The 72,089-nt window shown below is 36.2% G+C and overlaps 1 long non-coding RNA gene across 1 annotated transcript; it reads left to right on the top strand.

Moving 5' to 3' along the window:
* The first annotated feature begins 32,245 nt into the window (after positions 1-32,245).
* On the top strand, positions 32,246-37,611 carry LOC309629473. The gene is made up of 2 exons (XR_014245088.1): positions 32,246-32,757; positions 32,796-37,611. It is a non-coding gene; the product is annotated as an uncharacterized lncRNA (long non-coding RNA).
* Positions 37,612-72,089: the final 34,478 nt, after the last annotated feature.

Here is a 72,089-nt window from a genome sequence, read left to right as displayed (position 1 = left end):
TCATATCCTAGAAATCTGCAGAAGATTACCAAAGAAGAGCATTCTGAAAATTACTGGCCATAGCTTTATGTTCAGCAGTGTGATTAAAACACAAATCAAAGGTAAATTGTTTATGGATGCCCTTTAATAAAATTACAAATCGCAGTCAACAATCTTTTGAGATATAATAGAACATAAATGATAATAATAAAATATAGTAAGTTGAGGAATAAATACTTCATTTGTCTTACATATTAAAATCCATATAGGGCTTCCCTAGTGGCGCAGTGGTTGAGAGTCTGCCTGCCAATACAGGGGACACGGGTTCGAGCCCTGGTCTGGGAAGATCCCACATGCCGCGGAGCAACTGGGCCCGTGAGCCACAATTACTGAGCCTGCGCATCTGGAGATTGTGCTCCACAACAAGAGAGGCCGCGATATTGAGAGGCCCGTGCACCGCGATGAAGAGTGGCCCCCGCTTGCCGCAACTGGAGAAAGCCCTCGCACAGAAACGAAGACCCAACACAGCCATAAATAAATAAATAAAATTAAAAAAAAAACCATATAATTTTATTTCTATTCAAATGAAAATATCTTTGTTTAATTTTCTCCTTATAATTTCAAATCAATTTTATTAAGGTATAATTTACCTATAATAAAATGTACCCATTTTAAGCGTATAGTTCTCTGAGTGTTGACAAACGTGTACAGCTGAGTAATCACCAACACAAACTAGAATATTTCTATCTTTCTAAAAATTTCCCTCATACTCCATTTTAGTTGGTTCCTGACCTATTTTCAGCCCCAGCCATTAACTGATCTACTTAGGTCACTATAGATTAGATTTCTTTTTTCTAGAGGAATTATACATACTCTTTTGTGTCTGGCTTCTTTTGCTCAGAATAGTGTTTTTGAGATTCACTCACGTTGTGTGTTATCATGAGTTCATTCCTCTTCATTGCTGAATGATATTCCTAGTATGAATAAAATACAATGCGTTTATCCATCTGTTGATAGGAATTTATGCTGTTTACACTGTTTGCTATTAGGAATAGAACTACTATGGATATTTAGTACAAGTTTCTGTATAATCATAGATTTTTATTTTTCTTGAGTAATTATTATAGCAGTGAAATTATTGGGTCTTATTATATGTTTAACTTTATAAGAAAATGTAAAAGTATTTTCCAGAATGGTGGAAACAATTAAAATTTCTGAGAGCAAAGTTTAATAGTTCAATTTGCTCCATATCATTACCAACACTTCTACTTTTTTTTATGGCTGTGTTGGGTCTTCGTTTCTGTGTGAGGGCTTTCTCTAGTTGTGGCAAGCGGGGGCCACTCTTCATCGCAGTTTGCGGGCCTCTCACTATCGCGACCTCTCTTGTTGCAGAGCACAGGCTCCAGACGCGCAGGCTCAGTAATTGTGGCTCACGGGCCCATTTGCTCCGCGGCATGTGGGATCTTCCCAGACCAGGGCTCGAACCCGTGTCCCCTGCATTGGCAGGCAGATTCTCAACCACTGCGCCACCAGGGAGGCCCCTCTACTTTTTTTTAGACATTCAAGTTAATTTTTAATGGTATATAACTTTTCTTTAAATTTTCACTCCCCTTTTGACCAATGTTAAGCAGACAGTATTTCCATGAATTAATCAATCATCTGTACGTCTTCCTTTGTGGAATGTTTATTCAAATTTTTTGCCCAGTTTTAAATTAAGATTTTGTCTTTTTACCATTGATTTGTAGAAGTGTTTTATATTTTATGAATACACATCCTTTGTCAGATATTGTACTGAAAATATTTTCTCCTAGTCTGTTATTTACTTTTTATTTCTTAATAATGCCTTTAGAGAGCAGAAGTTATTAATTTTAATATAATGTCCAATTTGTTATTTATTTTACTTTTGTAGTTAGTGCTTTTTACATCCTCTCCACAAAAATCTTTACCTAACTCAATGTTACAAATATTTTCTCCCATATTTTCTTTCAGGTGTTCTTAGTTTTAACATTTAATTTTAAGTGTGTGACTAATGTCTAGCTATTTCGAATTTGAAGTGAGGTAAGGGTCAAGTATCATATTTTGACAATGGGTATCTGATTGTTGCAACATGATTTGATGGAAGATTATTCTTTTCCCCATTGATTAACACTTGTTAAAAAATCAGTTGACCATATATATGTGGGTCAATTTCTGGACTTTCTATTCTATACTATTGATATAGTTTTCTATACTTATACCAATACCCCCCTTGTTTTGATTACTGTAATTTCATAGTAAGTCTTAATATCAGGGAGTATAAATCCTCCAATTTTATTCTCTTTCAAAATTGTTTTAGAGTTTTGAATTCTTCAGATTTCCATATGGATTTTAGAAGCAATTTGTTCATTTTTACAAAAAAAAAACCTCTATAATCATGTCTTTATTTTGATTAGGATTGTAATACATCTGTAGATCAATTTGGAGAAAATTGACATCTTAATAACATTAAACATTCCAGTCCATGAACATGGTATTTTATATACATTTTATTTAGACTTTCTTTAATTTCTCTCAGCAGTGTTTTATAGTTTTCAGTGTACAATACTAACATACATGTTTCTTAGTTTATACATAATTATTTCACGATTTTATATGCTATTGTAAATAGTATTGAACTTACAATTTTATTTTCCAATTTTTCATTGTTATTATATAGAAACACAATTAACTTTGTATATATCATGCAACTTTTCTAATCTCAAATATTTGTTTCTGCAGTATAGTAGCTATTCTGTAGATATCGTAGAATTTTTCATGTACACAATGATGTCTTCTGTAAATAAAGGTAATTATATTTTTTTCTTTCCAGTATGCCTTTTTTCTTTCTTTTTTCTTACTAAACAGTCACACACAATGTTGAAGAAAAGTGGTAAAAACAGAATTTTTTTTACCTTCTTCCCAATCCTGGTGGGTAGGAAGTTGAAGGGTGGAGAAAACCATTCCATCTTTCATCAGTAAGTTTGACGTTAGCTGTAGATCTTTCATAGATGCCTTTAATCAAGTTGGGGATATGCTAAGAAGCTTTTTTGTATATTACAAGTGGATTTTGAATTTTGTCAAATGCTTTTGCTTATATCTATTGAGTAAAATTATATGATTTTTCTCATTTTATTAATATCATGTATTATTTTTTACACTTTTTGACTGTTGAGTCAATCTTGCATTCCCAAGGTAAATCCTACTTGGTCATAATGTGTTAATAACTTTGTGTTTTGCTGGATTTGCTTTGCCAATATTTTGTGAAGAGTTTTGATTCTGTGTTTATGAGGGAATTTTTTTTCTTTCATGTGATACCTTTCTTTGGTTTGCTTATCAGGATAATGCTGACCACATAGAATGATTTGGAAAGCACTTCCTCTTATTTCCTGAAATAGCTGTGTACACTGACATTATTTATTCCTTAAATGTTGAATGGAGCTTTATCACTGAGGCCATTTGAACATGAAATTATCTTTATGAGAGGGATATTTTAGTTATGAATTCAATTTCTTTAATAGATTTGGGGCAATCAAGGTTTTCTATCTTTTCTTGTGTCAGTTATCGTAATTTATTAATTTATTTCTTTTCTTTCCAGGAACTTGTCCATTTTATCTAATTTATTAAAAATTCTTCATTCCTTTACTATCTTTAATGACTTTTAGAACTATGTGATGTCTGCTGTTTTATTCCTAATACTGATGACCTGTATATGTTATTTTTTTTTCCTAATCAGTCTACCTAGAGGTTTATCAGATCTACTGATTTTAAAAAACAGGTTTTTATAAACTTTATTTAAATTAATATAAAATGTACATATATTAAAGTTCACAAATCTTAAACATAGTCCTTAAGAAATTTTTATGAATGAATGCACTCAAATAACCACCACACTGTTTCAGATATACAATATTACCAGCAAAAGGAAGCTTCCTCATCATCTTCTAGTCAATATTTTCCCAAAGTCAACCACTCTTATAACTTCTATCACCTTTAATTAGTTTTGCCTGGTTTAGAATCTCATATAAATGGAATCATACAAAATGCATTTTTATATGCCTGGCTTCTTTGGCTAAACATATTTGTGAGATTCATTCATGTTATTATTAATAGTAGTGGTTAAGTTGCCCAAGTTAAAAAAAATAAGCAAATGAATAAAATATAGCCCCTGGGTTTCCTGTCTTCTTATAGGCTGTTCTTTGCCACCATCTTCTCACCTATTTTTGTGCAAGTATCCAGTTACATTCTAAAACTCTGGAGGGTAGAGAGTTTTTTCTAATACTTAAAATATCTACATAGTCCTGAGCATAAGGCTATTCTCAATAAAGATTTATTGACCTGGCTGGGATAGTCAGGATTCTTTATCACTGAATGAAGTGGAAAGAGAACAAGGCTTGGCATTAAAGACTAATACTGAGTCTCCTCTAGTTATTATTATCTTACTGAGTTTGGATAAGTCACTTAATTTTTTGTTTCACTTTATTCTCCATAAAGTGGGAATAATATTACTTGCCTTAGCCTGTTCTGAGATACAGTGGAAATCCAATACAAGCATGTACAAAAGTACTTTGTCATCAGTAATCTAACGCATTCTTTACAAATGTTTTGTTAATAAAAAAAGCACTGACTTTTATGACTCAAATCTTAAAAAGTAACAGAATCCCTGGCTGTCATTTTCTGCCAAGCCTGTGCCTGAATCCAACTGGGCAGGCAGTAGGGATGATCAAGCTGGGCTGAGTCCATCTACAAGCATGCCATGACAGGATGTAGGTGCCATGATGGGGCCATGTGGAAAGATAGAAGTGGAAAGTTCAACATGGGATTTGTGTGATCGTTCATGAAATATCTTACTATAAAACACATTGTCATAGTATCACTTCAAGCATTCAAAATTTGTATTCATTTAAAAAATTTACATACAGTAAAACTCAGTTTTTGGTGTGGTGCTAGCTTTAGGTTTCATTAATTTCCCCTATTATTTACCTAATTTTGAGTTCATTTTTTTCATTCTTATCATTTTAAGTTCCATCTTTTTATTTATACAGAGGTTAATTTGCTTTTCTTTTTTCATTCTTGAGGTGGGACCTTAGAACATTGATATTTGGCATTTTCCCCTTTCTAATAAAGCATTTATAAATTTATCCTAAGCATTACTTTAGCTATATCCCACAAATTTTGATATGCTACACTTTCGATATTATCCAGTGTAAAATATATTCTAATATCACTTACGCTATCTTCTTACCCATGAATTTTATAGAACTGCAATGTTTAATTTCCAAATATTTGGGGAATTTTTATGTATCTTTTGTATTATATATATCTAATTTAATATTTTGATGTTATTTTAAACAGTATTATTTTAAATTTTATTTTCCAACTTTTCATTACTAGTATATAAAAATCCAGTTGAATTTTATATATTGACCTTTTTTCCAGTGATTTTGCTAAACTCAAGTATTTGTTCTAGTACCCTTTTTTTTCTAGATTTCTTAATAGTTTCTCTGTTCATATTATGTTTTCTGCAAATAAAGACAGTTTACTTCATCCTTTCCAATTTGTATCCCTCTTAGGTAAGTGTCATAGAACACATTCAGTATAATTTCCACACTTTTAAATTTTTTACCCCTTTTAATGTGGTGTGTTCTATGGCCTCATATGTATCTATTATGGTGAATATTCCATGAACACTTGAAAAGGACATGCATTTTGTCATTGTTGGATGGGGTTTTCTCTAAATGTCAATTAGGTCATGTTAGGTAATAATGTTGGTCACATCTTCTAGATTATTTCTGATTTTTTTTTCCCCACTTCTTCTGTCAATTACAGAAATAAGAGTGCTATAGTCTCCAGTTCTAATTGTGGATATGTCTGTTTCTCCTTTCAGATCTATCAAGTTTTGCTTCAAGTATTTTGAAGCTGTTTTTCTATGCATAGTCTTTAGGATTGTCATATCTTCTTAATAAATTCATCTTATTTATTTGTTTGTTTTGTTGTTTTTTCTTTATTGGAGTATAAATGCTTTACAATGTTGTGTTAGTTTCTGCTGTACAACAAAGTGAAACAGCTATATGTATACATATATCTCCATATCCCCTCCGTCTTAAGCCTCCCTCCCACCCTCCCTATCCCATCCCTCTAGGTCATCACAAAGAATTGGGTTGATCTCCTTGTGCTATGCAGCAGCTTCCCACTAGCCGTCCATTTTACATTTGGTAGTATATATATGTCAACGCTACTCTCTCACTTCATCCCAGCTTCCCCTTCCCTCCCCCGTGCCCTCAAGTCCTTTCTCTACGTCTGTGTCTTTATTCCTGCCCTGCCACTAGGTTCATCAGTACCGCTTTTTAAATTTCATATATATACGTTAGCATATGGTATTTTCCCCCCCCAACCTACTCCACTCTGTATGACAGATTCTAGGTCCATCCACCTCACTACAAATAACTCAATTTCGTTCCTCTTTATGGCTAATATTCCACTGTACACACATGCCACATCTTCTTTATCCATTCATCCACCGAAGGACACTTAGGTTGCTTCCACATCCTAGCTATTGTAAATAGTGCTGCAATGAACATTGTGGTACATGCATCTCCCAGAACTATGGTTTTCTCTGGGTATATGCCCAGTAGTGGGACCACTGGGTCACATGGCAGCTCCACTTCTAGCCCTTTAAGGAACCTCCACACTGTTCTCCACAGTGGCTGTATCAATCCACATTCCCACCAACAGTGCAGGAGGGTTCCCCCTTCCCCACACCACCCCCCTAGCATTTATTGTTTCTGGATTTTTTGGTGATGGCCACTCTGACCGGTGTGAGGCAATAACCCACCGTGGTCCTGATAAACACCTCTCCAATGACCAGCGATGCCGAGCATCCCTCCATGAACCTGCCAGCCATCTGCTTGTCCCCCATGGGGAAGTGTCCACTCAGGTCCCCCACCCATCCCTGGATTGTGTTGTTTGCTTGTGTGATATTGAGCTGCACAAGCTGCCTGAATATTCTGGAGATCAATCCCCCATCAGTTGCTTCGTTTGCAAATATTTTCTCCCATTCTGAGGGCTGTCCCTTCGTCCTGTCCCTGGTCTCCCGTGCCGTGTAAAAGCTCCCAAGCTCCATTAGGTCCCATTCGTTCACCTTTGCTCCCACCTCCCTCATTCCAGGAGGTGAGTCAAAAAGGATCTTGCTGTGGTTTATGTCATAGAGTGTTCTGCCCATGTCCTTCTCCGAGAGCCTCACAGCGTCTGGCCTTACAACTAGGTCTCCAATCCATCTTGAGTCCACCTTTGTGTATTGTGTCGGGGTGTGTTCCAATCTCATTCTTTCACATGTATCCGTCCATTCTTCCCAGCACCACCCACTGAAGAATATCTCTCTTTATCCCTGATTATGTTCCTTTACCTAAATTTGATTTTGTCTGATATTCACACAGTCAGTTCAGCTCTCTTATGTGTAGTGTTTGCATGGTTTTGTTTTTTCCATCCTTTTACTGCTAACTTGTGTGTTTGAATTTAAAGTGTTTTTTTTTTTTTTTTAATGAGCACAGTTTTATGCTGCTTTTCATGTCTGAAAAGAGCTGTTTTATAAGTTTTCCCCAGTTTTCTATTTGTTTACATTGGAGTGACATGTATGGTACTATTATTTCCTCATTGCCGATTTTCTTCTATACATTTTTATCCTCTGATTTGTAGTGTACATGGCATTTAGTCTATACATATTGTCACCTTCATGTTAATGACTACAAGACATAATACCTTTCTTATTTATTGGTAATATCCCTTTACACATTGAATAACCGTTTGCATTCGGTTTTATGATTCCAAGTGAAATGAGTATTGCCTGTGTAGAAATAGCATTTATCATCAAGATGCATTTGTAAAAACCTCTAGGGACTAAAATACATATCTATCTACATAATTCAAAATATGAGCCACACTATGGATGAAAATCTCAGCTCCTCCATCCATGAAGTACAAGGAAAGGAAGCATAGCATTTCTTAAATAAAATGACACATACCTCCAACATTGCATGATAAGGTGATGACTAAAACTTGCTAGCAACCAATTCCAAATGAAAAACTAAACGATTAAGTATATACTTAAATGTTAAAAATTAATTTATTTTCACATATGATATTCAGATATACAGACTAGTCTCAGTTATGTTAACAATTTGGTAGAATTTATATTAAAAAATCTTGTAAAATTTTATTGAAAGGAGTAATATAATCACATATAATTTATGGCTTAAAATGTTTTACATCACTGTAATTGGATAAGTCAAATTTCACTTAAACATGTCAGTATGGTTTCTATATTTTATAATGCTCCTTTTTTACTGAGCTAGTGAATTTATTCTGTAAAGAGTTTTTTTCAAATTTGTGCCTTAAACTTTATTATATTTTTCTCAATTTTAACAAAGGTTCTTAATGAATAATTTTCTAAATGTTATAAAAGTCTACTGATTTGTCATTCTTTTCATTTTCTTTATATATTGATGCAATACCCCCTTAATTATCATCTTTGTGTACTATCTGTAACATTTTTAAATGGTAGAAGTTGATTTCTTACCACCCTGAAACTGATTTCCAAGTTACTTTACACAACACACAACATTGGTTGACAATGCACAATAAACGTATAGATGGATATAGATCATTATTTTAAATTCAACCTATTAAATCCCACCAAAATTTTACTGAATATACTTATTGTTACAAAAGTTATCTGTTGTTGTGGATTATTTACTGTCTACCATCAACAAAGAGAATCTGATATGCAAAAAATAGATAATCACACGTTTTCATTTCAGCCACAAAGAATGGTTTTTATATAGACCTTAATAAGAGAAATTTAGCTGGTGAAATAATCAAGTTCTATGAAACCTAAAATTCCTTATATAAGTGTATCTGTATTTTACCTAGTGCCTATAAGTTTATGGGCAAATGAACTGGATGTGTGGGAATAGACCAAAATTGTTGGGTGAAGGGAATTTTTAAACAATATTTTTTATTTTGAAATATTTTAAACTAGAGAAAGTTTTAAACATTACTGTTATTATAATAAATACCACCTACTAATTCTTTCAAATTTTTTCAAATTTTAATACTCATATTAATTTTTTTAATGAATGAAATTCTGGAGATAAACTAAAGTCTTATGTACCCCTAATGAACTCCATTCCCTTTCCTCTCTCCCTCCCTAGAGATAAATATTCCCTTAATTTGCTATTTATCATTTCCATGCATAATTTTTAATACTGGGTATCATATACAAGTATCCATAAACATGTATGTATTCTTTGGGTTATATTTTAAATTTTCTATAAATAGTATACTATATTTACAATTCTACAACTTGCTTTTTTCCTTAAATATTTATCTGTGATTTATATAGCTTTGGTTTCTTAATTTAACTGCTATATTCTATTCCAATTATATGAATATACCACAACGTATTCATCCATTCTCCTGTTGCTGGACATTTAAGTGATTTGCAATTGTTCACTATTATAGAAAATGCTTAAAATGAGCATTCTTGTGATGACCTTCTTATGCCGTACTTGGGATACTTTAAAAGTATATTTGAAAGTGAAATTGCTGATCCAGCTTATGTTCATTTTCAGTATTTCTAAAAATAACCAAAGTGATTATACACATTTACAAGATCACCAGCAGTAAAGGAGAGTCAATAGAATATTTTTACAGATTGATTTTAATGGAAATCAAAAATCAAATTAATATTTTACTAGTCATATTCTGTTTATTAGATGTAGAGACTCAAATGACATATTTTTATTTCTTTTAGGTGTTCCAGGAAATTTAAGTATTTCAGGAAAACTTTGAAATTATCTTAAGGTACATGTTATTACAGTACCTGAGTCTCAGTTTTTAGCACTTAATAATTGGTTATATGTTCAGAACTCTCCTTGATTCAATAATCATTGTTCAAGCATTCAAGTAAAATATTATTGCCCCTTTTTCCCCTGGCTATATCATTTATATTTCTTCTATAGCAGTCGCAATAATAAACATTTTTCTAGAGACTACTATCCACACTAAAAGTACCCTCAGATCACTTTCATTTTTCATGATAAGTTCTGAAAGCACCAAGTAGAATGTTTCATACTGCTGAGCACAGCATGTTGTCTTCCCAGTGTCACACTACATTTCCTTCACACCAGGCTTCTTACTGGATTTGTGTTTCTTTTAATCCCAGGCTGCTCCTGTGCCATCTCTGGTCACCTGAGATGGATGCTGTCTTCTCCTTCTACATTGCCTTCCCCATGCATTCCATGTGCTGCAAAAGAAACATGATTAGAGGGACTTGAGGGCTTTATTTCTGATTATGATCCAATCATTTGCTGCAGTGACAAATAATGTATCTGTATTATACAGGCTCTCTCCTGGTCTGATTAATCAATCATTCCCAAACTTAGACATTTATACTACAAAGGAAATAAATATTGAAAAGTCTTGATCTTGCACCAGATATCTTCTGAGTGCATTTTCTTGGGTTTGTTACTGTCTTACATTATAATGACTAAGAAATTGAATATATTATTTATATTAACATAATTGCAATTCAATTCTTTGAAAGAGATTTTAGCTTCCTAAATATTGAAGTAAACAAAGATCACTGAAACTCATCATACCAGCAAGATAACTCACTGTTATCATTCTTTATGATCCACACACTTGTCTACATTATATAGATTAGTCCACAAAGCATTCACTCAACAAACTTTCACAGGCTGGCAGACTATACCATCATCACACACTGAACAATGTAGCACGTCATTATTAGGCTATTACAATGATCCGATTGAAAACAGTGAATAGACATTTAAAAATGTCTTTTGCACAACTGTGCTGTGTGAACATTTCTTATGTTTCCAGGTAAATAATATTTTGTATTTCAGAAAATCAAACTCTTAGCCACTATATAATATAGTTTATGGTTTTGAGCTGTGCTCGAGGTTCTGACTACCTGAAAGAAATTTTGTCAATACCTAACAAAACTACATATGATGCAATTACCCTTTTACCCAGCAACCCCATTTCTAAGAATCCACCCTAAAAGTAAGCCTCAAACAACATGAAAATGCATATATATGCATGGTTATTCATTCCAGAGATGTTTATAATTGCAAAATATTGGGAACAGTCTAAATACTCACGTATAGGAACATGGTTGAATAAATAATGTTACAGTCATACAATGGAGTACTATACAAATGTTCTTTGTGAAATGATATGGAGGTGATTTCCATGATATACTGTAAAGAGAAAAAAGCAAATTGCAAAAGAACACCTTACCCTTCTTACAAGAAAGAAGGGGATGTAAGAAAATGCATTTATCTTCTTATTTATGCAAAATAACTTCAGAAAGGACAAAAACAGAAGCTCAAGAAATTTGTTACCTCTAAGGGGTGGCTGAGAAAGGGGTGGAAGGAAGAAAATTCTCTCTCTGCCTCTTTTTTCCAGGATACTCTCTTCATCTCAAATCCATAATGTAATCATATTTTTGCCTGTATAATGTCACATTCATAGGTCCCATGAATTAGGACATGAATATCTTTTGGGGGGCCATTTTCCAGCCTCCCATAATATTGATAAGTCCATATCAATGTACATAATTAAATAAATTGGGGAGAACAGACAGCTCTTCATTAGAGATAAATTCAAATTTTACTAAATGTATTGTAGAAGGAATGAAGAAATGGAAAATGACCATAGGCAAGCACTATAGCAACAATTGTTTCAGAAAAAAATCCCACTAATATATGTTTAAATCAGGGGAGCAAAAGTTTGAGAAAAAAACAGATATTTGCATAGTCTCAAAGTATTTCTCTGAAGTATCTGCCTTATCAATTACAAAGTGAAAAATAATAATTTTATGTAGAGAAACATTGCAGACACCACTGTAACCAAGAGATCAATGATAAGATATACCAACACAATGTACCCCCAGTATAGATGCACCAAGAAAGACACAATAATCTTCTGTGGTGTTCTTGCCAAAGTGTATAACCTCAATCTAATCACGGGCAAATATCAGACACGCCCAGATTGAGAGACATGCTGCAAAATAACTAGCCAGTCCTTATCCAAACACCAAGGTTATGAAAAACAAGGGAAGGCTAAAGAACCGCCTCAGGTTGGAGGAAGCCAAGGAGTCACAACTAGATGCAATGTGAGATCCTAGATTGTCTCCTGGAACATAAGACAAGAGGCGTGAAAAAACTGGTGAAATTAGAACATGACCTGTAGTTTATTTAATAGTATTATACTGATATTAATTTCCTTGTTTTGATAACTGTATGAAGGTTCTGTAAGTTTTTAATATTAGAGAAAAGGTATATGTGAATGTTCATTTCTTTAATTCTAAAATTATAGGAAAATAACAAGTAGAAAGAAAGGAAAGGAAAGGGAAAGAAGGAAGAAAGGGAGGGAGGAAGAAAGAGAGAGAAAGGAAGAAAGGAAGGAGGGAAGGGAGACTGTTTAGCTCTTATATAAATACTTTTCAGTAGGCCCAAATGTTGGACCAAAGCCATGCCCAATGGACTCAACTTCTGGCCTGTCAGCCATTTTAATAGAGAAGTGTGATGTATGTGCTTCGATGTGCTACATTCTAACAAAGGCCCCATCACCATCCTACTCACTCACTAACTGGATGGATGGATGGAAAATAAGCAAGCAAGGAAACAAACTCTTTTAGTTACCAAGCAATGTCTAAAATAGACATCCTCACTTCTTGGCTGAGTCCATTTTATCCCTGAACTGTTGTTACCAAACTCTTTTTTAATCATAACCTGAGGATATGGGTGAAATGTCCTTAAAGACAAACCCAGATCTAATTAATTTAAAATAATGATTTCATTATTTTATTTTTCTGATTATCAAAGTAGTGCATATGTGATTCCTTAAATAACTATATTTTAAAGAAATAAATGAATAGAAATGGACTGTCTTTCTTTACCAGGGTTAGCCACAGGAAGGGTCAGATATATGTTTCTTGCATCCACTGGTAACCAAAAACCATAATATTACATTTTGCTTCAAAATCTTCCCTGTCTCAAAATGGTCACTTCTCAATACTGTCTCCTCCAAGTGTTCTGCTTCAGCCCAGACCTCATGTTTCTGACCATATATTGTTATTACACCGCTATTTGGGGAATCTTCCAAGGGACGAGTGGACACAGGCTCTTCCTCTGTGTTAAGTGCTATCTCTGCTCTTACGTGCCCGGCACTTATAAGGTACGGTCTACAATGAGCCATGCCTATTTTCCAGCACATACACCTTCTTTACTGTCAGCAACCAGCCACTTGCAACTCCCAAACCCTCAAGAAAGAAACCAAGCTTTTTGTCATAGTGCAAATCCTCTCATGCATTTACCTCTGGATGTCAATTCAACAGGCAGTAAAAATTGGAGAAATGTTTCTGGACTCTTGAGATCTCAGGCACTGATTGGGTGGTCATTATAGACTGAAAGAGAAATAATACCAGAAACAGACCCAGGACCTTAATGCAGAAGATCCATCAAAGTGGCTGTTGGGTTTCCTTAGAGCCTAGGCACCTTATGATGGACACGTGGGCGTTAACTGGACATCCTCAGAGCCTGATGCCGGAACAAAGGCTACGGAGCCATCTGGCCACTATCCCTTAATTTTAATCCATCTTTAGCAATTATTTCAATCTACTCTGTGTATTCAGAATCCTTCTGGCTGATGTTCTTTCTACAGAGCAAAACTAACAGAGTTATTGCATCAGTTCAAAGAAACACTCTCTTGTAATCAATTAATTTAATAACACTTAAATATTGAATTCTTGTGACATATAGTTTACATCATGATTTCAAGCAACTTGATTTACAGTCCCCAGGCCTAACAAAGTGACCTCCTAAAAAACATTATAATGGCTTTTTTTTTTTTTTCACCAGGGGCAAACGGTGAAAGATCCTTTCCAGCACATATTTTAGTAGTACACTAAGATCATACATACCCTAGGCATCCTCTACTACAGTGTTATATGAAATTGGTTTATTGGAACATTTTTGTAACTTTTTAAAATTAAGTATCTACCTGAACTAGTCCACTGTGAGCTAGATGCTTTTCATTGCCTTGTTTAATCCCCAGTGGTGCTGAACTGCACTTCCAGAGGTTAAGGATTTGTTCAAGATCATACAGCTCGTCAGAGGCAGAACCAGGTCTTTTACTATAAAATCTCTTCTCTTTCCCTGCCTACTGTCTTCCACTGTTACCTAAGCTGCACTCTCTGTGGTTGGTATTTTTTTTCAAGTAGAAATATGCAAACAAAAGAAAGGCAAATGAGATTATTTCCATGCAAATAGTATCCAGTTCCTCCTTTGAAAAGGAACAAACTAGAGTGAACTCTGCCCCATTCCAGAGTGTTGGTCAATGTTGGAAGTTCCCTAAATCTCTATCACACTCAGGTCTTCCAGAGCCCAGAAGATGGGGTGAAAAGAGTTTCTATTGAAATCCAGTGATATTGCCAATACACACAAGATACTCACAGGCAACCAGGGTAAACGCATTTCTAAAAGGAATACAAACTGGCCAAATATTTCATACAGTTAGAAGGAGCTAAAGGCAAGAAGCAAAGATCCAGGCAAACTTCACCAGGGCATTGATCCCTTTGCTTTAAATGTATAGTGGCATTTTCCAAAAACTTTGGAAGGGAAGGATTATCAAAAGTTCAACAATTTAGTCATAATCAGATGCAAGTGACTCTGCCTTAGTTTAGTGATATTCAATGCCTTTTTTTAAAAAAAAGGCCACCTGTGTTTAACTGCTTCTACCTTATGTTGTTTGGGTAAATTTCCTTTAAATACAGGGTTTTACCCTAATAAATGTGCAGGTGGTACAATAAAACTCCTGATGTCGTGGTAAGTAAATACTTCCTGGGGAATAAGCTATGCCCGTCTTTGCAATGAAGCATGCCTGACAGAAAACTTCACTCAGTGGGTTTGTGGCATCTGGGATATGTAAGTTCATGTAATATGGACATGCAGTTTATTGTCATGGAGGAGTTTATGCATCATATAACCAAACCATCCCTAAGAGTTATACCATTCCCAAAATGAAATAAATATATACAGTGTTTCATAGAAGATATTTTTTTTGGCAAATATAAATTCTCCATATTGTTAGCCATTTCAAAATATGGGAGAAAAACCAGCCACTGTACTTGTAAGGATAGATGCACTTAGAATTAGACAGAATATGTGGGAGCTGAACTTATGATTTAAAATTCATCAGAACATGATAGGAGTCCTCATTAACCACTCTGAGCGCTTTGTAATAAATAAACTCCAGTAATTTTTGTCTGTGTTATGTTTCATCATGTTGCTCTAATTCCTGGCAAATCCTTCTTGATTGTTTTGCTCTGCAAAGTGTTTTATTAATGTCCCTTTTAACATTCTCCACATTGCTAGTAGCAACCTAGACTTATTAAAAAAGATTACGTTTCCACTTTTAGCTTTTTACAGAAATTTAATATTTGGATTCTAAGAAGATCTCTCTGTCTAAGTGTGCCACATTAACACCTTTATCTAATCTATCCCTTGGAAACAATCAGCTGAATTATATTCCTCTTTACAGGAACAATGTATTATTAAATTCATGAGACCCCATTGTGTTATAAGAAACCATGTATGATATCCATATCTATCTCTATAGATATGCCATTTACAAGCAAACAAGCAGATAATACACTGTATACTCAGAAAATACTTAATGTCTTTGCATTACATCTTGTACAGTATAGTGTAATGAGGATGATATTAACCTTAGCATCAGAGATTTTCATTCAAATCTCGACTTTACCACAAACAAAGTTTGCAATCTTGACCTTTGTTTATCTGTTTATTTAACCAATTAAAGCATCAGATTCTTTATCTATAAAAATTATTAATAAGGCATAATATGCAGGATTGTCTGTAGATTTTTAAATGGCAGAAAAAATGTCCAACACAGTGATTAGATCATAATAGAAATTATATAAGCCTTATTTCCCCTTTTCTTCCCTTCTCCTGGAGTGTGTAACCTACAAGTTTTCCATTGTGAATGCACAGTAAATGTTTTTATTTCATTTACTAGTCAGTTAAATACACATGAATTGGCCAATTTACTTCAAATAGGTTATAAAGTTATTTTTGTAAAATAATTTAGAAAATGTGATTTTAATTTTTCAAATCAACTCCCAATATTCAGGTAATAATTACTGTGTATTGTCAGGAATTAAATGACGTATACAGAGTGTAATGAACTAATAAGAACCTGCTGTATAAAAAAATAAATTAAATAAAATTCAAAAATTCAAAAAAAAAAGAGTATAATGATACATATATATATATATTTAGTGATATTCAATGCCTTTTCCTTAAAGGCCACCTGTGTGTGTGTATGTATATATATAAAATTATTCAACATATATAATATTACTTATTGATATAGACTCATTTTTTTAAATTAAACAAAAATGTATGTACCTGAGAGTGAATAATATGAACAAGAATTCTTATTGTAGTGTTTTTGTTATTAGTGAAAAATTGAAAACAATCCAACTACACACACACATACAGACACAGAGGAAAAAAAGTATAAGTATTATTGGAAAGGGGAAGAAACAAGTTTTTTTCATAATATGTTGAGGATAGAATCAATTTATTGCTGCTTTTTTGTTAATAGTGAAAAAAATAGAAAAATATATAGAAAATATATGTAGCAAATATTAGAAGAATGTGAACTGAAAACAGTTCTTGGCATGGGGAGGTGGATTACAGAGGACTTTCTCTTCTATATTACATATCTTTCTAATGTTTAGACCGTATTACTTTGTATATTTCAGTATATATTAATATCTTCTGTAAGAAAAAATATCATTTTCTAACTAAAAATAATTTGAAAGCTTGTCCGTTAAGGCAAATAACCAAAGTAATTTAACTCTATATCCCTCAGTTAATCTACTTTATAGAATTGTGGAAATAATTTGAAATAAAGCAAGGAAGACCACTCCGCAATGCATAGTGCTATCTCATAATGTGAAATCTGAAGATGGATTTGCTTTGAACTATTGATAAGATTATCTTGCGCACCTCTAATTCCAGGTGGAAGACAGTGCAGTAAATGGCTCTTACAGAGATAAGACACTGCCTTCTTTTTCAACCAGGTTTAACTCCTTCAGAGCAGGCTATCGTCATCAGTCAGTAGAACAAAATAAATCTCACACTTCAAAAAGAAAAGCTCCAATAATCCAAAAAAAGCTCCTGCATATTATTATATTGCTGACTATTCCCATGCAAAAATGGCCATCTGATTCTTTCTTTGTTTATTCAAATGCATTATTCTCCATATGTAAGACACTTCCAGATATTCATATTGATGATCTAAAGTACTGAAGCAAGACAGCTTGGGCCATAAAATTATCTTATTATCATAAAGTTATCTGGAAAAGCACAGCTAAACCATGGAGGACATGTGTCAGAGTAGGTTGGCTTACTTGCAATGGATGTTGTTCCTTTCTAGTTTTTCAGCAATGAGAATGAAAAACCAAGACAGTAGGGGGCAGCCTCCTTAACAGCATTTGGCAGATTGAGATAGTTAGGACCTAATAAGTACCTATTAGTTGTATTAATATTTGCTGCCCTTCACCCAAGGAAATTTCCATAATTATTATTGTGTATTTACATCACCAAATGAAGTTTTGTATTTGCATTGTGGTTTAAAAGGCATATTGATTGTGATTTGATTAGTCTTTAGCATATCAAATATGGAACATCCAGACTTTGGAAAGGTTGGAGGCTAGATTTTACTGTCCTCAAACTGGGTGATTTGTATCTTTTTTGAAAAATGTACTCATGATGACCTCCAGTGTGTACATGTCTCAGATTTGCCTCCTCATAAATGATCCTCTAGATCTAGACAATAAGATGTCTCATATCCCATTTCAATGAGCAATGCTGAGACTTTCATATGTATCATAAGTTGTCTATATATTGGGTAAATCTCAATTATGATCAGAAAATCAATTACAACTTTCTTAATAGGAGAGTGAAATTTGAAATTCCTTTCTAAACCTAGTAATATTTAGATCTATGGTATCTTATGATTTGCTCTCCAGGTTTAGTTTAAGGAACTGCTAGGTGTTAAAAACAGGCTATTTTGGAAAAATTAGAGAACAAATAAAAACCTGGAAGTTATTAAGATGAAATTATAATTTTTAATTAAATTCAATACAGTAAAAAAATTTTGAATGCAATGTGCCATCTACACAAATTCATAAAGGGATTGGGGGGAGAAAGAGAGAATCTTTGGCTTTAAAGAGCTTACTGTTCAGTAGGGAGGTGTCATGTAAAAAATATTGATAATATAAATAGCTACAATTTATTTCCCACATAAGTACAGTACTATTACTACCGCTATAATATCAATACTAATACTAATCAATACTAATAAATATACTACTACTATAATATCAATAGTAGTAAAAATATTTCAGAATGTTTACTATGTGCTAGACACCATCCAAGACATCTAAACATTATCTTGTTTAACCTGTCCACAAGCCTATGAGTTTACCCATTCCTATCATGGAAGAGGAAACTAAAACTTAGAGCTATTACTTAAGCTAGGAAATGGAAGGATTTGTCTGGTTCCAAGATTCTGTTGAATAGTAACTTACAGAATTCTAAACAATATATATAGTACAAGACAAAATACATTATACAAGAGTGTTCAAGCCAGGGATATTAATGCCGAAATGGCAGGCAGCTTTTTTACCTATTTTGCTTACTGATGTATGCCAGGTTCCTAGAGCTGTATCTCATAAGTAAAAGACGCTCAATAAAGATGTGTAGAATTGAATTACATCTCAGGGAAATAAGTTTTCATTCTTTAGGTGTGAGGGTTAGAGTGGGAGTTGAGAAAGGACTCCGAAGAAATTATCTGAAGAAAGTTTTGAAGACCTCACTAGCATCCAACTGTTAAGTTCCTTCTTGTCAAATCTCCTGCCCACTGCAGCCCTCCTGATTACATGGACAATTCAAGCCCTCTTGGAACACTCCTCGTGTTGTGAGATCTCCAAACTCACTTTCTGAATGTTTAGATCTGTGTGCTTAGATGCAGAGTAAGAACATGTCATATATGAGAAACTATAAATGTCATTGTTCATGAACTTGTAGGGCTATATGGTTGTGTTTGTGGCTGGTAGAAGTTAAATTACTAGAGTTGAGGAGGTTGTGGAACTGGAAAGTGTTTGAATTATATCTTTTAACCATAAAGTTTGCAAGAAACAAGGCAGAGAGTGAAAATGTAGACCTGGTGCTGAAATTACTGAGGAAAGTAGAAGAAGATCTGGGTAGCTCAGTAAATGACTGTATTAAAGGACAACAAGGAACCTTGTCAATATGAACTGGAGAAAAGAAGAAGAGGGTGGAATGACTGCATTCTGGCCATTTGCAGGGAGCAAGGAATGTACAAATGCATTGTTCTGTCGATATGGATGTCTGGGGAGCACATTAAACATCCAGCTGCAATCTGTTCTGGGGGAAAGGCAAAGAAATGGAAGTGATATTTAAGGAAAAGCCTGAGAATAAATTTCTTGAGCATGTGTCTATTGATGAAGTGTCAATACTGTGCCAGTCCCCTTATCAGGCACTGGGGATGTAGAAGGCTTCCATTCTCAAAATAATAAGCATTATGAAAGGAACAGTTAGAGACAAATAAAGGAACAGATACAAATCCAATGAGTTCAATGAGAGTAAGACTATGCTAGTTGTGAGCAAGTAGGAAGACAGTATTGGGGAAGGGGGATCATCTAAAGCAGGAAGGTAAAACAAGTTGTTTGGAAAGTATAATGAGATGGGATGGACATGTTGCAACAGAGAATGAAAGTGTAGAATGGAAGAAATATAAGAAAAACATACCCTAATAGAGATTAGTCAGACTAATTTTGATATTTATATCTACTAGATATAATCATAAGATTATTAACTAGCAAATACCTAGAAAAGCTCAGGTATTCTACCATAACTTAATATGATTTTATGAAAGTTAATCACCCTAGAACAATTCAATTTCTCCATGACAGTGATGCCTAAGAAAGAGCAAGACAGTTAATATATCTGGGTTTTAGTAAGGCCTCTGTTACAGACTCATATGCCACTTTCCACCAAGAAATTTGGAATATTTTGTAAAGTCAATGTATAACTTCAGGAAAGCTCATACCCATAGGTGATGATCAATGGTTATGTGACAACCTAGGATCACATATTGAGAGCTGTCCCACTGTGGTCAGTTCTAATGCCCAGTATTTTTTATATGTTTTGTTAATGACTTGGAAGATAGCCTCACACTCAGCTTAATAAGCACACTATCTGTTCCCATCTTGGAAGACTGCCAACACTACAAGGCACAAAAATGGAATTCAAATGTCCCTGGTTAACTGGGAACTGGTGCATCAAAAGTGTGAATTAAACCATAAGGATACACCCCCTATATTTAGGGAATGAACAGTAGCCATTTGCATATAAGCATTAACATACTAACATAGCCCCAAGAGGCAATAACTAAAGACAAGAGAACTCCTTTATTGACCGCTATGAATTACAACAGAAATCCAGTTTGTTAAGAGTATCCACAATGCCTGTTATGTCCTAGTTGGAGAATTGCTTTTCTCTCTTTTTTTTTTTTTTAATTTAAATTTATTTATTTATTTTTGGCTGTGTTGGGTCTTTGTTTCTGTGCGAGGGCTTTCTCTACTTCCGGCGAGCGGGGGCCACTCTTCATCGCGGTGCACGGGCCTCTCATGGTCGCGGCCTCTCTGGTGCGGAGCACAGGCTCCAGACGCGCAGGCTCAGTAGTCGTGGCTCACGGGCCTAGTTGCTCCGCGGCATGTGGGATCTTCCTAGACCAGGGCTCGAACCCATGTCCCCTGCATTGACAGGCGGATTCTCAACCACTGCGCCACCAGGGAAGCCCTCTCTTTATTTTTTAACGTTTTAAAAAAGAGTTCCATAAGGGACTTCCCTGGTGGTCCAGTGGTAAGGAATCTGTCTTCCAGTGCTGGGGACACGGGTTCGATCTCTGGTCAGGAAACTAAGATACAACATGCTGCGGGACAACTAAGCCCCCATGCCACAACTACTGAGCCCGTGTGCCTCAACTAGAGAGCCCACATGCTCTGGAGCCTGCATGCCACAACTAGAGAGAAGCCCGTGGGCCACAATGAAGAGCCATGTGCTACAACAAACAAAGATCCTGCAGGCCTCAACAAAGATCCCACATGCCACAACTAAGACCCAATGCAGCCAAAATAAATAAATAAATAAATAAAAATTAAAAAATAAAAAATAGTTCCATAAAAAGAGATATCCAACAAATGTTAATTGATGGCGTATGATAATTAATATGTCAGATATTTTTTATTCTAAATAAATTCTTCCTATCCCCTTTGAAAATAGTAAGGATTCAAGCAATATTTGTTAAATGAATGAATGACTAGAAGAAAGAAACTTAAGAGACAAAAGATTATGATTGAAGCAAAATTCACTCATTTCTGTTCATTTATTCATTTAAATGACACATTGTTCTTTTACTATTTTCCAGATATGTGTTAAGCACTGGGAATACAGTAATGTGTGAGTCATTGAGCCTGCTCAGAAGGAGCAAACAGCCCAGTTAAAAAAAAAAATCAATAAGTACAATGATATGTGGCAAATACTATAAGACAAGGGTCCCCAACACCTCCGTCTGTGGAAAAATTGTCTTCCACTAAACCGGTCCCTGGTGCCAAAAAGGTTGGGGACCATTGTTATAAGAGACGCATGTCAGGGCATGACAGGACAACAGAGAATAAGAAGCTATCTAAACTGAGGCAGGGATAGTGATCTGACTAAGGTAAAATTTGAATAATTAATTTCCAACACTGAAGTTTCAAGGATAAGTTATTCTTAACTGTATATGTGCATGTTTGTATGAATGAGTGTGTGCGTATATGTGTGTATGCATTGGGGGGTGGGCAGGAGGAGGGATTTCTCTTTCTGGCAGAGGAAACAGAATTGGAAAAGAAACGTGACAGATTTTACTAGGGAATTTACAGACAATCCCTTCTCTCTCTTTAGAAAAGATGACACTAGAGACAAGATAGCTTAAATAAAATCAAGTGGAATTTAACTTGGGCATAAGAATTTCTGTCAGTGTTTTAACATTGGAAAGGAGTATTCACACAATATTGTGATTTGTTCCTAGAAGTCATTAAAAATGGAATTTTAAAAAATCTATCCTTTTTATTGAATGAAAGATTCTTTAAATTCTATAGTGCTTTACAATTTTCAAAAGTTTCACACACAGAATTTCATATAATCCCATAATAATCCTTTTTTTTCCCTTATCCCTATATTGCCCCTTCCCCTTTCCCACTCCCCAGTCTATCTTTGGGATGTCAACAAGATGGCAAAATAAGAGATACCAGCCTTTTTTCTCCCCACAAATGACAGTAATTAGACAGCTCTCTACAAACAAATATATCCCCGAGAGGGCTCAAGAGTCCAATTAAGAACCTATAGTGAAAAATGGAGAATATCCACACATAAAGGATCACTAGGGAAAGCAGCTCAGTGGAAATGTCTGGAGATAGCTAGGAACAAAGAAGAAAGGCAAGACTAACAATATCAGCCACATGGTGGGTGCCATTATGGTCCCCAATGGCCTACTTTGTGGAGGACCCAGCAGCCTTTGCCTCTGAGAGCCTCTACAGCCCTTACGACAGCTGTGGATTCCCCACAACTTTCATAGCAGAGGACCCCATAAAATTTGTCATCATGGACCCCAGAGGCCTGCTCTACAGAAGACACTGGCAGCCATTGCAACTAAGTAGCCAACAGCCATAGCTGTTATAGACTCACCAGAGAGGGAGATGCTGCTGTACTGCTCCCCTAGAAAAAGCTGCTGTTCCCCAAGGACCAAGGATACTGCACCCCCTAATCTTGCACATGCCCCAGGCCCCAGAGCTGCAGCTGCTCCATGTGGGCCCACACTTCAGGTCCCAGCTTCAAGTCCACTCCATGTGCACATGTGCTCCAGGCTCTTAGCTCTGAGGCTGCTCTGCACACACCCACACTCTAGACTGAGGACCGTAGCTTCTCCATGCGCACCTCAAGCACCAGAACCAACATCACTGTGGTGTCACCAGCATCCTGGGCACCAGAGCTGTTGTCACTCCATGCATGCCTGTGCTCCAGACTTTGGGTTTGTGGCAGCTTTGTGTGTCTCGCACATCAGTGCTGCTGTGGGCTAGCCAATGCCCCAGACCCTAGAGCCACTATCACTCTGTGAGCACTTGGGCTTCAAATCCTAGCTTCATGGCTGCTCCACAGGAATCTGCACATCAGATACCAGTGCCACCACCACCACAAGGGTGCCCACAAGCTGGTTCTGACACCAGCAGGGAACTCCTTGGCCACGTCCTTCATAGGAAAAAAAGAGATCAGGTGGTCTCCGATAACCCTCACCACTGCTACAGATACCCTCAGCATTGGTCATTGAGGGCCCCTGAAATCTTCATCAACACTGACCTCAGCTGATGAAGCTAAATAAGACTGTGCTGTTGGACCTTCCCAGGAGCTGGACCTAGCACACCCCCAGATAGCACCCTCACCTCCACCCACAGGTGAAATCTTTCCCCACAAACACTAGTCCATAAAATCTGGAAGAGGTGACTTCTTCATCAAATGCATAGACATCAACACAAGGCTACAAGAAACATGAAAAATGAAGAAAACATGACACCACCAGAGGAACTCAATAAATTTCCAGTGGTCAAATCTAAGGAAATGGAGATCTAAACATTGCTGGACAGAGACTGCAAAATAATCATTTTAAGGAAGCTGTGATCTATAAAAGAACATAGACAACTCAAAAGTCAGAAAAAAAATGTGAACAAAATGAGAAGTTTAAAAGAGAGATATGTTATTAAAAGAGAACTAAACAGAAATTCTGGAGCTGAAGAATACACTGAATAAAATTTAAAACACAATAGAAAACATTAAAAGCAGACTTGATTAAGCAGAAGAAAGAATCTGAGAACTCAAAGATGAAATTAGGCAGTCAGCAGAGAAAAAAGAGAAAAAAATTGAAAAACAGTAAAGAAAGCCTATGTAATAGGCTTATAGGACATCATCAGATGAAATAATATTCACATTTTGCAAGTCACAGAAGAAGAGAGAGAGAAAGGGACAGAAAACTTATTTAATGAAATATGGCTGAATATTTCCCAAATCTGAGAAGAGATATGGACATCCAAGTACATGAAATTCATAGATCCCATACAGATTCAACCCAAAGAAAATTTCACTGAGACACATGGTACTAACACTGTCAAAAATCAAAGACCAAAAAGAATTTTGAAAAGCAGTAAGGGAAACAAACAAAAAACGAAGTGGACCCATAAGGCTCTCAGCATATCTCTCAACAGAAATCTTGCAGGCCAGGAGAGTCTCATGATATATTCAAAATGCTGAAAGAAAACAATCCTGCCAATCAAAAATACTTTACCAGCAATGCTATCCTTCAGAAATGAAGGAGTGATACTTTCCTAGACAAACAAAAACTGAGGGAGTTCATGATCACTAGATCTGCTTTACAAAAAATGCTAAAGAAAGTTCTTCAATCTGAAATGAAAGGACACTAAATTCAGTAATATGAAAACATGAAGGCATAAAACTCCACTGGTAAGGAAAGTATATATAGTCAAATCCAGGATACTCTAATACTCTAATGGTGGTATGTAAATAACTTAACTCTAGTATAAAAGTTAAAAGACAAAAGTATTAAAAGTAACTCAAGCTACCACAATTTTTTAATGAATTCACAATATAAAAAGATGTAAAATGAGCCATCAAAAACATAAAATGTGGGAGGGGGGAATAAAAGGGTAAAGTTTTTATATGTAATCGAAGTTATGTTGTTATCAGCTTAAAATAGACTGTTATAACTATAAGACGTTTTATATAAGCTTCATAGTAACCACAAAGCAAAATATAAAGGAATCAAAGCATACCACTACAGAAAATCATCAAATCACAAAGCAAGATAGCAAGAGTGAAAGAAAGGAAAAAAGGAAGTACAAAACAACCAGAAAACCATTAACAAGATGGCAATAATATACCTTTACATAATAATTACTTTAAATGTAAATGGACTAGATTCTCCAATCAAAAGACATAAAGAGGCCAAGTGGATTAAAAAAAGGATCCAACTATATGCTGCCTACAAGAGACTTACTTTAGCTTCAAAGACACATATAGGCAGAAAGTTAAGAGGTGGAAAAGATATTCTATGCAAATGGAAACCAAGTGAGAGCAGAATTATCTATACTTATACCAGGGAAAATAGACTTTAATTCAAACACTGTAACAAGAGACAAGGAGGTCAGTATATACAGTTGGCCCTTCATATCCAAAAGCTTTGCATCTGCAGATTCAGCCAACTACAGAGCAAAAACATTTGGAAGAAAAAATTCCAGAAAGTTCCAAAAAGCAAAACTCAAATTTGCTGCACATTGGCAACTATTTACATAGCATTTACATTGTATTTACAACTATTTACACAGCATTTACATTGTATTAGCTATTATAAGTAATCTAGAGATGATATAAAGTATATAAGAGGGTGTGCATGGGTTATTTACAAATATTAAGCCATTTTACATAAGGGACTTGAGCACCCATGAATTTTGGTATCCAAAGGGGGTCCTGGAACTACTCCCCCACAGATACCGTGGGGTCAGTTAACCAAGAGGATGTGTTTTTAAACTAAATATATTTGAAGTAAATCTGATCTGATCTTAAAGAGTAGTGAAGAGTGGTGAGATGAATAGAGAACATGTAGAGTTTGAAGGACGTAAAATTTAGAAAAGCTTAATTTAAAAGCTCCTTGTGTGGCAAGTAGCTATTAAACATAATTTTTATGATTTTAACATAAGTGAATCTGAACTAGCATATGGACTAAGTTTCTTTTAGCTTAAATGACTGGGTTTAAAATGTAGGGGAAAATGATCATTTGGTAAATATATTCTTGGTTTTGAAAGACTTACAAGTGTTTAAAAAATAGTTCTCAAATTAACTGTATCCATATGCATACAGGTTTTCTCATCTTTACCACTGAAGGATGAAAAGAACTTAAATAAATAAATAAATTTCTAGAAACTTACACCCTACCAAGACTGAATCATGAAAAAATAGAGAATATGAATAGACCTATAACTAGTAAGGAGATTGAATCAGTAATCAAAAATCTCCCAACAAAGAAAAGCACAGGACCATATGGCTACATTAGTAAATTCTGCCAAACATTTACAGAAAAATTAATGCCAGTAGTTCTCAAACTCTTCCAGAAAATTAAAAAAGAAGGAATACTTCCAAACTCATTTTATGAAGCCAAGATTACCTTGATACCAAAACCAGACAAGGGCACAACTAGAAAAGAAAATTACAGGCCAATATCCCTGATGAATATGGATGCAAAAATTCTCAACAAAATACTAGCAAATAATATTCAGCAGCACATTAAAAGGATTGTATACCATAATCGAGTCATTTTTATCCCTGTATGTGAGGATGTTCAACATGCTGAAATCAGTCAATGTTATGCACCACATTCACAAAATGAAGGATAAAATTTATATGATTATCTCAATAGACACATCAAAAGCATTTGACAAAATTCAACTTCCTTTCATGATTAAAAACTCTCAGCAAACTGTGTATAGAAGGAGCATACCTCAACATAGTAAGGCCATATATGACAAGCCCACAGGTAAAAATCATAATGGTAAAAAGCTAAAAGTTATTCCTCTAAGATCAGGATAATACAAGGATGCCCATGCTTCCCGTTTCTATTCAGTATAGTACTGGAAGTCCTAGCCAAGGCAGTTAGGTGACAAAAAGAAATAAAAAGTATCCAAATCAGAAAGGAAGGAGTTTTGCAGATGATATGATCTTATATATAGAAATCCCTAAAGATTTCACCAAAAAGGTTAGAATAAGTAAATAAATTCAGTAAAGTTGCAAGATACAAAATTAACATACAAAAACCAGTTGCATTTCTATATGCTAACAATAAACTATCTGAAAGAGAAATTAGGAAATGAATCCCATTTATAATAGCATCAAAACAATAAAATACTTAGAAATAGACTTAACCAAGGAGGTGAAAGACCTGTACACTGAAAACTATAAGAGATTGATGAAAGAATGTCAATTATGCCCTAAATCTAAAACAAACAAACAAAATCTATCTTTACCTATTTATTTGGAAAAAAGGATGTAGGTCTTAGAATTGATATTTAAAGTCTGCTCTTGCTTTGCAATGAAATATATTACTTGTATTATGAATAAGAAAGCACATTTATTGAGCACTTATTTCAGTCTGGCATGTACTAAGTATTTATACCTAGTATACTTATTTTGATCTTCAAAAATTATCAATATTTTAACCCTACAAAAGGTCATTTATCTCTCACATGACCAATGCAGGTTATTAGGGCACTTTACTCACCGTGTTTATAAGAAAAGCCAGGCTGGGATGAAGTGAGAGAGTAGCATTGACGTGTATACACTACCAAATGGAAAATAGATAGCTAGTGGGAAGCAGCGGCATTGCACGGGGAGATCAGCTCTGTGCTTTGTGACCACCTAGAGGGGTGGGATAGGAAGAGTGTGAGGGAGACGCAAGAGGGAGGGGGTATGGAGAGATATGTATACATACAGCTGATTCACTTTGTTATACAGCAGAAACTAACACAACATTGTAAAGCAATTATACTCCAATAAAGATGTTAAAAAAAAAGAAAGAAAGAAAAGCCAGGCTGAAAGAAGTTTTCAGGTAACTTGACAGCTTGAGTTCTGGTTTTTCACCCCTCACATGTCACTGTTAATCACATTTGGAAGCAAGTCCCATGACCAAACTAATGTCAAAAAAACAAAAAAGTACAGTGCAACTATGTGTCAGAAAGTGGGAAAGCTTGAAATATTTGGTGACCACAAAATGGCAACCCAGATTCCTTTTGTTTTTAAATTTTTTTGAAGTATAGTTTATTTATAATATTCCAGGTGTACAGCAAAGTGATTTAGTTATACAGTTATACATATATATTCTTTTCCATATTCTTTTCCATTATAGGTTATTACAAGATATTGAATATAGTTCTCTGTGCTATACAGTAGAGCCTTGTTTATCTATTTTATATATAGTAGTGTGTACCTGTTAATCCCAAATTCCTTCTCCTCTTCCCCTTTGGTAACCATAAGTTTGTTTTCTATGTCTATGAGTCTATTACTGTTTTGTAAATAAGTTCATTTGTATCATTTTTTTACATTCCACCTATAAGTGACATCATATGATATTTGTCTTTCTCTGACTTACTTCACTTAGTATAATAATCTCTAGGTCCATCCATGTTGCTGCAAATAGCATTATTTTATTCTTTTTTTAGAGCTAAGTAATATTGCATTTTGTGTGTGTGTGTGTATGTGTATGTATATATATATATATATATATATCTTCTTTATCCATTCATCTGCAGATGGACATTTAGGTTGCTTCCATGTCTTGGCTATTGTAAATAGCACTGCTAGGAACATTGGTGTGCATGTATGTTTTCAAATTTGAGTTTTTGTCTTTTCCAGATATATGCCCAGGAGTGTGCTTGCAAGATCATATGACAACTCTATTTTTAGTTTTTTGAGTAACATCCATACTCCTTTCCATAGTGGCTGTACCAGTTTATATTCCCACCAACAGTGTAGGAGGGTTCCCTTTTCTCCATACCTCTCCAGCATTTAATATTTGTAGAATTTTTGATAATGACCATTCTGACTGGTGTGAGGTAGTACTTCATGGTAGTTTTGATTTGCATTTCTCTAATACTTAACAATGTTGAGCATCTTTTTATATGTCTGTTGGCCATCTGTATGTCTTCTTTGGAGAAATGTCTATTTAGGTCTTCTGACCATTCTTTGATTTAGGTTGTTTGTTTTTTTGATATTGAGCTGTATAAGCTGTTTGTATATTTTGGAAATTAAGCCCTTGTTGGTTGCATTATTCGCAAATATTTTCTCCCATTCCTTAGGCTGTTTTTTGCTTTGCTTATGGTTTCCCTTGCTGTGCAAAACTTTCAAGTTTAATTAGTTCCCATTTGTTTATTTTTGCTTTTGTTTCCATTACTCTAGGAGACAGATCCAAAAAATACTGTTGCGATTTATGTCAAAAAGTGTTCTTCCTATGTTTTCCTCTAGGAGTTTTGTAGTATCCAGTCTTACATTTAGATCTTTAATCCATTCTGAGTTTATTTTTGTATATGGTGTTAAGAAGTGTTCTAATTTCATTTTTTACAGGTAGCTGTCCAGTTTTCCCAGCACCACTTACTGAAGAGACTGTCTTTTCTCCATTGCATATTCTTGCCTCCTTTGTCGTAGATTAATTGACCATAAGTGCGTGGGTTTATTTCTGGGCTCTCTGTCCTATTCCATTGATTTATTGTCTGCTTTTGTGCTACTGTTTTCTACGGTTTTCATTACTTTGTAATATAGTCTGAAGTCAGAGAGCATGATTCCTCCAGATCCATTCTTCATTCTCAAGACTGTTTTGGCTATTTGGGGTCTTTTGTGTTTCCATACAAGTTTTTTAATTTTTTGTTCTAATTCTGTGAAAAATGCCATTAGTAATTTATAGAGATTGTATTAGATCTGTAGATTGCCAGGGGTAGTATGATCATTTTAACAATATTGATTCTTCCAATCCAAGAACACTGTATATCTTTCCATTTATTTGTGTCATCTTCAGTTTCTTTCATCAGCATCTTATAGTTTTTCGAGTATAGGTCTTTTGCCTCCTCAGGTAGGTTTATTCCTAGGTATTTTATTCTTTCTGATGTGATGATAAATGGGATTATTTCCTTAATTTCTCTTTCTGATAGTTCATTGTTAGTGTGTAGAAATACAACAGAGCTCTATACACTAATTTTGTATGTTGCAAATTTACCAAATTCTTTGAGTTTTCTGGTAGCACCTTCAGGGTTTTCTATGTATAGTATCATGTCATCTGCAAACAGTGACAGTTTTACTTCTTCCTTTCCAATTTGGATTCATTTTATTTCTTTTTCCTCTCGGATTGCTGTGGCTAGGACTTCCAAAACTATGTTGAATAAGAGTGGCAAGACAGGGCATTCTTGTCTTATTCCTGATCTTAGAGGAAATGCTTTCAGCTTTTCACCATTGAGTATGATGTTACCTGTGGCTTTGTCATACATGGCCTTTATTAAGTTGAGGTATGTTCCCTCTGTGCCTGCTTTCTGGAGAGTTTTTACATAAGTGGATGTTGAAATTTATCAAAAACTTTTTCTGCATCTATTGAGATGATCATATCGTTTTTATTCTTCAATTTGTTAATATGATGTATCACACTGATTTATTTGCAGATATTGAAAAATCCTTGCATCTCTGGGATAAATCCCACTTGATCATGGTGTATGATCCTTTTAATGTATTACTGGATTTGGTTTGCTTGTATTTTGTTGAGGATTTTTGCATCTATGTTCATCAGTGATATTGGCCTGCAATTTTCTTTTTTCGTGATATCTTTGTCTGGTTTTGGTATCAGGGTTATGGTAGCCTCATAGAATGAGTTCAGAAGTGTTCCTTCCTCTGTAAGTTTTTGGAAAAGTTTCAGAAGGATAGGCATTAACTCTTCTCTAAATGTTTGGCAGAATTGCAACCTAGTTTTCTTGATTCCTGACTTAAGGATATAATCTGTATCAAAATTTTCACATGTGAGAATATGTAGCTCAATTATGTAATAAGATTCAAATATTTTCTTGATCATAATTTTTCATATTCATTTTTCTAAAGGACACAGGATTAAAAAACTATCCAACGTTTTCTAAACACTGCATAATCGTACACTACTTTTTAACACATTTTAATGTTTTCATCTAACAAAGTAAAACAGTAAAAAGTATTAACTAGTGCAAAGTAATACAATTTTATATAGGCCCAGTATTCATGGATTTCAGAAGTCATAGGATGATCAGTTGATTCAGCTTGGTTAGTGGGGATGGTTGCCTCCAAATCTGAAATAGTGAAAGATGACAGAGATTGAGAGATAGAGAAAAAGAGAGAGAGAAAGAGAGGTAGTGGGAGGGAAGTAAATTTTTACTTAGGGCAAAATCTCCAGGAAATATAAAATTTTGTGTGCTATGAAGGTGAAATTTTGTTAAAAGGAATATCATGACCTCTGAAGAGGAAATGATGCTACAGAAGAGGTGCTGCCCACTCAAGATTGTGGAATAGTGGCAGGAAGCAGATGTCCCTAGGAGCAGCAGACTGTCTCTTGAATTTTGAGCCCTGTGTGAGTACCTGGCATATTTCTGCCCCGGCTCCCTGGTCACTTGTTAACATGGCTCTTGGACTTCTTGTGGGCCTCAGGGAATCACTAAAGGGAAGGAGAAAAGGAGATGGAGAAGAAACAAGAGAAAAGAAGAAGACAGAGAATGGGAGGGGATAAGCAATGGACCTCTGATCAGCCTGATTTTTCATCAGTTTTGACAATTTTTTTTTAATTAATAAAACTGAGTGAAACAGGGAGACACCTTTGTTGGGTTTGAACGATGGGTCTAACTAGGCCCTTGCTGGTGTTGAAATTGCTTTTCACAGAACCCCATCGAGATTATCTCATAGCATAGTAAACACTGCCTCATAGGCACAGAGGAGTAAAGAGTTGTAATTGATCAAGTAAAAAATAAAGGGCTTTATTTAATTAAATTCTGAGTAGATAGATAAATAAGTAATTCAACCTTAGACTGGTAAGTCACAATGTAAGCAAATTTGTGGTTAGCACACTACATCTGTTCCTGATTCTTAAAAGACTTAAGACTTCAAATTTACTGAAGATTAGATGGTGAATTTGTTAGGAATTAAACAAAGCAAGTCATTGTTAGAAAACAGAGAGCAATTCTTGCCAAGGATCTTCTTTCCTTCTCTCTTCATATGTTTAAATCAGCTCAAGTAGCATTTATCAGCAGCGGCAGGATCATTGTTATTTTGTTGAATGTCCCTAATGATAGATTAAAAACTTAAAGTATAATATACTGTTCACTAAATGACAACTAAAATAAGATTCTCTGTGTATGTATGTATATATATATATATATATATATATATATATATATATATATATATATATATTCAAATATGCTAATGTATGTGAAATGTCTATATTGTTAATCACATTTATCCATAGTCATCTATGTATACATAATTCTTGGAAAAATCATATACATATATAAATTTTATAAACATGAATTTTTTTCTCGAATTTCAATTCATTATCAATAATATGGAAGATGATGTCCCTAAACTGGTTTTCAAACTCAGGACAAAGCCATCTTTGGTAACATATTACAGTGAATGTCCTGTTTCTGGAATATATGGGGCCCATTATTTCTGACAACATATCATATTTTAAGAGACAGCAGCTGCTAAATAAAATTATCACACAATATCTTGCAAAAGAATCACCACGGCAATTATTTCTCACTACGACCATATCCCCTTTAAATTGCCTTTCATGTGTCTGTATTTTCTCTCTGAAGCTGTCTTGATTTTACACAAAGCAATTAAAATATATTTGGGAGTTTGAAAAATGCAATATGTAATTTCCCTGACTTCAGTCCTCTCCACAGTCTCCTCTCCCTGACTTCAGTCCTTTATTAAATTAAGTTTAATAAACTTAAAATTTAGACATAATGACTGTCAAAGACATTTTTAATATTTATGGATTTATGCAAATGGAAAATCTCAAAGAGGCATTTAAATTTTAATAAATCACATATTTATATATGTAATAAACAATCTTTTTTAAGAATATAACTATAGTAAATTAAGATTGTTCTAGACAATTCAAAACATACAGTGGTTATATCTATGGCTAATTAGATGTTCCAGTTTCAAGGATGGCCATGAACAAGATCATAATGACTGCATATCCACACAAAGAAATTTACTACTCTAGATTTATATGTGAGCTTTCTCTTTCAACACGCTTAACTTCCTTTAGCTTAAAAAATGCACGTGCATATACTTGTGTACATCCCCATATGTCCCCAGGCCCTCGAGATGCTATTCTCGGAACCGAAGCTAGTTTTTCATAGCTGCAATTCTTTGAGTAAATGGGAAAATCATCCTGACAGAGAATCCCTTAGCCTATGTATATCAGCAATTATATCCATGGTGACATGACCCAAGAAATAAAAATTCAGGAGATTAAAGACTCAGTGGCCTTGAATCCTGCTTCCAGCAGCTAAGAATCATAATTTGATATCTGGCACAGATTTTCCTTGTGACCTATGCCAGATAAGTTAATCGTTTTATGCCTCAGTTTCCTTATTTGTGAAATGTAGTATGAAAATAAATCTGGTCCCAGGGGGAAGAGCTGTTGTTGGGTTTACATGATGAAGTGTGACGTACATGCTGAGTGAATCCTCATTATGAACATTAGGGCCCGATTATGCTCATGTTATGTAAAAACTAGCCAATTTACAGATACATGTAGGTATTGTGCTTCAAGTATAAAAGTGAAGGTCAGAAACATTTTTCAATTTTATTTTTGAGACTGTTTGTGCACTAAAATAATGTAAAGTACAGCTCATAATTTTCTGCATTTTCCTGGGCATACTGTTCTTAGACAGTAAAATAGGATATTAGTTTGACTTTATAATAAAACTGAGCTAAATTCAACCAGTTCTTCATTTTTATTATTTATTACAGTGCCTGTCGCAGGAATGTATTGATTTTTGTGCCGACCTTTGTTTTTCTTACAAGTTTTGTCACGCAGATTTGCTTCTCTAAATGCAGTGCCCTTAGTATACTTTACAAAATATATTGGCATGACATTACAATTTGACCTTTACATCTTCTGAGGAACCAGGCCATTTCAGGACTAAAAGCCATATTTTGCAGTTCATTTTATCCCATTCATTTTCAACTTTTATTGAACTCTTCTCAAAGTGAAGCATGCATTCTGCACAAAACTTTCTTTGAATGTTATGACTGAACACAGGTAGTTCAAATACAGGTTTTATATTTTTGAAGCATGGCTAAGTCATTTTTTAGAGCATGATTAAACTAAGCACATTTATTTAGAAGAAAGAATGAGTGAAAAGATGAAAATTGTATTATGAGTTGAATAAAAATTTACAAAGACACTTGGAAGGTAAAACAGTTACTTGTTACCAGTTCAGAGAGGCAGTGACATGATTTTACATAATTTTTTTTTCAGAGATTCAATGTCCACAGTCTGTGGAGCAATGTGAAAAACTAAGTATGCATTTTTGAAGTTCAATAAACTATATTCTGGTTGCCCATATTCACCCTGAATTAATAACTAGCTTGGAAGTACTTGCCAATAACACAGTTCGGGAAGTACAATGCCTCAACCACCTGGTTTTCCATTCATTTAAAACTATTCGTTGAGCACCTTTTATTTGCTAGCTTCTGCTTATTTGCTTTTTAAAACATTATTGTTAGTTTATATCTTTGGGATATTTTACTTTTAGACACAGGAAATTTTTGTTGTTGTTTTAGATTTTAGGTGCAATAATGAAATATTTCTGAGATTTAGAGCCAATAATCTTTCTATTGCATCACAGTAGAGCTTTAAAATAGAAGATAATTGATAAAATGAGTAATTTATGGATAATATTCCACTAATAGATAATATAAGGCTGCCATTTTCACTTTTCCATCATTTTCTTGAAATTTAATTATCCCTTCTCTAAAATCAAACTTAATTATGCTCAGTAAAACACACTTGAGCTAAAGAAAATTACACAAGATGATCAAAATCAGAAGAGTGTTTCAGAAAGAAAAACTCCATAAGCATTCAAAATATATATTTAAGAGAAGTTAATACATTTATATTGATGCATATTATGAATTGCTGTTACTGGGTATGACAACCCATTTTATTGTATCTACTTAACATGTTTACTTATAAACTTCCTTTTAAAAAATTGTTTAAAATAGCTCACATCCTCTGAGTGGACCCTATCAAGATAGTTCGCCGAGGAAGTTTTTAATCCATAAATCTTTTGTTTCTCAATTTATTTCTGATGCCATTTGAACTCATATTCAAAATGATCCTACTTACAGAGCAGAGTCCAAGGAACAAGGAGCAGGATATGGATGGTTCATTGGAGCCTGTATTTTATAGTTGCCTTAAAGCCCAGTGATATTAATGAGAAAGTGATGCAGGCAAATCATCACTGTAGTCATCAAACTTCCCTGAATAAAGCAGAACCTAAGAACTTGAGGTATGTAATAAAGAAGGGGAGAGGGAGATAAAGTGGATTATAATGGTTGAGCATTCAGAATCATATAAAAATCATTTTTTTATTCTTCTTTACATGAAGTCATCATTAGCCAACCTTGGTCCATAAAGCAAAACTGAAAATTTGAGCTTTTCAAGATTTCTTACAGAGTAACTCCTGACCTCTTTGTTTTGTCCTCTTACAACTCAAAGCAAGTAGTCATGAGCCCTAGAGATTATACTGATAGAATGCTTCTTAGAAAAGTCAAATATGTCATTAGTTTGTAACTCAGTGATAACTATCAATAAGTAAAATCTTATTCAAAGAATATTTTATACTTGTCATTTTTAAACTAAGGAAATAAAGTACCATAAGCATTCACTTTAGTGTCAGTTAAGAATTAGAAATTGGATTCAGTCAATAGTAATAGAGATGAGCATTAACAATAACTTTGGTGTATAAGGTAGGTTTCTCTCTCTCTTTCTTCTCACTCTCTCAGATACACACACATGCACACAAACACAAAAAGAAGTGAAGAGCTAAGCAGGCTAAGATTGTGTTGGTGGATCCACAAAGATATCTAAGTTAACCCTAGGTTCCATTCCCAAAATCACAAGATGGCTGCTAGTGCACCAGCCATCTGTGCAGAAAAGAGTTAACTCAGCAGGCCTGAGTTGCTCGAGCCTTGCATATTCCCAGTAGTGGGTCTGTCTTTTTGACTGGCTTAGCCCTTGACCACTCCTAGGAATTGAAGTCTTTGAGTGTTCTGACTGATGAGTGTTTTGTAGACTTGGGGCCTTTAACCACACTGTACCAGTTTTTGTAGATAAGCTGTATAAACAAGTATAATTTATGGTGAGTACCTGCTTCCTTTGGGACTCTGGAGGGACTGCAGTAAGTCCTGCAGGCATTGTACGCTTTTTGTGACTGAGCCCCATGAAAAACCTGGACACCTAGCTTCAGGCACAGGTAAGCTTCCCTGGTAGAAAACACATTGCTTGTGTTTTCACACGCTGTTGCTAGAGAAATTAAGCACATCCTGTTTAATTCCACTGGGAACAGAATCTTGGAAGCTTGAGACTTGTTTCCTCCAGATTTTGCCCCATGCACCTTTTCCCTTTGTGATTTTATGTTGTATAATTTTGCTGTAATAAACTATAACCATGAAAATAAGAACTTCTGGGTTCTGTAAATCCTTTTGGCAAATCAACAAATCTGAAAGTGGTTTGGGAACTCCTGACACACTATCATATCCTCATTTGAGACATCAGAAAGGAAGATGCACAGAGGGAGAAAAAAAAAAAAAACTTACCTTGAATCTTCACATAACATCTGTTTAAATCTCAGCTTGCTCCCTTATCTTTATCTTCATCTGGGCACGATACCCAAGGTTCTGCTGGCAAGAAAAAGAGAATGAATGTTGGGCAGGAAATCATCTGAGTTTTTGCCCACCCAAACATCAATGTGTACTTTTTCCCCCATATATGGAAGAAACACAACCTTCCCTCAAAGGAAACAACCCCAATGTCTCTGAGAGTTTCTGCATAGAGCTCAAGCCCCCGGATCTTTGAGTTAAATGAACATCTATGCACATCACATCTCGGTGTGGCTGTGTGACCTGTAGATTAAAAATGCTGTAAGAGGAGAATGAGAAATGTATGGTAATCAAATACTACCTAATAGGAATAGCCTTGAGGCCTTGCCCTGGCAGTGGAATATGTTCCATGATTAGCCAGTGGGACAGGCCCTGATGCATTTCTTGCATATGTTACCCACTGTTCATTTTCCTCTGTGACCCTGGCTTTGACCCCTGGAAGAATCTTCTTTGCCCAGTATCTCCTGGCCGTATCTGAGGTGAGCACTGAAACTTCTTGGGGTGGTACAGCACATTCACTCATCCCACCTCCTACCATGGCAATTTTAAATGCCTAACAATTTCTTTGTAAACCAAATTGTTATACCTTATTAAGACAAAGGTTTGGGATTTCTTTGGCAATACAGTTGCCTAAAACTTAGCACGCTTCTGGTCTATTTGTTTCCAATTGTCATGGTTGAGTGCCACATGGATGGGTTATTTTTGTCATTGATATTGCCTTTCATTTATTATTTTTGAAACTATTACCTCAAAGAAAGTCAAAATATTGTTTTTCCCTGCTCTTCAGGAACTTAGGATCTAATTGATGAGATGGTACATCAAGAAATGAAGCAGTAAAAAAAAAAAAGAAAAAGCAACCTATCTTTATAAATTGAAAAAAATAGTGGATCAGAGAGTAGGTGCTACAGTACAGTTCAATTAATATTAATATGGAAATTCCCACTGGAGTAGTCCTGAAAGGCTTCCTGGAGGATATGAAGAGGTAGTCCTGTGAAGGAAAGATATTTAAAATTGCTGGAGGGAAGGGGGAAAGTCCTGCTAAAGAGACAGAATGACACTAGTATAGGATGGCATGCATAATGAAAGCAGAGTATTTCCCCAAGGAAAAAGAAAGCATGATGAGATATGGACCTATAGATTAGTCTCAAAGATGTCTGTGTTTAGAGAATAAATATGAGATGGGTAAAATTTAAGGAACACAGTATTTCAGATGGAGATTTGGCTACACTTGAACTGCTGTTCAAACAAGAGTAAGCGTCCTTGGGGAGTCCTGGGACCCTGAGGCAAAAGAGAGGCGAGCCGGATAAGGTGCCTAGACATTTGACACCACAGGAGGTAATGCAGAATAGAAGTGATCCGGTTGGTATCTGGATGCTATAAGTAAAGTCAAATAACATGTGACCCTGAATTTAAAGCCAGCCTGCTTTTATCACCAGCATCAGTTAATGTTAAGTACCTGGACATTTTTCATTGATATTTCTGAGGCTGTTAAAATGCATGCATTCTCCATCACTTCTCCCAGCCTTTTCTTTCTCTTCTTCCACCTCTTCTTTCTCTTTGTTCTAGACTTTGGCCTTCCTCTGCTCCATCCCCATGGTCCTAGGGACCAATTTGGGGTACTTCTTTTACCCAAGTGTAGTTTTTAACCTAAATATGTTCCTTTTTCTTTATTGGCATCTGTGTTTTGCTTATCTTCCTCTAGCTAGTTTAAGTAGAAAGAGATTCATTAGCAAGCTGGAAGAATCTCCAAGAAGTCTAGCAACAATAGAAGTTAGGAAAAGCTAATCATATTTAAGTTTCTTCTTTTTTTATTAATTTTTATTGGAGTATAGCTGTTTTACAACGTTGTGTTAGTTTCTTGCTGTACAGAAAGTGAATCAGTCATATGCATACATATATCCACTCTTTTTTAGATTTCCTTCCCATATAGGTCACCACAGAGCACTGAGTAGAGTTCCCTGTGCTATACAGTAGATTCTTACTAGTTATCTATTTTATACATAGTAGTGTATATATGTCAATCCCAATCTCCCAGTTCATCCCCCCACCCACTTCCCCCCTTGGTAACCATAAGTTTTTTCTCTATATCTGTGACTCTATATAAGTTCATTTTTACCATTTTTCTAGATTCCACATATAAGTGATATTATACGGTATTTGTTTTTCTCATTCAGACTTAACTTCACTCTGCTTGACAGTCTCTAGGTCTGTAATGAAAGCATCAACACTACTCATTATAGCACTAGGCACTTAGGGTACTAGGAACCGTGTACTAGGATTTCCACTAGGGCTGAACACAAGGCATCAACCCCTCAAGCCACTGCCCCACATGCTTTCGAAAAGAACCAACATCCTTGAGTATACTTGCTTCCACTCATTGCTCTCTTCCTCCTTCTGAGTTCATGTGGTTGTACCTGCTTAGTAGAACCATAGCTGTATAGAAACCTACCTGAAAAGAGATCTGAAAATACTAATTCTTTTTCTTTTTCTTTTTTTTTTAACATCTTTATTGGAGTATAATTGCTTTAAAACGGTGCATTAGTTTCAGCTTTATAACAAAGTGAGTCAACTATACATATACATATATCCCCATATCTCCTCCCTCTTGCCTCTCCCTCCCACCCTACCTATCCCACCCCTCCAGGTGGTCACAAAGCACTGAACTGATCTCCCTGTGCTATGCGGCTGCTTCCCACTAGCTATCTATTTTACATTTGGTAGTGTATATAAGTCCATGCCACTCTCTCCCTTCATCCAGCTTATCCTTCCCCCTCCCCGTGTCCTCAAGTCCATTCTCTACATCTGCATCTTTATTCCTGTCCTGCCCCTAGGTTCTTTAGAAGCATTTTTTTTTCCTTTTTTAGCTTTCATATATATGTGTTAGCATATGGTATTTGTTTTTCTCTTCCTGACTTACTTCACTCTGTGTGACAGACTCTATGTCCATCTACCTCACTACAAATAACTCAATTTCGTTTCTTTTTATGGCTGAGTAATATTCCACTGTATATATGTGCCACATCTTCTTCATCCATTCATCTGTTGATGGGCACTTAGGTTGCTACCATGTCCTGACTATTGTTAATAGAGCTGCAGTGAACATTGTGGTACATGACTCTTTTGGAATTATGGTTTTCTCAGGCTATATGCCCAGTAGTGGGACTGCTGGGTCATATGGTAGTTCTGTTTTTAGTTTTTTAAGGAACCCCCATACTGTTCTCCATAGTGGCTGTATCAATTTACATTCCCACCAACAGTGCAAGAGGGTTCCCTTTTCTCCATACCCTCTCCAACATTTATTGTTTGTAGATTTTTTGATGATGGTCATTCTGACTGGTGTGAGGTGATACCTCATTCTAGTTTTGATTCACATTTCTCTAATGATTAGTGGTGTTGAGCATCCTTTCATGTATTTGCTGGCAATCTGTATATCTTCTTTGGAGAAATGTCTATTAGGTCTTCTGCCCATTTTTGGATTGGGTTGTTTGTTTTTTTGACATTGAGCTGCATGAGCTGCTTGTATATTTTGGAGATTAATCCTTTGTCAGTTGCTTCATTTGCAAATATTTTCTCCCATTCTGAGGGTTGTCTTTTTGTTTTGTTTATGGTTTCCTTTGCTGTGCAAAAGCTTTTAAGTTTCATTACGTCCCATTTGTTTATTTTTGTTTTTATTTCCATTTCTCTAGGAGGTGGGTCAAAAAGGATCTTGCTGTGATTTATATCATAGTGTGTTCTGCCTATGTTTTCCTCTAAGAGTTTTATAGTGTCTGGTCTTACATTTAGGTCTTGTCTCCATTTTGAGTTTATTTTTGTGTATGGTGTTAGGGAGTGTTCTAATTTCATTCTTTTACATGTAGCTGTCCAGTTTTCCCAGCACCACTTATTGAAAAGGCTGTCTTTTCTCCATTATATATTCTTGCTTCCTTTATCAAAAATAAGGTGACCATATGTGCATGTGTTTATCTCGAATTATTTTTCTATATATATATTATTCATTTATTTTTAGCTCACCAGCTTTTTCATTATAGAAAATTTCACTGGGGTGTATGACTTTCTGTGGCCATATTGAGCTAATAGGTTTTGTTTGTTTACTTTAACATAATCAAAGAAAATATTAGAGAACCAAGAAAATATACACTTGCTGTTTCTTTCTGCCAAAAGTTTTTTCACTCTGGTCTTTAATGCATTATATTTTCTCTGTTGACATCTCAACAACCATAACATTATTTTATTTTTCAATCTGGAAATACAAAATACAATGATATCTTTGTGTTTCCAGAAATGTGTTATTTGTCTTTGGATTCCAAGTATTTTATATCTATCATCTATCTATCTATCTATCTTTATATATATACACCTATATCTCTTGTTCTCTCTCTCTGTCTCTCCCTCTCCCCATGCCTCTTTTTTCTCCCACTGTCACAATATGAGAAACATAGTTATAATTACACTAGTGGCTCTCAAGCTTTTTCACTCCATGGATTCTCCTTTTAATCAACAAGAAGAAAAGAAGAAGAAAAAGAAAGAGGAGAAGAAGAGGGAAAAGAATAGGAAGAAAGGGAAGGGGAGAATGAGAAGAAAAATAACAGGAACATGAAATAAAAAGGACAGGAGGAGAGTGGTAGTGGTAGTGGTGGTGGTGGTGGTGGTGGTAGTGTAGTGGTGGTGGTGGTGGTAGTGGTGGTGGTGGTAGTGATGGGGTAATTGTAGTGGTGTTGGTGGTGGTAGTGTAGTAGTGGTGGTGGTGGTAGTGGTAGTGGTAGTGGTAGTGGTAGTAGCAGTGGTAGTGTAGTAGTGGTGGTGGTGGTGGTAGTGGTAGTGATGGTGGTGGTAGTAGTGTATTGGTAGTGGTAGTGGTAGTGTAGTAGCGGTGGTGGTAGTGTAGTGGTGGTGGTAGTGGTAGTGGTATTGGTAGTGATAGTAGTAGTGATGGTGGTGGTGGTAGTGGTAGTGATGGTGGTGGTGGTAGTGTATTGGTAGTGGTCATGGTAGTGGTAGTGGTAGTGTAGTAGTGGTGGTAGTGGTAGTGGTAGTGGTAGTGGTGGTGGTAGTGTAGCAGTGGTGGTGGTGGTAGTGGTAGTGGTGGTGGTAGTGGTAGTGGTATTGGTAGTGATAGAAGTAGTGGTGGTGGTGGTGGTAGTGGTAGTGATGGTGGTGGTGTAGTAGTGGTGGTGGTGGTAGTGTAGCAGTGGTGGTGGTGGTAGTGGTAGTGGTAGTGGTATTGGTAGTGATAGAAGTGGTGGTGGTGGTGGTAGTGGTGTGGTAGTGGTAGTGATAGTGGTAGTGTAGTAGTGGTGGTGGCGGTGGTGGTGTATCAGAAGAAAAGTCTTCACTCTCCTTCTGTCTCAGTGTATACACTTATCTGTGTTTTCATTAATCATTACCTTCTACCCTCTTTCATTTGCAGGTATGTCACATCCTTCTCAAAATCTAATACTTGGCTTTTTTGGTGAGGAGATCTTTTCCCATCTCCTCTATTACCATGGCTCTTGCCTCATGGGTCATCCTCTAGCTCATCTGTGACTCCAAATTTCTCACTCTATTATTTCTTTCCTCTCAAAAAGTAAACATTTCCACCTTTCCATCATCTCTGATAAACAAATACACAGACCATTTTTACCTTACCTTTAGATACCTGTAATGTACTATGGCTACAAAATCTTTTTCCTTCACAGCCAAGGTTCTAAACACAGGATTTTCCTCTTCCTATTTCACATTCCTATTCCCATTTGTTTTTCGACTCACTGATATATGTATGGCTTCCAATTCAACTAGTCAAGTGGAAAATATTCTCAGAAAATTTCAAGTGTCCCCAAGTTGCCAAATCTCAGGCACACTTTTAAGTTGGGATCTTCTCTCCTTGACAGCATATAGTGCTGTTAGATTGCTTCACATTCCAACTCTTAAATGCATTTATCCCCAGCTTCCATGAACTAGTGTCTCATGAAACAGTATCTCAAGATTTTTCTTCTGTATTTCTGGACAGTCTTTCTCAATTACATTTCTGGGCTCTTTTTCTTTCACATATTATTTATAGTTGATATTGCATTGCATTTTTTTTCTTGATTCAATTTTCTTCTCAGTCTTCAAGTTCTCCTTAAGTGATCTTATGCATATTCATGAGCTGATAACCAATAAATGTATACTATTCCTCATAATTGAAACAGTTTTAAACTGGTGTGTCTGTGTATGTATACATATATACGTGTATACATATGTACATATATATACTATATATATACATATACACTGGCCATACACACATACACACACACATACATTGAGCAGCTTTAACTGAATGTCTAACAGAAAGGTCACCCTTAGGATGTCCAAAACTGAACTTTACACCCTCTTTCACTGTCACCCTCATTGCCACTCTCAATATTCTCTATTCTCAGTATTAAGGGATTGTCAAACAATTTATTCAGTATTTCAATCAGTGGAAATAATCCCTCTTATTTATTCTTATTTATTCTCCCCTTTCTTTTTCTTGCAGTCAGTCTTAAAGTCATGTATGCTCCATTTCCAAAAGATCATTCTAGCCATACCTACTACCATTTCTTAGAGCAGACCCTCCACCCTTCCATGCCTGAATAGCTACAGCAGCCATCTATCAGGCAGTCTTGCCTCCAGACCCTAAATTTCTTATCATTTCACTACTCTTCTTAAAATATACTCCTAATCACTGGATCTTTATTCTTAACTACAAAATATTGTGTCTGGAGAGTGGGAGGAATACGGAACTGGAGTATGGCTGAGAGGTCAAGGCTGAAATAAACAGCCCATGTTGATTAAGCACTTATGATGTGCCATGTATTTATTATCTCATATTATCTCATTTTAATCCTCTCTGTATCCCTATGGGAAGGTATTATGATTTTCCAAATTTTACAGATAAAGAAACTGAAGTAGGAAGATATTCGATTTCCCACCCAAGGTCACAGTATAGTAACTGGAGAGAGATGTGAATACTGGAAGTGAGAGTCCAGGACACATGCTCCTTGGAACTACATGCAATTTTTGAAACCACCGTTAGCAACACTTGTTTTCCTGGATGAATATAAAATATCAAAAAGTCTAGTAAAAACACACTGTGCTTTGAAAGACAACTGTGTTAAGGTATAGAGACCGAGAGGAGCAGTCTGAGTGGTGGACGGACCAGAATAAAACATCAAATACGTCAAAAAAGGAAATTTTTATTTAGAAAAGAGGAGGCGATCCATGGGGCTAAGGTTCCGAAAATGGTGAATAGAGACAAGCTAATTTTTAAAAAGCTTTCCAACTTCTCTTAAACAATAACTGATTGCACTTGGAAGTACAGTTTCATTAGAGTGGGAGTTATTTTTAATAAACTCTGGGTTATGACATTTTAATATTTTATCACAGTTGATCGTTTGCAAAAACAAAATAAGAGAATAAGTTTCCTCCAATTTCCAGTATGCCTCTTCATGCTAACAATAAAACATTTTATTTGCTCCTAAAATAGTACAAGTAAAGAGAATAGAGAAACTGTGTTATGTTATTTTAATAACTATTTCAATATGAATAGAATAAAACATAATGAAGAACACATGTTTGCTTGGTGCTAATGACATAACGTTTTGCAGTTTTATAGATAAAGCAAAATGCATAATTTGAACCAGATGTTGAAATACTTTGGGATTAGTATCTAAGGACAAATATTTCAAAAACTATGTGGAAAGGTAACCGCATATTTGCTACTGGGAGTCCTCTATGTGTCTTTATGTTGCACTTTACTTGGTTTCTCAAAATGAAATTACAATCTGTTCTCAATACTATATATATTTTTTAAATCCCGTAGGAGAGGCGGTTCAGCCAAGCGGTTAAGAGCCCAGATTCTGTAGTCACATATTTTGCTTTATCGTTTTCTGGCTATGGGATCTTGGGAAACTTAACCTCTCTGAGCCTCAGATTCATCATTTGTAAAGAGAAGGATAACGGTTAAACCTACCTCATAGGACTATTGTGTTGTTTAAATTAAGATAATATCTGTGAAGTGCTTTCCATGGGAACATAGCACTCAATGAAAAGTAGCTAGTATTATTGTCTTTATTATTACTACCACTTTTTTTTCATTATCGCTACTACCCCCCTTCAAAATTATTATTATTTATTTATTTATTTATTTTTGGCTGTGTTGGGTCTTCGTTTCTGTGCGAGGGCTTTCTCCAGTTGCGGAGAGCGGGGGCCCCTCTTCATTGTCGTGCGCGGGCCTCTCACCATCGCGGCCTCTCTTGTTGCGGAGCACAGGCTCCAGACGCGCAGGCTCAGTAGCTGTGGCTCACGGGCCTAGTTGCTCCGCGGCATGTGGGATCTTCCCAGACCAGGGCTCGAACCCGTGTCCCCTGCATTGGCAGGCAGATTCTCAACCACTGCGCCACCAGGGAAGCCCCTTTCAAAATTATTTACTGTTAATCTCCGCATTGTCACTCACTGTCAGTACCTCTGTATCTTGAGAAGTGTGTCCGCTGGGTTCTTTTAAGTTCCACGGCACAGAATCACACTCAGTTATCCTCAGATGATCTAGGCTTATTTTTACAACATATAGAAAAGTTTGGGAAAATAGGAAGTGATCTTAGAAGCCACTCCAGACCTAAAATACCATTTCTTACTGTTCCTCGTAACCCGTGGCTCTGTTGGACTGGCAATAGCTGTACTGATTCGGAAGCATCTCTACCGGTCATTTCTGTAGAAACAGGTATTGCCTGGGCTCTGGGGAAGTACTTCTGCCTCTTCAATACCCAGCTGCTTCTGCTGAGCTCGCTACACCTGAACTGACTCTGAAGTCAGGGTCAGTGATTTCAATTCAAACTCACTGAGAAAGAAACACCTTGATGAGTTGGTCACCACAATCCAGGGTAGTGTGGCCCTCATACAAGGGGCTCTCCCCTTGGTCACCACAGAGACTGCTCGGCAGTGATCCTTTGTTGATCAACTGTGTAGCCAACAGAAAGGGAACAGAACATGACAAGATCAATACAGAGGCGGCTTTTATTCTGAGGCTTCTTGGAGGAATCAGTGTAAATGGTAGATGCATTGTGCAGCATTGCAGTGCTGAATGCGTGTTAGGGGCACAGCAAGACTCTTTTTTAATTCATTGGCTTCTCTAAGTAAATCATTTTGGAGGGTCAAAATACACTATTTATATTCATAATGAATTCCCCAGGGGAAGTCACTTGGCCCTGTCTCTCCATGCCACACTTACATGGGGACTGCTTTCCCTATTTTACCGCAGGATGGCAGGGGTTACTCTGGGCAGCTATTTTGAACAACATACCTTGCTTCTTACTAGGCCAGGCAGGACCATTCCCCAAAGATGATCACTTAGCCCAAGCTACTCCTGGCTCAGTCCCTCAGAATTTAAAATTGGGACTGAGAAAGCAAAGTCCGCTGTGGAGTGCAGCATGTCAGCTGAGGATTCATCAGCAGCCATGCCGATGCTTTGTTTTGCTTTGTTGCGTTTGCTCTTGGTTGGGTTTTTTGTTTGTTTGTTTGTTTTTCTATATTATATGGTCAGGAAACTAAGAGTAAGCTTATCTCTGAGAGGGAGAAAATTGAAGCAGACACAAAGAGAGGCATAATACCTTCACCTTTCTATCCCCAGATGTTTCCTAAGAAGGAAATTTATACCTACTCTTTCACTTCTATGAGATAGTTTTTTTTTTTTTTAATTTATTTATTTTATTTTATTTTTGGCTGTGTTGGGTCTTTGTTTCTGTGCGAGGGCTTTCTCTAGTTGTGGCGAGCGGGGGCCACTCTTCATCGCGCTGCGCGGGCCTCTCACTATCGTGGCCTCTCTTGTTGCGGAGCACAGGCTCCAGACGCGCAGGCTCAGTAGTTGTGGCTCACGGGCCCAGTTGCTCCGCGGCATGTGGGATCTTCCCAGAGCAGGGCTCGAACCCGTGTCCCCTGCATTGGCAGGCAGATTCTCAACCACTGTGCCACCAGGGAAGCCCTACGAGATAGTTTTAAATCATTAAACCCCACATTGTTAAGCTAGCACCTACGAGTATCTGTTTTTGAGACTAAGAATTTTAATAACCAGTACAAAGATAAATTTTTCCTCCCAAGGATGTAACTCAGGCACTAAAATGGCATAGATTATATATATAAATTCCAAAATAAATTTTGCAACCATTTTGCAGTCCTAAAAGAGGAGGGAAAACCTTTGATTATTACATTCCAGGAATAATATGGTTCTTATGAACTCAGCCACTCAGCTCATGCTTTTTTGTTTCATCCTTGTTTATTGAACTTTTTACGTCTTAACATACTTACTTGCTGAGGTATAGTCAAGAAAATAAATACTTAATTTTCTCAGGATCTTCAATTCACATAAATACTAATTCTCATTGTTTAGAAATATACATATAAATGCAGACAATATAAGAGATGGTACAAGGTTTGCACCAAATCCAGGATATATGTTTAAATATCTGAAGATGAATATGTGTTACTAAACCTAAACCCTGATATAAATCTATTTTCTTGTCATTTGCCTTTTTCTCTAAGGAAGTGAAATATATACATATATATACATTTTCTATAATTATAGTCTTATATATATATATTTGCATTCCAGAACACAGAGCTGGCCAGGTAGGTGATATTTGTGTCTAATTATTACCATCTGGCCTCAGTCATCCCCAACTCACCATCCTAATGCCATTTCTGACTTCCTGTAATAACTGGGTTTGAATACTAGGGGCTTACTTAGGAGGAATCTATCCTAGCTGGTTAGATCCAGATAAGCCTTGAAGAACTCCTAAGAATGATACACATTTCTGAGTGTTCTATTTCCCAAGAATTATCTTTTTCCCAAGAATTACCTTTTTCCTTTGTATGACTCGTCTGTTGCCTGGACATATTTTGGAGGTTAGGGGAAGGCTTTCTGGTTTCCCCTCATCCACACTTTCTTTTCCCCAGTTATTCCAACCATTATTGCTGCATAACAAACCACCACTAATAACTTAGTGGCCTAAAGCCACCACCATCTTCTCTGTTCATTAATCTGTGGGTCAGGAATTCAGATAGAGTCCAAAAAAAAAAAGGCTAATTTCTGCTCCAGGATTTTGGAGCAAATGGATGGAGATGACTCAAATACATTGGGGCTGGACTATCACGGAGCCTCCTTCACTCACGTATCTGGTGTCTGGGGTAGGAGGGCATAACCCTGGGCTCAGCTGGACTGTCAACTGGATACTCTCACATGGCCTCACTAGATGGTTTGAACTTTTCTGGGCATGGCAACTGGCTACTAGGTTCTGAGATACTCAAGAAGAAGTATGTGGAGAGTGAGCGTTCAAAGAGAACGAAGTAGAAGCCACATGGCATTTCTATGACCTACTCTTGGAAGTCAAATTAGCATTGATTCCTGCTCAGTTTCCAGGGGAGGGGATAACGACCCCACCTCTCAATGGAAGGATTGTCAAGAAATTTTCAGTCCTTTTAAATCCACTCAACTGAAAGCAAACACGAAAAGCCAAATGAGAATCTAAGTGTGCATTACTGGTAAAACTAGATTGGAGTTTACAGCAGGAATATGCTACTTTCCACTCTTATTTGAATTTGCCTACCTAGTTACAGTTAAAATCTCAGAGCAGCAGCCTCTTCCCCATCTCTCCACTCACTGTAGGGAAGGATAGATCCCAGGATATTTATCGCATTAGGAGAGGAAAGAGAGAAGAATTCACTCTGCTTAAAGGTGGCAAGGCAGGGAAGAGAGATTTTGTGACACCAATTATGATATGGACAAATTTGATAGTCCCCTAAGACCCAACACTCAGTAAAAAAGGAAACTCAAAGAGATTAGGGTAGTAGTAAACCAGCCTTCAATTGAGTTCATTTGCCAAATTGGATGAACTTGAGCTTTAACTTTCACGACCTCCTGGTTGTAGCCCTTAGAAGGTGACCATAAGGTTTACTAACTAAAATAACAGAGGATAGATGACGAATCTAATATAAAAGTATAGAAAACATGAGACTGCCTCAAATGAGAATGATTTTTTTGTTTTGAGAAAAGTTTATTTACTTGGTCACCATGAAAAACAAAGTTCTTATTCTGTGTCATGGCCAAACATATCAAAAGCCACTGTCCTAGAAAAATTCCTGTATATGCCCAGGAGAAAGGTATAAGAAGGTTCAAATAGCACTGTTCCCATTAGAAAAATAATCAGATACATTCAAATGTCTATAATCAGAAGAATGGTAAGTAAATTGTGGTATATCCAGGTAATGGAATAGTGTGCAGCAGAGAGAATTGGTGGATAAGAGTTAAAAGGAACAACATGGCTAAATCTTAGGGACAGTTAAAGAACGTGCTTCTGAAGAATATTTATAGTATGATAAATATACTTTATAAAACATGCAAAATATACATTAAAAACATGCAAAAGCAAACAAAGTATTAAGTATAGAAACAGTAAAACTTTAAATACGCAAGAGAATGATAAACAGATTTTACAAGGTTCAAAGACTTGCATTTTCTTGGATCTTTGCCTACCAGTGAATAGTCTGTGTCTCCTAACACCAGCCACAAATTCCTAATGTGACCCTGAAAAGTCAAAATGCCTCTCAGTCTGGTTTACTGATGCCTTATTCTTAAATTCACCTAATGCAGTTGCAATTTCTGTGTGTTATCTGTGTTCCTAAATACCAGATCTTTTGTATTTCATAATGGTCCCAGCCAGAAAAACAAGGTAAAAAGGTACTGTATTTTTATTTATTGCACAATAAGTAAAAATCCCTATTCCCACTTAATGGAATATAGTTGTTCCAATAAACACTAGGCATAAGGGGGAAATAAAAATTAAATAGTCACATTAAACAAGGCTCCTTGGTCTTATTGTAAATTCTGGAAAAAGGCAGTAATTTTGCAAATGCCATTAATTCTCTGAGATGACTGTAAGTATTGGGGATATTTTCCCCTCTAGATATTACCATGATTGTTCTTGATGGAGAGATCTATGCCAATTAGGTTTAAGTTCAGAGATCATGGGCTCTGGATAACTGGCCCTAAGCAACCAGCATATTAGCAAAGGTAAAAAAAAAAAAACAAGCTTTTCCTTCTCTGTCCACCCCTCATCCTGCAGATGTTCTCATGCTCTTTCTCTTTGGCAAATTTCTTGGTTCCAGAAACCAAATTTTGCTCAAATAACTACGTTTCTACCTGGAGTAGCAATCAGGTAGCAAATCTAGCCAGATCAAGAACCCAGACAGACGGAATCAAGAGTTGGTAATCACTATATCATCGAGAAACAGATTTTTTTCAGGAGAAAAACTATTACTTTAAAGCTCCCTCCTTCTTCATGTAATGAAAGAAATAGCACTGGCTATGTTTTTATAGCTCTCTGATGTTATGTGGATTTATTAGGCATAAAATAAGTTTTAAAAGGAAATTATTAAAGTGATGAGTCAGCTTCCAAAAGTTCAATGTTTTGGTTCAGTTGAGTACAATTACTCACATTTGATAATTCATTATAAATGCCACGCTCCATATCTCATGTTTCTTCCAACTATTCAAATTTTATGTTCATCCAACAGCTGTATTCAAGGTAAATTTGCCAAATGTGAATCATTTTCTATGCTGCTGGGTACCAGTTGCTAGGAATGATGCTTCATTGTTTTTCTCTTCAATGGCATCATTAAAACTCCAGTCAGTTAATCATCAAAGGAATTACACAAACAACTTTTTCAATTGCACCAAACATAACAAAGCTTGTCAAATTTATTTTTATACAAAATTTCCATGACAATAATGAAGCAAACACCAAATCTGTCAAGCATCACAGTTTCTTCTTCAGTTTTATATTTATCCATCCTAAACTTGTCAAAATATCACGACCATCCCTAGGCAAATATATCTGCTTCAGATTTTGTACGTACCTCTGCCAAAATAAGATATTTAAACAATATGCAGATCTATGAATACTCAAACCCAAATGACAACTAAATACAAAAGGAAATATAAGTGAGCATTTTTGGCTTTATGTCAAATCTTCTAAACAATGCTTTTCACAGGCATTAATTCCTTAATATGTTTTCATCAATCACCTATTGCTAATAAGATTATGAGATATTTCTCTGATTCTGTACTTTAAATGGATACCTAGAAGCATTCCTATGATAGTAAAAGAGAAAAGGGAAAAGACAGATTGAGTGAATTCTTACATCTTTTCTTCCTTCTTGCCAGGACCCAGCATTGTATCAGTGTCATGATTAGCATCTAGATAATCCCAGATTGAAGGTTAAAAAATACATAGTGCAGGGATCTGAGGCACTAACAGGAGTCCTAAATTTAGACATCTTCCAAGTCTGCCTTCTAATTTTCTGACTCTGAGTTGAGGACACATGAGAGTATTTGAGTATAATAAAGATCTGTCAACTAATTGGCCCACAGAACAGGCAACATTATATTTGGTAAATTGTTTCTATTTCTCCATATCTGTGCTCCAAAAGATTATTTCTTTTTTTTTTCTTTAGGTCTTTTTTTTTTTAAACATCTTTATTGCAGTATAATTGCTTTACAATGGTGTGTTAGTTTCTGCTTTATAACAAAGTGAATCAGCTATACATATACATATATCCCCATATCTCCTCCCTCTTGCATCTCCCTCCCACCCTTCCTATCCCACCCCTCTAGGTGGTCACAAAGCACTGAGCTGATCTCCCTGTGCTATGTGGCTGCTTCCCACTAGCTATCTATTTTACATTTGGTAGTATATATAAGTCCATGCCACTCTCTCCCTTCAGCCCAGCTTACCCTTCTCCCTCCCCATGTCCTCAAGTCCATTCTCTACATCTGCATCTCTATTCCTATCCTGCTCCTAGGTTCTTCAGAACAATTTTTTTGTTTTTACTTTCCATATATATGTGTTAGCATACGGTATTTGTTTTTCTCTTTCTGACTTACTTCACTCTGTATGACAGACTCTGTGTCCATCCACCTCACTACAAGTAACTCAATTTGGTTTCTTTTTATGGCTGAGTAATATTCCACTGTATATATGTGCCACATCTTCTTCATCCATTCATCTGTTGATGGACACTTAGGTTGCTTCCATGTCCTGGCTATTGTAAATAGTGCTGCAGTGAATATTGTGGTACATGACTCTTTTTGAATTATGGTTTTCTCAGGGTATATGCCCAGTAGTGGGATTGCTGGGTCATATGGTAGTTCTGTTTTTAGTTTTTTAAGGAACCCCCATACTGTTCTCCATAGTGGCTGTATCAATTTACATTCCCACCAACAATGCAAGAGGGTTCCCTTTTCTCCACACCCTCTCCAGCATTTATTGCTTGTAGATTTTTTGAGGATGGTCATTCTGACTGGCATGAGGTGATACCTCATTGTAGTTTTGATTTACATTTTGATTAGTGATGTTGAGCATCTTTTCATGTGTTTGTTGGCAATCTGTATATCTTCTTTGGAGAAATGTCTATTTAGTTCTTCTGCCCATTTTTGGATTGGGTTGTTTCTTTTTTTGACATTGAGCTTCATGAGCTACTTGTAAATTTTGGAGATTAATCCTTTGTCGGTTGCTTCATTTGCAAATATTTTCTGCCATTCTGAGGGTTGTCTTTTCGTCTTGTTTATGGTTTCCTATGTTGTGCAAAAGCTTTTCAGTTTCATTAGGTCCCATTTTTGAATTTTGTTTTTATTTCCATTTCTCTAGGAGGTGGGTCAAAAAGGATCTTGCTGTGATTTATGTCATATAGTGTTCTGTCTATGTTTTCCTCTAAGATTTTATAGTGTCTGGTCTTATATTTAGGTCTTGAATCCATTTTGAGTTTATTTTTGTATATGATTTTAGGGAGTGTTCTAATTTCATTTTTTACATGTAGCTGTCCAGTTTTCCCAGCACCACTTATTGAAGAGGCTGTCTTTTCTCCATTGTATATTCTTGCCTCTTTTATCAAAAATAAGGTTACCATATGTGTATGGGTTTATCTCTGGGGTTTCTATCCTGTTCCATTGATCTATATTTCTGTTTTTGTGCCAGTACCATAGTGTCTTGATTACTGTAGCTTTGTAGTATAGTCTGAAGTCAGGGAGCCTGATTTCCCCACCTCCGTTTTGCTTTCTCAAGATTGCTTTGGCTATTCGGGGTCTTTTGTGTTTCCATACAAATTGTGAATTTTTTGTTCTAGTTCTGTGAAAAATGCCAGAAGAGAGGGATTGCATTGAATCTGTAGATTGCTTTGGGTAGTATAGTCATTTTCACAATGTTGATTCTTCCAATCCAAGAACGTGGTATATCTCTCCAAGTGTTTGTATCATCTTTAATTTCTTTCCTCAGTGTCTTATAGTTTTCTGCATACAGGTCGTTTTTCTCCTTAGGTAGGTTTATTCCTAGGTATTTTATTCTTTTTGTTGCAATGGTAAATGGGAGTGTTTCCTTAATTTCTCTTTCAGATTTTTCATCATTAGTGTGTAGGAATGCAAGAGATTTCTGTGCATTAATTTTGTATCCTGCTACTTTACCAAATTCATTGATTAGCTGTAGTAGTTTTCTGGTAGCATCTTTAGGATTCTCTATATATAGTATCATGTTATCTACAAACAGTGACAGCTTTACTTCTTCTTTTCCAATTTGGATTCCTTTTAGTTCTTCTTCATCTCTGATTGCTAAAACTTCCAAAACTATGTTGAATAATACTGGTGAGAGTGGGCAACCTTGTTTGTTCCTGATCTTAGTGGAAATGGTTTCAATTTTACACTGTTGAGAAGGATGTTGGCTGTGGGTTTGTCATATATGGCCTTTATTATGTTGAGGTAAGTTCCCTCTGTGCCTACTTTCTGGAGGGTTTTTATCATAAATAGGTGTTGAATTTTGTCAGAAGCTTTTTCTGCATCTATTGAGATGATCATATACTTTTTCTGCTTCAATTTGTTAAAATAGTGTATCACATTGATTGATTTGCATATATTGAAGAATCCTTGCATTCCTGTGATAAACTCCACTTTATCCTGGTGTACGATCCTTTTAATGTGCTGTTGGATTATGTTTGCTAGTATTTTGTTGAGGATTTTTGCATCTATGCACATCAGTGATATTGGCCTGTAGTTTTCTTTTTTTCTGATATTTTTGACTGGTTTGGTATCAGGGTGAGGGTGACCTCAGAGAATGAGTTTGGGAGTGTTCTTCCCTCTGCTATATTTTGGAAGAGCTTGAGAAGGATAGGTGTTAGCTCTTCTCTAAATGTTTGATAGAATTCGCCTGTGAAGCCATCTAGTCCTGGGCTTTGGTTTGTTGGAAGATTTTTAATCACAGTTTCAATTTCAGTGCTTGTGATTGGTCTGTTTATATTTTCTATTTCTTCCTGGTTCAGTCTCGGAAGGTTGTGCTTTTCTAAGAATTTGTCCATTTCTTCATGGTTGTCCATTTTATTGGCATATCATTGCTTGTAGTAATCTCTCATGATCCTTTGTATTTCTGCAGTGTCAGTCATTACTTCTCCTTTTTCATTTCTAATTCTATTGATTTGAGTCTTCTCCCTTTTTTTCTTGATGAGTCTGGTTAATGGGTTATCAATTTTGTTTATCTTCTCAAAGAACCACCTTTTAGTTTTATTGATCTTTGCTATCTTTTCCTTCATTTCTTTTTCATTTATTTCTGATCTAATCTTTATGATTTCTTTCCTTCTGCTAACTTTGGGGCTTTTTGGTTCTTCTTTCTCTAATTGCTTTAGGTGTAAGGGTAGGTTGTTTATTTGAGATGTTTCTTATTTTTGGAGGTAGGATTGTATTGCTATATACTTACCTCTTAGAACTGCTTTTGCTGCATCCCATAGGTTTTGGGTTGTCGTGTGTTCATTGTCAATTGTTTCTAAGTATTTTTTGATTTCCTCTTTGAATTCTTCAGTGATCTCTTGGTTGTTAAGTAGTGTATTGTTTAGCCTCCAGGTGTTTGTACTTTTCACAGATTTTTTCCTGTAATTGATATCTAGTCTCATAGCATTGTGGCCAGAAAAGATACTTAATATGATTTCAATTTTCTTAAATTTACCAAGGCTTGATTTGTGACCCATGGGATGATCTATCCTGGAGAATATTCTATGAGCACTTGAGAAGAAAGTGTATACTGTTGTTTTTGTATGGAATGTCCTATAAATATCAATTAAGTCCATCTTGTTTAATGTATCATTTAAAGCTTGTATTTCCTTATTTATTTTCATTTTGGATGATCTGTCCATTGGTGAAAGTGGGCTGTTAATGTCCCCTACTATGATTGTGTTACTGTCAATTTCCCCTTTTATGGCTGTTAGCATTTGCCTTATGTGTTGAGGTGTTCCTACATTGGGTGCATAAATATTTACAATTGTTGTATCTTCTTCTTGGATTGATCCCTTGATCATTATGTAGTGTCCTTCTTTGTCTCTTGTAATAGTCTTTATTTTAAAGTCTATTTTGTCTGATATGAGAATTGCTACTCCAGCTTTCTTTTGCTTTCCATTTGTATGGAATATCTTTTTCCATCCCCTCACTTTCAGTTTGTATGTGTCCCTAGGTCTAAATTGGTCTCTTGTCGACACCATATATACGGGTATTCTTATTGTATCCATTCAACCAGTCTATGTCTTTTGGTTGGAGCATTTAATCCATTTACATTTAACGTAATTATCGATATGCATATTCCTATTACCATTTTCTTAATTGTTTTGGGTTTGTTTTTGTAGGTTTTTTCCTTCTCTTGTGTTTCCTGCCTAGAGACGTTCCTTTAGCATTTGTTGTAAAGCTGGTTTGGTGGTGCTGAATTCTCTTAACTTTTGCTTGTCTATAAAGGTTTTAATTTCTCCATCGAATTTGAATGAAATCCTTACTGGGTAGAGTAATCTTGGTGGTAGATTTTTCCCTTTCATACCTTTAAATATGTCCTGCCACTCCCTCTGGCTGACAGAGTTTCTGCTGAAAGATCAGCTGTTAACCTTATGGCGATTCCCTTGTATGTTATTTGTTGCTTTTCCCTTGCTGCTTTTAATATTTTTTCTTTGTATTTAATTTTTGATAGTTTGATTAATATGTGTCTTGGCGTGTTTCTCCTTGGATTTATCCTGTATGGGACTCTCTGCGCTTCCTGGACTTGATTAACTATTTCCTTTCCCATATTAGGGAAGTTTTCAACTATAATCTCTTCAAATATTTTCTCAGTCCCTTTCTTTTTCTCTTCTTCTTCTGGGACCCCTATAATTCAAATGTTGGTGTGTTTAATGTTGTCCCAGACTTCTCTGAGACTGTCCTCAATTCTTTTCATTCTTTTTTCTTTATTCTGCTCTGCAGTAGTTATTTCCCCTATTTTATCTTCCAGGTCACTTATCCGTTCTTCTGCCTCAGTTATTCTGCTATTGATTCCTTCTAGAGAATTTTTCATTTCATTTATTTTGTTGTTCATCACTGTTTGTTTCACTTCTAGGTCCTTGTTAAATGTTTCTTGTATTTTCTCCATTCTATTTCCAAGATTTTGGATCATCTTTACTATCATTACTCTGAATTCTTTTTCAGGTAGACTGCCTATTTCCTCTTCATTTGTTTTGTCTGGTGGGTTTTTACCTTGCTCCTTCATCTGCTGCATATTTCTCTGGTCTCATTTTATCTTGCTGTGTTTGCGGTCTCCTTTTTACAGGCTGCATGCTCGTAGTTCCCATTGTATTTGGTGTCTGCCCCCAGTGGCTAAGGTTGGTTTAGTGTGTTGTGTAGGCTTCCTGGTGGAGGGGACTAGTGCCTGTGTTCTGGTGGATGAGGCTGGTTCTTGTCTTTCTCGTGGACAGGTCCGTGTCTAGTGGTGTGTTTTGGGATGTCTATGACCTTATTATCATTTTAGGCATCCTCTCTGCCAATGGGTGGGATTGTGTTCCTGTCTTGCTAGTTCTTTGGCATAGGGTGTCCAGCACTGTAGCTTGCTGGTCATTGAGTGAAGCTGGGTCTTAGCGTTGAGATGGAGATCTCTGGGAAAGCTTTCACCATTTGATATTACGTGGAGCTGGGAGGTCTCTGGTGGACCAATGTGCTGAACTCGGCTCTCCCACCTCAGAGGCACAGGCCTGATACCCAGCTGGAGCAAAAAGACCCTGTTAGCCACATGTCTCAGAAGAAAAGGGAGAATAAAAGAAAGAAAGAAAAAAATAAAATAAAATAATGTTATTAAAATAAAATATAATTATTAAAAATTAAAAAAACTTAAAAAGTAATTTAAAAAAAGAAAGAAAGAAAGAAGAGAGCAACCAAACCAAAAAACAAATCCACCAATGATAACAAGTGCTAAAAACTATACTAAAAAAAAAAAGGACAGAGAGAATCCTAGGACAAATGGTAAAAGCAAAGCTATATAGACAAAATCACACAAAGAAGCCTACACATACACACTCACAAAAAGAGAAAAAAGGATAAAAATATATATATTGTTCCCAAAGTCCACCTCCTCAATTTTGGGATGATTCGTTGTCTATTCAGGTATTCCACAGATGCAGGGTACATCAAGTTGTTTGTGGAGATTTAATCTGCTGCTCCTGAGGCTGCTGGGAGAGATTTCCCTTTCTCTTCTTTGTTTGCACAGCTCCCGGGGTTCAGCTTTGGATTTGGCCTCACCTCTGTGTGTAGGTCGCCTAAGGGCATCTGTTCCCACTCAGATAGGACGGGGTTAAAGGAGCAGCTCTTTAGGGGGCTCTGGCTCACTCAGGCCGGCGGTGGGGTGGGGTACGGATGTGGGGCAAGCCTGCGGCGGCAGAGGCCAGCATGACATTGCACCAGCCTGAGGTGCGCCGTGCATTCTCCCAGAGAAGTTGTCCCTGGATCATGGGACCCTGGCAGTGGCGGGCTGCACAGGCTTCCAGGAGGGGAGGTGTGGATAGTGACCTGTGCTTGCACACAGGCTTCTTGGTGGCTGCAGCAGCAGCATTAGTATTTCATACCCATCTCTGGTGTCCACGCTGATAGCCATGGCTCATGCCCACCTCTGAAGCTTGTTTACATGGTGCTGTATATCTCATCTCCTCGAGCACCCTGAAACAGTGGTCTCTTAGGCAGGTCCAGAGTTTTTCCCGGACTCCCTTCCGGCTAGCTATGGCACACTAGCCCCCTTCAGGCTGTGATCACGCAGCCAACCCCAGTCCTCTCCCTGGGGTCTGACATCCGAAGCCCGAGCCTCAGCTCCCAGACCCCACCCACCCCGGCGGGTGAGCAGACAAGCCTCTCGGGCTGGTGAGTGCTGGTCGGCACCGCTCCTCCGTGCGGGAATCTCTCCGCTTTGCCCTCCGCGCCCCTGTGGCTGCGCTCTCCTCCGTGGCTCCGAAGCTTCCCCCCTCCGCCACCCACAGTCTCCGCCCACGAAGGGGCTTCCTAGTGTGTGGAAACCTTTCCTCCTTCACAGCTCCCTCCCAGTGGTGCAGGTCCCGTCCCTATTCTTTTGTCTCTGTTTTTTCTTTTTTCTTTTGCCCTACCCTAGTACATCGGGAGTTTCTTGCCTTTTGGGAGGTCTGAGGTCTTCTGCCAGCGTTCAGTAGGTGTTCTGTAGGAGTTGTTCCACATGTAGATGTATTTCTGATGTATTTGTGGGGAGGAGGGTGATCTCCATGTCTTACTCTTCCCCCATCTTTAAGGTCTCCCCAAAAGATTATTTCTAAGTTTTTTATTCCAAATGAATTGATTCTCCAGTGCACAGATAGGCTATTTTTAGCAACGTACTCCGAAGAGGTTTTTTATTTCCCTTTTAACATTCCTTATCTAATGAAATATATTACACTAATAGAGTTTAATATAAAACATATTTCTGTATTTTCATCTTACTTGCTCTTGGATCACATTAAAAATTTAAAATATTGAAAAAACAACTCTTCCTTGAAATAATAAAATTACATTTTCAAATGCATAATAGAGTGGAAAACAATTTCCTCCAAGTTATTCAAAATAGTGTACTAACAAATCTCAATATTAAAACTAATGTGTTGTAATCAAAATAAATCACAAAATAACTAATTAAAGCAAAAGTGAAATATAATATCAGAAATTCATAGCAGTATAATTAGCTGCTTTGTCCTGCCTTAAGAAGGTTTCTAAAATAAGTAGCAGTGCAAGTCCTAAAGCTTTAACAATCTGGTTAAATTTACCACTAACCAGTGCTTAGCAAATATATAATTTTCAGTAATAAACAAATATTAATGTGCTTGTTCTATTTTGATCTTTTTGCTTTAATCTTTTACATTGTAATATATTATTTAATACATAAATGATATCTGTAAGATATAAAGAATAATAATATGAAGAATTACATTGAACTCACCACCCAACCCTCTAAACTGGACCATTTCCTATAACTTCCATCTACCTTTGTGCCATTCTTCTATCACACCTTCCTTCGAGATAACCACTATTCTACATGTTGTATTCACCACTTCCTAGATTTTCTACTTTTGTCATGTGAATGCATTGTCGGGCTTTGTTTAAGTTCTATAGTTATATATAATAATGTAAGTCATCTTCCAAGATGTACTATCTTGCCCTGATATATTTCCAGAGATGTATTTCTGTTGTCATGTTTACTGTAGTTCATTTCTTTTTACTGCTGCATTGTGTCTAATTGTATGAATATACCCCACTTTATTTATTTTTTGTCAAAGTGATTTTGAATTTTTTCAAGTTTTAGAGGGGTGTGTCTTTCTCTTTTTTATCCTCACAAACATTATTTCTGTATTCTCTAGGGTCTATGTACAAACTGTTCATTAAGTCTATGTTTCCTCTTTAAATTGGGTACACAGCTAGACTACATTTCTCAGCTTTCCCTGACACAGGTATGTTCTGGTCAGTGGAATGTGAGACAATGTATTTTATACCTGGGATACAGCTTTCAAGAAGTGTGTTTTCTCTTTCCATGTCCCCTTCCACCAACTGGTCACAGAAAATAAGAGGCTTTAGAAGATGAGGAGGCTCAATAGGGAAAGAACTTGGGTCCCTATTGTGTCACAACCTCAGGAGTTCCAGGGGTGAAATTTGAAACTGGCCCCTGTACACAGAGGGCAAGGAGAGACCAAAGAAAGAGGCAGACCACTCCAGTTTGGTAGATGGCAGGTTTAATAAGCTAGAAAACTGACATAGGGGGCTTGTCCTGGGCGGACACAAGATGAACAGATCTCCCTACCCCACCCCACCCCCTGCCAGAATCTTAAAAGTTTATATAGAGGCCTGAATGGGGTTCAGTCATGTATCAGTCCAGATGGTCTCAACAACACATTACTCTCTCAAGTTTGTATCCTTGAAATGGCTCCTAGTGTGGGAATGGTGGGTAGAATATACATTCCAAGGACAGGGGAGGGGTGGGGAGCCTCTCTGATTGCTCTTGGATCAACTGGCAGTCATGTCCTCTCAATGACCTCCAACAACAGTCCCTGAATGGTCACGTAGCACTCTCAGGGCAAGTGATATATATTTGAGTTATTATTTGAATGAGAAATAAACTTCTAGATTATTGAGCCCATTTATACATTTTGTAATGTACTTGTTAAAACTGTTAGTATTCCTCTCAGTGTTTCACTGAGTAAAATTTTTCCACTATCATGCCCCCGCCAAGGGGGGCATTTGACAATATCTGCCAGAGCTGGGACCAGCGTAAGGTGACAAATGACCTGAGAGGGCATTACATTCTGTACCCTACGCACCTCACTCTTAAGGGGGGTTGCTACTGGCATCTAGTAAATAGAGACCAGAGATGCTGCTATACATCCTACAATGCAGTCCCCTGTAACAAAAATATCAGCTGAGAATAGCTGCTCTAATTAATACAAGGAAATCACAAATAAAAACAATAAATAATAGTGACCCTAATGTAGCTGAGAATCTACTCGTTAGATTAAATTTCTGTGGCCATCAGATTTCATCCAAAAGTTCAATAATCCAAATTCACAAGAGCATGTCTATTAATTAAGTAAAGAATATGTCTTAAATGTATGGCTTTCCATTTTTCAAATTATGCAGATGCTCTTATAAAGTTTAAAATGCAAGTGCATAGGAAATATTACTCTATTTTTAGGAATGTGTATATATTTATTAATTTATTCATTTACTTCACCAATCACTAGATCAGGTACTAAAATATAAATTCTAATCTTTGGTAATCCTTCAAATGATTTAATGTTAAAAACTACATTGGGTTATTCGACTAGGAAAATTAAAATGGATGAGGCATGACATAAAAGGCAAAAACAACTTGCTTTCCTAATCTGCCCATATCTTGCCATGTGCTTCCAACATGTCACTCTAACATGACTTCCTGGGTCAGCTAAGCTTCAGGGTTGGTGTCTGCCCAAACATCAATCTGATTTATTAATTTTCCTGGCTGGTCTAAATGTTTGGCTCCAAATCAAGTTCTCTTCCTAGTTTTGTGCATCCATTGTTGTGCTTGATTTGCCAGGCCCCATTTCTTATTATCTCCAGGGGATCCAAAGGGAGGCAATAGAGCAAAGTGTTGAAGAGCAGAAATTCTGGATTCCGGTGTGAAATCAAGACCTTGAACAAGATGAAAACCTCTTGTGACTTATTTTCCTGTCTGTCACATGATGATAATAGGATAATGTGAAAGGCAAAGAAAGGTAATATATGTGAAACACTTAGAACAATACCTGAAACATAGTAAATACTCAAAAAAAAAAAGTCAGCTTTATTATAAAGTTCATTATTGCCTTCCTTGCTCTCATAGCTTGGGATTTTCTTATTCCTGTCTGTATGCCTACTTGATTTATATTTTACTGATTAGCTTGCTTTGTAGTTTCTGCCTTTCTTCTTTTACCTCATCCTCTATATTACTATCTGCTCTGTCTTTTGTTTGCTCTTGTGTTGTACATATTGATTCATCCATTCATTAAGCAAATGTCCATTGGGTGCCTAATATGTTCCACTCTGGTTACAGCAGTGAAAAAAACAGACAAAACCCCCTGCATTCATAGAAATTGCTCCACCAATATCTAGACTCATGACAAGATTTCTGGGCTCTTGATTTCTTCATGGTTGCTGATTTGATTTTCTTACCAGAACTCTTAAATTTAGTGTATTCTTTGGCTATCCTCACTATGCCTTCTAACCTTCTCTGCTACAGACAAATGAGAACAGCTGAACAAATCTTGATTGGCTGCAGCTCCATGAGTTGCAAAAGTTACTGCACAGAAATGAAAACCAAAGAAGTGCTGAGTAGCCATTTTCCTCATACATGAGGCAGATTTACTCTATGTCTCATCAGAGTTGGTGCAGATAAAAAGTACTAGAGGTAGAAGACCACATGAAAAGATCAAGACATGTCCAGAGGAAATTTTAGCTTGGAATTCTAAGCACTGTGAGTTACCGTGGACTCTTTTCTATGCTGTTGGACATAGGTATTTGGAAAACTTTTCATCATCCATAGATGTCCTAAAGCTATTCCTAGGCTTCTGACATTGTTTTCCTACAATATTGTTGTCTGGGATCCCAGTACAAATGCCATACTTAGTTCTATTTTTTGGTGATTATATCAAAGACAAAAGTGGGCTGGATATAGTGTGTGTCTAATAAAATGCGTGAATAGACGGTAGAAATCTTTTGTTACTGTGCAGCTATATGAGTTAATTTTATTTCCTAGCTTATGTTTTATGTATTTTAATGTTTTAATTTTGAAAGATACCCAGGGAAAATTACACAATGGGCTTTAAAAATGAATAATCATGCATTTTCGACATCATGAATATAGGGCCTTAAAGTTATCTTTGAAGCAAACAGAAGATCTTTAATTCACTACTGACTAATGCCACATGCCTTTTCAGTACACAAGGGAAGGATTAACAATACGTAGGAACATGTAAACAGAGAAAATCAGTCACAGGTGCTAAAGGCACCATCATGATTGCCTTCCTATGAGATAATAACCCTGATGTTCCTCTGATGGAAAATGGGGTTCCTCTTGGGAATATAAAATCAAGTTTTGTAACATTTAAAGGCTACTCTTGTGAAGACATTTTCAAATGGGTTGATGAAGGAAGATACATGTATGCTTCTGTGATTTATATCAAAATAATTGTGTTACAGTATAAAGATATTGAGCACAGAAACCTACTAAGTGAAACTTCTGAATTTTGATAGTAAATAGAAAGTAAAATAATAAGTCAGACAATGCTAAGCAATAGCAGATTTTTGTTTGCTTCTGATATGAACATAACATATATTTTCTGTCTGTATTTCTATAAATATTAGCATATTTCAAATTAGCTATTTTAGTTTACATGTGGAAATTACTTTTTAAGTGAATGATAAGGCTCAAAACTAGTAATATTTAATATATTACATTATCTGTTTGAGGTGCAGTACTTTGTAATCGCATATATATTTGAAATTTATGCATGCCAGCGATTAGACTAACTTACCTCCCTTGCTCCACCTAGTTCAACAGTGGCTTTTGTTAATTATCTATGTGGTGAATTAATGCACCACTGGAAGAGTTTAGTCATGTTAAAGTACTTATCAGCCAAATGATTGTCTAAGATATGACATGGGAATCTCTTGCTCTGTCAATGACATAAATTCCTTTAAATTATACAGTAGACTGGAAATGGTCTACAAAGAGCTGTAAAGATACTTCCTAAGCATCAGAGGCCACTAACGATGGATTATGTGATTTAGCTTTTAGTAAAAGCAGACACAGGAAGGTAGTACAACCAAAGCTGTTTTTCATCCCATACAGAAAACCATATGAATTGCATCTGGTTTTGGATATTCATGTGAAATGTGAGCAACCTAGTTACATACAAGCTATAAGTCTATGTTTGAAATAAGAGTTTCAATATTTTATTACAAAGACAAGTGGAATTCTAGAACCGTCTCCCTCTGGAGCCTGAGGTTGGCTCACTGTGGCACTTTTAAAAGCACCCCTTCCAAACTACCCTTGGATAAACAGCCTCGTCCACCAACTGAAAATTATGGGTGCAGCATTTAAGAGTGCTTCCGGAACAGTCTACGTTTAGTTAGTGCTCCTGTAATTCCTGTAAAACACTCAGAGTTTCCAATGTTTAAACTAAAAATATACAACTACATATATATGTTTTTACATAATGTGTCTCTTTCATTATTTTACTCTCTTGGCCAGAAAAGGTGATGGAAAGGTTCTTCAGGTTTTGGTGAACCTTCTCTTCTGGGGTGGAAGAGTGGGCATAGGCTACTGTCAACAGAGTATGAGAGATTGACATCATTCAAAGACAGCAGCTGAGGCCAAAAAAGTAGTTTAAATAGAATGAAACTACTAGGCCTACCTTTCACTGCCTTTGATTTATCTCAGTAAAATTTGCATTTAAATGGTGTAAGATTAGCTTCCTTTTGTATGTTTCAGATAAGAAACAATTTTTCCCTGTACAAAGGAAGTTAATGTCTTTTCCAACTTTTATTTCCATTAGACTTTATTACTACTGTGTCTGTTGGTATTTTGCATAAACATTCAGTAGCTGTAATACAAAAACATACGTGTGTGGTCATCCTATATAAAAAGTGAATATTTGTTTCAAAAATAGTAGTTTAATTTGTGTTAAATATCTATCTCCCATGTACAGCAACCAAATGTAACCCAGGGTTAGTTTCTAGGCAGCGTTTAAGTTTTAGTTAGAATGCTTTCTTTGATGTCCTATTGTGCATAAAAGACAATGCACCTTCCAAATTTAAAATATTAATTTAGATTACATTTACTGTATTGTAGAATTATATGCAAAAGTTTTACTATTAAGCCATTTCAAAGCAACTATATTGAAGTGTCATCACATTGTTTACAAGAAAGAAGAATGTCTTCAAAGTGAGGCTATTTAGCTCTCTCTAATAAACAAAATAACCACTTTTTAGATTTAAAAGTTTTCTAAAGAATTAGTAAGTGTCCATCATAGCACTCTTCTATTATATAGCACTCTTCTATTAGAAAATAGTCAATATGTATATAATAAAGATAAACCAATAAAGATAAACTAAAGCAGATCAGTGCTGGTAGGTTTTACAAGGTCAAACTGTATAACTATAGGATAAGGAGGAAGAACAAATATTTAGTCAAATTGGTCATGTATTAGAACTATATATTTCCACTTTAAAGTTTAATAATCTTCAATTTCAATTTTCCTTAATAATATTTGGGAAACAAGTCACCTTTTCTTGAAATTACCTAGCCATATTTTTCCTCAGATTTTGAGTGTTAAACTGATTCTAAATTCACTAGGATAAAATACAAACTTATGTAAATTACATGAAGCAAAATGGCAAGTGTTCAGCCATTAATTGATGCTTACACTTGCAGAAGAGGAGGGATGAGAGGGTAGGAGAGGAATAAATTAACTAGTTTGACTCTACATGACTGAAATTCGCTAAGATAATTGACAACTTTCTTTTTGTAGCCCAGACTGGTTCTCGAATCAGTTCGTTTAAATCATCCCACATGGTGAAGTTTATCCATTTATTGCACACTTAAATCTGGGAAATCCGCAGCTACATGGCATTAACAGCAGTTCAACTGAAAATCACATCTGAAATTCAAAATAAACAAGAAAAAGACCAGTCAATCTTAGGCTTATTAAGTGCATTTTTATTGATTGTATTAACTTCCTTCAGCATGAATCCAAAGCACAAAAACTGGTCCTGTGACTTTTCCTCTTTCATTATCCCAAACAAGAAAGGAAGGATGGTATAGAGAACAGGAACATAAAATAGCTGTTTCTGCAAAAATGATCACCTTCCTCATAGCTTCATAATTTACTCTCAGTCCATAAGGTCCTCAGTTCCAGTGACTGGAATGATGGATGACTCCACTTCAGCTACAACCGGCAAGGATGCTACAATGTATCACTCCGCAGGCTGTACAATAGAACAAACGAACCAGCAGGATGGAATGGCAAGCAGAGGTGCCAAGGGAATTCTCTTCGGTGGAAGCGTAGATAGTCATTCCCTGGAATTATGTAAAATACAGCTTGTAAATATTGCTCCCATTGTGGACACGTGCATGTGCAACTTGACAGAAAAGGGCAACACTGACATGAAAAAATGCAAAAATATTTTCCACTTCAGTGCCTGTGTTTTTCACATGGCCAGATTTTGCATTAAACAAAGCTCCAGCTCCATGCTCAATGAGTTGTTAAGAATGTAAATATATATATTTGAGGATGGGGGAAACAGCTTAGGGTTTTATCATTGATATTTGGTTTACTCTGAAGCTTATAATTCAGTGCTAAAGTAATGCTAAACTGCTTGGTAATACCTGATTAAATCGCATTTTTAGAATCATTCCCCTGTCTCCTTATAATTCAATGCTAATTTTTTTAATTGAAGTATAGTTGATTTACAGTGTTGTGTTTGTTCTGTTAGTTTCTGGTGTACAGCAAAGTGATTCGGATATATATAAATATATATATAATTTTTCAGATTTTTTTCCATTATAGTTTATTACAAGATATTGAATATAGTTCCCTGTGCTATATGGTAGAACCTTGTTGTTTATCTATTTTGTATATAGTAGTTTGTATCTGCTAATCCCAAACTCCTAATTTATCCCACACACGCACACCCTTTCCCCTTTGGTAACCATGCGTCTGTTTTGTAAATAAGTTCATTTGTATCATTTTTTAGATTTCACATATATGTGATATCATATGATATTTGTATTTCTCTGTATAAGTCAATACTAAATTTTAGCTAGTTAGGATGTGAAACAATACCTAGCAAATTAACAAAAGGAGCCTTGAATTTCCATACCATACAGGCAGACGTGTTCACTTCCATCCTTGTCTGTGCAGCTTGCATATGAAAGAAAAATTGTAACTAACCATACTTTACACATTCTCACATGATCTAATAGAAATCTACTCTGTACAGAATAAGGCTAAATGTTTATATCCTGGTAAGACTTTAAGAGCTGAGAGCTCTTATCAGCAAGGGTTGTTACCAATTTCTCCAAGTTATTAGCAACTAGCGAGAAAAACTTCTTGGCCAGCTCTTATAGCCAATTTGCAGATCACTGTTGCCAAGTTCTTCTTTATCTTTTTCATTTGAAAACCTCTGTTGTACAGGAGGCTCTGTTTGGGGGTTTGTCTGTTTGTTTTTAACTTTTATGAGAAGTAACCTGCTCTTCTACTTCCATACTAACAGGAAACTCATAGGACGTAGCCTACCAGAATTTCAGGCACTCAGCTCCACGCAGTCCGGCCACATTTAATTCATAAGCCACAAAACAGACTGTGTGTGTGTATGTGTGTGTGTGTGTATGTGTTAGGGATGGGAGATAATCCATAATCTTACGTAAAGTGATTGGCCCTCGTGACCGATGCAGTGACCTTTATAAGCAAATGAAACCAGGATGTGGATTTCATCTTTTACTTATTGAGATAGCCACATTTGATGTTTTGTTTTTAAACTTTTGTGGGTTTTTAACTTTTTTTTTGCTCAGAAAAAAAAATGAAACTGAAGGAGAAACGTTAGTCATAAAATGATATTTTGTATATCTTTTATTCTCAGGAAAGAGATTTGAAACAACACTTTCGCTTGAGAATGGATAATAGAACTCTCTGCTTCAGCTTCTCAGAGCATAAACTATACAGCATTTCCTATCCTGTACTAGAAAATGCTATTATTTGTAAAAAAAAAAAAAAAAAAAAAAAGGGTCTTGTGATCAAATAAGTTTGGGAAACACTTGATAAAACAAAGCTAAATATATATCTTTACTGTACCCCTTCGCAGAGCCTTTCATATGTTCATATGCATTGAAAATATCAAAAAAGGGATATTGTATGCAGTTTTTCTCAAGTATACATGAATTTGAAAGCTTTTGTTTTCACTTAAAACCTATTAATATCCTGAGAAACTTACATTATGCAAAGCATATTTTGAAAAATGCTACTTTAATGTTGCATTCGTAAGTGCAGCCAATGATCTTTGATCTTATATTTTAATCATTACTGTCAGCATTCTGATACAATGCAGTGTTACGATGTGCAAACTCTCCGTTTATGTGTTATATTTTCTTTTCATTCTGCTATTTTATAGAGCTGGAACCTGGTCTATTCAGTCTATTTCTTTTTCTGAAAAACTTCTAGTTAGGTTGATGACCATTGGTGACTAAAGTGACCTACCTTGAAGGAACTAACTCATAATTATGACTGTGAGGACTCTGCTTTGTAATCTAGAATTCTGGGTCATTTCCTGCCCACTTTCTAAGAGAGATGCAGCCCTTTACAAATTGTCAAAGTATATGCAGCTTTGAGCTTTAATGTAAACTGATAGTTATTAAAATTCACCTCCTCCTTTTCATTTGATATTCAGAGATTCAGAGTCAGTGGAGGAAGGTGGCATATTGTAGTGGAAACAGCACTAAACTGAGAATCAAGGGACCAGAGTTTAATCACTAATAACAGTATAACCCTGGGCAAGTCACTTTCAGGATCTCAGTTTCTCATATGTAAGATGAAGAGTATATGATTCATATATTTGAATCTTTCATTCTGAACGTGGAATGGGAAATCAAAACCTCATAAGTAATTAAATTACAATGGCTCATTCTTTCTTACACATATGAGCCATTGCAACTGGAAGTCATTGAAGACTAAAAAGGTATTTTTTAACTTTTACTTAAAATATATAAACAGAAATAGACTCTGATACTCAGTTTAATAAAACCTTGTACAATTAAGGCAACTTTCCTGCCCTAGTTTTGTAGTCAAATTATTATAGATAAAAATGTGTTGTTTATTATAAATTGGGTAAGATCAGAGACTTATTAGCATGAGTATTAATCTATAGGTTCTTTTCTCAAAAACAGTCTTTAGTCTAATAGACTCAGAATTGAATTGCATATCTTTCAACTCGTTGATCTACCAACTCAAAGCTTTTTTAGTGCCTTTCTGTTTCAAGAAGAATGTGCACCTACTTGTTAGAAATCTTGGCACCATTTCTCTTCTGTATGTAGAAGATATAATAGCCTGACATTAAAAGAACTTAGCTTCAACAAAATATACCCATTAAGTGTCACAGCCAATTCTTCTTGGCAAAGAAAAAAGGTATGAAAAAACAAAACTGTAGATTCATGAGAAGAACACAAATTAAGCCTTTTAAAATTCCTTTGGTTTAACAACCTATGTTCATTCCATTGTTCAGTAAAAGGCATTCATTACATTTTTTATGATTCTTTGCTAGGTTTTTTTTTATTTTAAATGTTTTAAGTGTGTCAATTTTACCCTTCTAACATACATGTGAAATGCTTTATACCATTCAAATATTTTAAGGGAAAACATGACCTTGAATGTTTTTGAAGCTGTACTTCAAAATTCGTGCTTTAAAACATATTATGACAAAATAAAAATGTACATGTTTGCAACTTCTGGGGCTTATGAAGGAAAGCTTAGAGCAAATCCAAATGTAAAAATAAACACATTTCTTCTTGAAAAGGGTAGAAAATATTTTAATTTCTTGGGTAAAAACACATATTTTTCACTTTGAAAACAGGACAAATGTTTTACTGAATATGTTGGAGCGCTATAGTGTGGATGTGTGGATCTGTTCAGGTTCTTGTTTATCATTTTACTTCTACCTCATTGAGGCACAATTAGGAGGATTAGAGGCTACCTAAGCTTTCAGAAGATGATATTTAGTTATTGCTTTAGGGCACGCCGATGGACTCCCCAGAGCCGGGAGACACTGAACCTTGTTCTACCTGCAGGCACCAAAGCAGGTGTGTGCCGCTCATGGGGCTGCTCGGAATAGAACCTACCACAGGTGTTGCTAATTAAGGAAGCCCAGGGACTCGGAAGGAGCACAGTTTATTGCTGATGGTGGAGTGCCAAAGGTTAGTGAAAAGCGGGATTGTCTGCTGGCCCAGGGAAGATAAGAACACAAAGGGCACAGAAATGGATTTGAATACAGGCACTTATCAGTGTGCCTTTTAAACTACATAATGCTTCATATAATGGTGTGCTTTTAGCAGTAAAATTAGGAGTCCTTGTATGAATGTACTAATTTATTAACATCAATTTGTGTCACCGTTTAAGTAGTCTCATTTTTTTTTGTCATGAACAGGGAGCATCAAGAAAACATTAGACCAACCTCAGATAAGCTATGATTAAAATGAAAATCAGATGTATAATGCCATTTTAATAAGTAGTTTTATATAGTGCAACTTTACCCCCACGTTAAGAAAAATTATTTTAATTTCAATAACATATGAATTGAATAAATCTCCATCTTTCCCTGATTTAACAGTTATTTTAAAAACATATTTATTTGGAGAATGAACACGACATTCCACAGAGCAATGTAATTGCATTTTTGTTGGTATTGTGATCAAATGGCTAATTCTAATAAGGATAAATCAGAATTAATTCATGTTAACTTTATTGGAGATAATTTTAAATTTTATATATTCTACTTCATTATTAGTTGTATTTCATTTTTAACTAATGGTGCTAACCAATAAGAAATATTGCCTAAAGAACAATGACTGTTTACAATAAGGAAGACATATAGCCTGAATATTACAGATTTCAGCATGATTTACCACAGAGCATCTAGTCGATGATAAGCCGTGTATAGTCCCCTAAAGTGTAGGTGGCAGTATAATTGATCATTTTGAAATTTAATTCAAGTAAAGTGTGTTTTTGTTATCTTCTGTTGTTCAACAAACTACCCTAATATTTAGTAGCTTAACATCAGTACCATTTCTATTTGCTCAAGATTCTGTGGGTCAGGAATTCAGGAGGTGGGTGTGCTTGACTGGGCTTTTTTTTTTTTTTTTTTTTTTTAATCAGTCGGTAAGTTGGTGGGAGGGAGGACTGACGTGAGGCTTTTGAGGTAAAGGGGGTCTTTTTTTTTTTTTTTTAAATGCATTTATTTATTTATTTATTTTTGGCTGTGTTGGGTCTTCGTTTCTGTGTGAGGGCTTTCTCTAGTTGTGGCAAGTGGGGGCCACTCTTCATCGCGGTGCGCGGGCCTCTCACTATCGCGGCCTCTCTTGTTGCGGAGCACAGGCTCCAGACGCGCAGGCTCAGTAGTTGTGGCTCACGGGCCTAGTTGCTCCGCGGCATGTGGGATCTTCCCAGACCAGGGCTTGAACCTGTGTCCCCTGCATTGGCAGGCAGACTCTCAACCACTGCGCCACCAGGGAAGCCCTTTTTTTTTTTCTCTTTTTTATGCCATTTCCTGGGATTGCTCATTTGCCTGCATTCAGCTGGGTTATTAGCTAGAAATTGGGTTCAGTGGGGGCTAGTGAGAGCTGGCATGCCCAAGGGGGATTCACCTGTGTGGTGTCTCAATTTGAATGGCTGGAAGAGCTGGGGGCTGCCTGGGTACATATCTCTTCCTCTCTCCATGTCATCTTTCCAGTAGCTGGACATTTTTGCCTGGCAGCCAAGGGCTCCAAGAGAGGAATAGGGAGCTGCAGATCAGGCTTGGCCTCACAGGTTACGGTGTCATTTCCACCAAATTCCATTGATCAAAACCAGTTCGCTAGTCATCTAGACTCAAGGGGAGGGGAAAATAGATTCTAAAGTTTGACGTGGGAGTAGAATGGGAGCTACTACTGTGGCCCTCTTTAGAAACACAATCTAAATCAGTTGAATATCTTTTGTTTTGATATTCAAAAAGACCGTATATTTTATAGCAGGGGTCCCCAACCCCCGGGCCGTGGACAAGTACCGGTCTGTGGCCTGTTAGGAACCAGGCCGCACAGCAGGAGGTGAGCGGCGGGCCAGCGAGCAAAGCTTCACCTGCCGCCCCCCATCGCTCTCCATCGCTCACATTACCGCCTGAACCACGCCCCTCCCTGTCCATGGAAAAATTGTCTTCCATGAAAAGCAGTCCCTGGTGCCAAAAATGTTCGGGATGACCGTTTTATAGAATAGCATTTAAAATTATATTAGACACACCGACATTGCCTCCGAAAGAGAGATGAGATAGATCTTGAAATAATTGCTCGGTACATACATAAATTTGAAATCATTATGAAAAATAGTTAAACAGGAAATCAGAATCTGTACCCTCTTTGGCCTGAAGCAGTGTGGCGAGAGCTGTTTCAACAAGAAGCACATGTTCACCGTTATGAAACCAAACCTCAATGCACCTGGCCTCTCAAAGAAATCTAGACTGGAAAGAATGATGTAAATTGTTATGGGTGAGAATTTTCACCCCACTTAAGAATGGCTTTTATTTAGAAACAAACTACTAACATCTTGTGGGGCCATATTGTGGCCTTGAGCATTTGAGAGTGGTCACTTCAGGTATTTTCTAGCACGGTATCATTGAAATCATGGTGATGCCAATTTTCTAAAGGACCTTAAGGACTAACTTCTATACCCAAG

The sequence above is a fragment of the Balaenoptera borealis genome, assembly GCF_965194805.1.
Source record: "Balaenoptera borealis genome assembly, chromosome: 5".
Taxonomy (NCBI): domain Eukaryota; kingdom Metazoa; phylum Chordata; class Mammalia; order Artiodactyla; family Balaenopteridae; genus Balaenoptera; species Balaenoptera borealis.
This window is presented reverse-complemented; position numbering and strand designations above follow the sequence as displayed.